At 43.9% G+C, this 67,533-nt stretch overlaps 1 protein-coding gene, 1 non-coding gene and 1 pseudogene across 2 annotated transcripts; 2 read left to right on the top strand and 1 right to left on the bottom strand.

Annotated features, from left to right (window-relative positions):
- Positions 1-6,877: 6,877 nt before the first annotated feature.
- Positions 6,878-34,566, bottom strand: RGS8 (regulator of G protein signaling 8). Its single transcript, XM_003410854.4, has 5 exons — positions 34,541-34,566; positions 31,302-31,403; positions 30,291-30,355; positions 8,710-8,876; positions 6,878-7,074 (listed from the first exon to the last, which is right to left on the bottom strand). The coding sequence occupies exons 1-5, from the start codon at positions 34,564-34,566 to the stop codon at positions 6,892-6,894; spliced, it is 543 nt and encodes a 180-aa protein (XP_003410902.1). The 3' UTR covers positions 6,878-6,891.
- LOC111750955 (U6 spliceosomal RNA) lies at positions 28,642-28,745 on the top strand. Its single transcript, XR_002786026.1, has one exon. It is a non-coding gene; the product is annotated as a U6 spliceosomal RNA (small nuclear RNA).
- Positions 34,567-61,882: 27,316 nt separating the features above from the next.
- Positions 61,883-62,659, top strand: LOC100662198 (2-iminobutanoate/2-iminopropanoate deaminase-like; annotated as a pseudogene).
- The last annotated feature ends 4,874 nt before the right edge of the window (positions 62,660-67,533 follow it).

Below are 67,533 nucleotides of genomic sequence, written 5' to 3'. Positions count from 1 at the left end.
GGGTTTTCTTTGATATGCTAATTCGATTACATCTAAGTAAAGTGGGTTCTCAATCTCATCACTTCTGAGTTGCAAAAAGAGCAGATTAGACACAGAGACATGCACACACAGGGAAAGACAGATGCCATGTGAGGACCCCGTGGAACAAGAAACTCGTGGTGCTGCCAACAACAAAGGAATTGACATGGCCGAGACTCTGGTTTGGGCTTCCAGCCTCCAGAACTGTGAGAAAATAAATCTCTGCTCTTTAAAGTCACCCACTTGTGGCATTTTGATACAACAGCAGTAGGAAGCCAAGAGAGTTCCCCTAGAACTCTGACGGTATCCTGTCTCTTTCTGCAGTGAGTCTGCTCATCTGAGGAACAGCAGCAGCCACTGACGGAAGTCCAATTTGAGAAGTTGGTGAAATTTGATTTTGGCTTCCTGTTTCTTTGTTCTCCTTGTGCTCACTGCCCAGCGCCCTCTCAGGATGCATCCCACCCCACCCCCACTTCATTTAGGTCCGCCTTTTTTTTTTTTCCCCACCCCAGCCACCTCTACTTAGAGCCATCCCCACCTTACAATTAACACTGCCCTGTGGTCCATTCACTCCTTGCTCATGGTTGCAAGTACTCTAAATTTATTCTCATTCATAGTATCTGGAACTGATCGTGGGCTTATTGCAGTCTATCTCCCAGAGGCTTGACATTTCAGCTGACGGACGCCCTTAGCACAAGTGGATTAGGTCTTAATAGTAGAATTGGAGGCTTCTAGTAAGCCCCAATTTGGGGTTGAGGCTCTCCAGTGCCCTCTAAGTCACAGAGTCAGAGAGCTCCTGGATGGGTGGGACCAGAAAGGCAATTTATTTGCGCACATAAAGGACTCTGCTCTGTAGGGCCACCCTGACAGCAGAGCGGCTCAGAGCATACCCTGGCTGGAGACCATGTCAGATGAAAGGCCCTCGAAGACCTCTAACTGGAGATTCTCACAAGACCCCATTGTGGTCTATTTGATTGTCAGTGCTTAAGAGCAGGTGCTTAGGGACAGGTCCTGACAAGAGGTTATTACTGTCACTCTGCAGAAGATGTGAGCAGTGGGGAGACAAAAGATGAAAAAGTCAGTTCCTTTGCTGAAGGGAGGATAAGGACCGAGCATCAGATACTTTCAGTATCTGGAAATGAGATCCAGGGGCAGATGAGATGCTACTTCACTGCAACCATGGAAAGTGGTCCCTGGGTAAAGAACAAATGATTGTAATCACCCAAACTACAAAACAGGAATTCGGGGAGGTTGGCGGGGGGGGCAGTGATCATTTGAAGGCCTTTTCACTTAATCGAAAGGATTCGCCTTCAAGGAAACTTCAGCTTTCCTTTAAAGCCTCTGGTCCATTTTAAATTATTTGTATTATTAAGATTTTGTATCTCTGTATCTTTTTTTTTTTTTTTAATATCTTATCGCCCCACCTGAATTTTTCGAGAGCACATACTGTGCCTTATTCTTCTTCAACCCCTTCCGTGGCACCGATCGTTGGAGAGACTTAAAGATTTGATGACGAATGCTCATCATTATTGTATAAAGTGAGGTATACACATAAGCAAGATCGGCACACTCTATTTTCAGATTTCTCCTTGCTGAACAAACATATAAGCGGTCTTGCATTTCCAAGCAGTACGTGGTACCAGTAAAAATACCACCTAGCATTTGTTTAGAACTTTTCAGTCCCAATACCAGTTGTATAACCCAAAGTCACTCTCTACCTTCATGCTCACGCCCAAACCATTCCCATCCTGCTTCTGCCTACACACGTGCTTTTCCTGATGGCCAGCCCCGTGCCAGACGCTGCCCAGGTAAAGCTGCATGCTCTCCCCTGGGCAGTCCATGTGTTATTTGAAGAGTTTCCTCATAAAGAGTCAGGCGGCCAGAAATGTGGGCAGAGCACAAAGGGCAGCTTGTTCAGGTTCTGTTTATTATGTGCTCACAGCATTGTGTATAGTAGAGGTGAATGACATTATTTCACTTTACACGGCAATGAAACAACTCAATGAAGACTCCATCAGCCAAGCGCTTTATATGACAGATGAGCTGCGACACATCTGTTGTGCACACCGCGTGACTCAGCTAATTCTACAGTGGTTGGAGCACACACAGCGCCCAGCCACCTTTTCTGCACCTGGCAGGGGGGAGGGAACAGATGGATCAAAAAGGAGTAGGAATCAAGAAGGGGACAGTTTATTGAGAGAACCTGAATCCCAAACCTGGAGGGCCAGTGGTACAATCCTGAAGTCTCCCATCTTGGTCCACAGCATCCTGTGGAGTCCTGGGAGGCCACAGGGACAGGAAGACATCTCTGTTCTTGGCTTCTTCCTCCACAATCTCCTGTCAAGTGGCACAGTCTCTCAATACCAACGGTGATTTTGCTACCTCTCTTGCTTCTACCCTGGAAGGATGAAGATTTATAGAGGGCTGCCACTTGGCAGATGAATTTCTCTGCCCTGCTTAGAAATGGCCACGGACAGGGTGAGAAGATTTTTGGGCACTCTCGTTGATGGGAAACCACCCTACCTCTGAATGTGCCACTTACCACCTTTCTCTTCTGGTTCACGGAGAAGCAGACACCACAGAAGCTTCTCATCTTCTCCCCCTACCCACTTGGCTCCTTCCTCTTCTGTCTTCTCCATTGCCACCCTCCCCAAGTTCTCAGCTCAATAGGTTCATACCTATCCCTCACAGCAGAACAAGCTGCTCCGTAGTCCAAGGTCTGGAATAGCTGGACACCCGATTATGCTGAGGAGAAGCACCCAGGGCCTGCACCCCAAGGCTGGGCCTGCTGCCTGGGCAGAACCCCTGTTCACAGCTTTGGTTTGTTCAGAGCAGCAAGTTCCGGGGAGAGCACCAGGGAGTAACGTCAACTAGGAACTTCTCAGCTGCCCGTCGGGCCTGAGACCACAGAGGGAAAAGTAAGGGCTTGGAGCAGGGACCGAAACCCCACTGTGGCCTTAGGAAAGCCACAAAGATCTTACCGTTCCTCAGAATGTGAACACCCTCCATGGAGAAATTTGGGGACGTTTTCATGTTACTACTATTGTTACTACCGCGACACTCTTCACTCACTACCTGAGTTCCAACTAACCATGATGCATGGCCTTGGGTACAGAGGTACAGCCTAACACAAAATGGCTGAACATGAGACAGCATCAAACAAACAGGGGAAACAGCTCACGAGACGAGCTTGGAGGAAGCACTGGGAACAAGACTAGGAAGACAAAGCCGTGGCAAAAGAGCTCTTAATAAAGTACCCCTTCAGCTCCCTTTCCCAGCAAGTTGGTTTACCTGCTGCCAAACAGTGCATACAGCTTGGCCAAAAACACTTTTATCTCAAAGGAGGAGTTCTGACTAGAAAGGACATAGAGGCAGCCACCCTAAGAATTCAGCCTCTAGGGCTGGAAAGTTTCCTGGTTATTGTGCTTGTTTTCATCTAGATGTACTTTGGCCCTCTTGCCCCACTCTTAGGCCAGTGGTTTCTAGCCTCATCTGCACATTGGATTCACGTAAGGAGCTTTAAAAAATACTGATGCCTTGGGCCCAACCCCAAAGCTTCCAATTTAATTGTTCTAGAGTAGAACCTGGTTGGTGGATTTTTTTAACTCCTCTGGTTTATATAATGAACAGCCAAGGTTGCAAGCCACTGCCTTGGGCCTTTTTTTTTTTTTTTTCCCCCAAAGTGTGGTTCCCAGACCACTATACACCCTGGAGCTTATTAAAAATGCAGATTTCTGAGTCTTATCCCAGTTCTGCTGGATCAGCATCTCTGGGTATGGAACCTGAGAAATGGCATTTGTAACAGGCTTTCCAGGTGAGCCGGTGCATGCTCAAATATGAGAATAAAGACAGCCTCAGAGGATCCTTCCTCACCCAGAGGAGCTTGGAGCTGGGATTGTTGTCATTGACTGTGTTTTCTTTAGCTTGCTAAGGGCAACAGCAAATCTCACACCGGCCCCAAAACAGTTGAGCGCTTCAGCAATGTTCCCAAAGCCCACTCAGGGGATGGGAAGCACTTCCAGGAGTCACAGCACTGCCTGGCCTATGTGCCCTGGCTTGCCTCAGGAGCAAAGGTCCCAGGACCAGAGCAAGCCCCCAGCCCAGAAAACAGTCCACAGCACAAGCTGGCATGAGGAGCAAAGGAAGACGTTACATGGAAAAATCAGCACCTATGGGTGCTAACCTAGAGAGGTGGATGAGGGCCTGTGGAAGAAGGAAGGGGAGAGAGGGCAGGACTGGCAGACACCGAAGGGCAGGGATGAGGTATGTTTGGATATTGCTCTAGATGTTGTAAACATTTCCCTTTGTTTCATCACAGACCAAAATCTGGGCTGGCATGACCAAAGTGCCAAAGAGTGGACATCAGAGTGGGAAGCTCTGTACCTTTTAGGGGAAGCAGGACATAGATGGGATGGGAAAGCTCCACCACATGGGAAGAACATCTCTGTGGTGTACTAGTCTAACACTCACAATTGTCACACACACGCGCACACGCACAGACATTCCACAAAAGTACTATAAATACAGCTCTCACACTCCTTTACACACAGACACGCACCCACATACCCTTGCTTAGCTGCAAATTCAGCATACTAGCCTTGGTCCTGCATACCTCCTCAGTGTGGGAGGAAGTCACCAAGGTACCATGACACCACCATCTGCAGCCTCCATTCCACCAATAGTTGGCAAGCACTCCAGGCCCCAAACAAGGCCACCGCACAACAGTTTTTTTCAGACTTTTCTCCTTGGGATAGTGGAAGTGGTGAAAAGGCCCCTCTTAGAACATTCATCATTTCCATAACTGTGCAGTTCCAATTTATATGCACCTCAGAGTCCACAGTAGAGTTGGCAGCAGATGCACATTTCATATGTAAACAATGATTAAAATACCCTGTTAGAGAATTTTATCATTAAATTAATTCTGGCAGCTTTAGCTAAGAATGGGTTTTTTAACTAGTGTGTGGGGATACTACCTGATCTAACTAGAAATACCCATTTGAGTGAGACTTCAGAGTACATGAAGAGTGAAGCTCCACAGGTCTCTTCAGTCTGAGGGCTAGAAGGCCTCCGCTTTTTCCCTTCTTGATGGTTCACGCAGACAGGTCGCCCTCACTCTTAGATAAACAATGTGCTATGGCAGGGCAGTGAACCTGAACACCAGTGGTCTCCAGGGCCTTCTTGGTCTTGTCTAACTGTAGCCAGGAAAAGAAGATGTTCGGAGAGTTACTGAACAGGAATGCAAACACGGAAATGCACGCATACCCAGGAGTGTGCTTCAGCCCAGCTCTCAACTACCTGTACTCCAGAGCTGGCACCTAATTCCATGTGCTGTTTCATTCAGTCAAGATTAACGTTTTGTAGATTTGCAGTGAATCCAAGATCCAAGTCCATCAGCCATGAATTATCCCAATAGTAGCTCCGCCAAGTTCTCTGTGCTTCAGTCCAGCTGGAGACCAGCCTCTCCCAGGCTCCTTTTCTACTTTCTCGTCTCTCTGAGGATTCATACCCTTGGCACTGCTCTCTTGTGCCACAGTCAGCTTTTTTATGGGTAGGTAGAATAGTAAGTGCGCTCACTCATCTCCAAGGAAGAGCCTCCTGACACACTTCCAAGAGCAGTCCCAGGGTTCCATGAAAGCATTTTAGGAAGGTTCTCCACAGTCACGCCCACTTTTCCCCAAGCCAGGTGTTCACAGTGATCTTCTGAGCTATACTTCCTGTCCCATGTTCAATCCCAGGAAGGCCAGAGATCAAGAAAGAAGCTGCTGAATAGTCAAGGCGACCCTCATGAGAGGAACTTTCTAAGAAAGTATGCTCCCAGGAAGCAAGCCTAAGTTCCCTTTCTCCCCCATTGTAATTACATGACCTGCATGGAAGAGGAAGGGGGAAAAGACAGGGGAAGTATTAGGCACCGTGAGAGTAGTCCATGCTATGGGAAGTCACCTCCCTTTGCCAAGCTGTCCATCATCCTAAGATACTGGTGATGTATGATGTCACAGGGAGGTGAAGGTAGAAATTACATTAACCAACAGACAGGTTACATGGTGCCCCATTGCACAAAAATCTACTGGTGCTACATTCCCTGGTCATTCAGCTTCTAGAAAACTTCTGGATAGAACTGAGGAAGATTTACAAGCTGCATCTTCCCTAATAACAGCCTCACATCAGAGGTCATGAAGAACATCTCCCCAGGCCCCTTCTGGAAATACAAGGGTAGGGGACAGTTGGGAATTTCCTAGGCTAAATGGGCAGTGATCACAGCTTTTCACACTGATCCAATGGAAATGGAAGAAAGAGCCAACTCCATGGAGTTTGCCCCATCTCACAAAGGCTACCTGCCAGTGATAATGCTAGAAACCTGGGATCCCACAGAGACCGCTCTCCTAAGCACTGAGGTTCTAGCACCCAGGACTGGCCACTACATGTGACAGCTAATCACAGGTGGGAGCCAGAGTCTTCCAGCTATTCTTCCCAGGGGCAAAGGACAAGTGGAGAGTCAGGAAATCTAACCGAGGAGGGTGTAGAGGGAGTAGAAATTGCATTTGCATTATTTACAGATTAGGCCAGCATAGCAAATCTGCCTTCTTGGCAGAGATGACCCAAGGCATTTTGGAGGGCAAGTGGCTGGCCCAGAAAAGGGTGAGCGTGGCAAGGTGCTACCACTAACCAAAACACAAACATGGGTAAATGGAATAGAATTTGAGCCCTGGCAGCAGGATTGTACTTTGGAATGACCTTTCATCCCTTCCTCATCCCCAGCCTCCCACCCCCAAACACCATAGCTTTTGAACACCTATGACATTTCACGTTAGAATATGGTCTTGGCAGCAAAGGGAGGGGGAAAGCCAGTGATTTCCAAGAGTCCCCATCTGAAGCCTAACTGAGCCTCCTCTGGCTTTGGGACAGCAAATCCAAGTACATTTTGGACCTCAGGAACCTGGGGTAAGAGTCTTTCTCCATGAGGCTGTGTACTTTTCCCTGGGCTTGGTCAAAGCAAGTCAGGGATGGCTCCTGCATGTTCTTCCTCGTGGCTTCTCGGGTCTGGAAGTCGATGTTTACCTGGGCACAAACACAGAGCAAAGTCACAGGCCCTCAGGGGCCAAGGCACCTGGCAGCCAGCCCTAGCTATATAATAATTATTAATGGCAGCATCTTATATCAGTCAAGTGATTTATGCTCTTCAAACTGCTGTCATGGAGGTCATACCTTTTGACCACTGTGAGAATCCTGTGAGGTCAGAAGAGCAGATACCCTTAGTCCCAACTTATAGGTAAGGACAAAGTAGAAAAGACAGACTGAAAAGTTTGTCTAAAGTAGCATGGAAAGTTGGTAACAGAGCCAAGGCAAAGTCTCCAATCACCTGACTTCTAATCCAGGGCTCTTCATGATGTTAGAAAAGGTTAGATTCAAGCCAAGTGTTAACGATGGTTCCCTAAAGTAACCGGTTCCCTCTTGTTCTTTCTTAGCTACTAAGGAAGCAAATGCCCTGGGGCGAGAGATCCTGGTTAAAATGTACATCTCCGTTCCAACCAGCATTATAAGGGGCCTACAGCATCCTGGTCAACTGGCCAAAGACTTCATGTCCCCCAAGTCAAAGTATAATTAAAGAGCTCCTGGTACCTTATGCACCTAAGCTCGTAGACAGCAAATATTCTTCTTCCATTAAACCCTCCCAAGTGGTTAAGAGCTCGGCTGTTAACCAAAAGGTCAGCAGTTCGAATCCACCAGCCGCTCCTTGGAAACCCCATGGGGCAGTTCTACTCTGTGCTGTAGGGTTGCTATGAGTTGAAATTGACTCAATAGCAACAGGGGAGTAAATTCTGTTTTATGACTCAACAGCAATACACAGAATTTCATCTTATTATTATGTTGTTGTTAATGTGTACTGCCAAGTCAATTCTGACTCATAGCAACCCTATGTGATAATTCATTATATTATAAATAATTAGAATAATTAGCACAAAATAATACAAATAGCTATAATAACTGCATTACCCCAATACAGTCGTCTTGAAAGGTAGACGATATTATACTCTTTTTTATTGGGGAAAATGAGACTCAGAGATGTTAAGCAACTTGACCAAAATCATACAGCTGATAATTGGTACTCAGGGGCATAGAACAAGATTCCAAAGCAGATGCTCATTCCATAAGCCACGCTGCCTTCCAGTAGGAAAACGAACCTGGGCTCAGTGGGATCTATGCTTGCAAAGCCTGTAGCAGTACAGTTCCTGCTGACACATGTTCAATGGACCAAAAGGCAAAGCCATTGCCGTCCAGTCAATTCTGACTCATAGCAACCCTATAGGACAGAGTAGAATTACCCCATAGGGTTTCCAAGGCTCTATTCTTTATGGAAGTAGACACATCTTTCTCCCACAGAGTGGCTAATGTGTTTGAACTGTCGACTTTCAGTTAACCACCAGAGTGCTTAACCACTGTGCCACCAAGGTGCCTTTGTTTAATGGACAGACACCCTAAACACTCCTAATCGAGCTCCTTTTATAGAAGCCCCGGGTTTCTGCTCTTTTAGAATGATCCCCTTTTCATCAAGAGCAACCATCAGCGTGGTGAGGCTCAGTTCAATATTAAGAAAGCGCTTTTCAAACCTGGCTTAAACTCCCAAAGAGAAGAGAAATGTGAGCCAGGAGCTATGGCTAGAGTTTGACAAGATGGTCACCACCACCAACACACCTCCCGGGGAGCCTGCACATCCACAAACTCCTCAAAGATCCTATGGGCCTTGGAGACCAGTTTTGCAGTTGACCTGGTCTTCTTGAACTCCTCACAGGCCAACCAGAACTCCAGGTTCTCCTCGCTAAACTCCGTCTTCAAGAAGGCACGGAACGCGGCCACCCCATCTGTGGATGCGGAGAAAGGTGAAAAAGAAGAGAGATAGGTAGAAATTTAAGCTCAAGAACCATAGGACATAGAGAAAGGAAGTAATAATGTGAAGGTGGCCTTGATTGTCCAACCCTCGTTGCTCTTCCACACCCCCCTGAAGGCTCTTAGACACAGGGATACCCTGAGAGGCAAGCCAGGCTTCTTATTCAAGAATCGTAGTAATATTAGGGATAAATACCTAGAAAGTCGCAGTACTAACAATCAGCCCTCGGTGGTCACTGCCTGTTCCCTAATGCGTTGTTAGCTGTCCCCTGGACCCACTGGTGAGCCTGGGTTGCCAATTAGGCCAAGGTAATATGTGTAATCCCCTCCTGACCCTGACCCAAGTCAACAACCTTGAGATAGATTGTCTGTTGTAAGATGCGCTAGAGTGAGGTGTGAATGTCTCAGGGCAAATCCTTCACCGCTACCAGAAAACCATCTGAAAGTAAACGTCCTACTGAAGTTCAGTCAGTAATGCCATGATGTGACTTGTATGGTGTCTCCTAGCCTCTTAAAAAAAACCTTTCAGGCCACGTATTTTAATGTTTTATTCCATGGGTCCTTTATTTTAAAAGATTTTACCTATCAAATTATATGTTTTAATCAAGATGAATTATGATTTTTCTACCAAATGATTTGTTGTTAGGTGCCATCAAGTTGATTCTAACTCAGAGTGACCCAGAGTGATGGCGCAGAACTGTCCCATAGAGTTTCCTACACTGTAGTCTTTACAGGAGCAGATTGTCAGGTTTTCCTCCCATGGCTGGGTGAGTTCGAATGCCCACCTTTTGTTTAGCACCTTGACTTAATGATTACTACATTCTTTTATTTATATTAATCAATGTCATGCATAATGCCAAGTAGAGTGTCTAATCAGCATAAGATAAGCAGGGTTACAACATAGACTTGGAAAGGGGAATTCCATTTACTGATAGCTTATGTATCTGGTTTAGAGTCCCTGGGTGGCACAAACAGTTAACGTGCTCAGCTGCTAACCAAAAGTTTGGAGGTTCGAGTCCATCCAGATGCACCCTGGAAGAAAGGCCTGGCTACTTCTGAAAAATCAGCCATTGAAAACCCTATGGGCACAGTTCTACTCTGACACACATGAGGTCACCATGAGTCAGAACTGACTCCATCGTAAGTGGTATGTATCTGGTTAATTTTTTTTTTTAATTTAAAATAGATGTTTAACCCTTAATCTAAACCAAAAAAACCAAACCCATTGCCCTCAAGATGATTCTGACTCATAGTGACCCTAAAGGACAGAGTAGAACTGCCCCATAGGGTTTCCAAGGAGAGGTTGGTGGAGTAGCTGATGGATTCAAACTGCTAAATTTTTGGTTAGCAGCCGAGGTCTTAACCACTGCGCCACCAGGGCTCCAACCCTTAATCTACACTCCACTAATTGAATAAGAGCTCTAGCTTCCTACAAACTTCCCTCAGGGGGTGGGCACACACAATCTAAAAAAAAAGAAGTCATTGCCCTGGTTCAAAAGGACTCTGGCTATAATGTATTATTTCTTTTCTAAAAATCACTAGCAGGACAAAATGTTAACAATGATGAATCCTGGGTAATGGGATGCGCTGAGTGTTGGTGTCCAGCCAATATGCACTAGTCGTGGGCCAGGGATCATTATGACGGATTACTGGTGCCCTGCTATTGAAGTATTTAAATATTTATTTTGATTTTCTAAGACATTTTCATTTCTCCTAATAAAAGTCATTGTGCCTCTTTGACTTTTAAAATAAACTCTTTTTTTTTTCTTTTTACGGATTTAAAATAAAATTTGCTGAGCACACCTTCTACATTTACTACAAACACAAATGTAGTTCAGTTTATATAGTATGTTCCTGGCGAGTTGTATTAACCTGTAAGTTCTTAAAGTCCCACTTGAGAGATCAGACAATGAGGATTTGTATCCTTTACTTCCAGTGGCAAACAACTGATACGGAAGCAGAAGACCTAGAATGCAGACCTGGTTCTGTCACCCTAAGCTTGAGTTTCTTTATTTGTGAGAAGGAAATAATGCCCTCTTCGTCTTACCTCACAGGATTTTAAGAATCAAATCTGAATTATGCAAAAGTTCTCTACATGCCATGAGACCAGTAAAACAGATGCTAGGCTACCCTTGACTATTTCGGTGTGGATTAACTGGTTTGCAGGTTAAATATGGTAAAAATATAAAATAGGCCTTGTCATGCCTACACTAGAATGATAGTCATAAAAGCCAAGACTTTGAATTGCAGGAGCCACGAACGTGAGAGAGTAAAGCGTTTTCATGGAACTCCCAAGACTAACTTAAAGAAATTTAAGTTTGGAGGCCTGGGCTTGAAATATTTAAAACAAAAGTGGGGTGGCAATGTAATTTATGATCCAAGTCAGGATATTACCGACAGTGAAGAGGGGCACTACTATTAATTCCACAGGGATGATGGGCAAAAAGCATGACCACCATAGGCAAAACCCAGGACATATGGTCACCTTAACTCTAAGCCATGGAGAATGGAGAATGCAGGATCTGATGCAGGGTTGTTCCCATCATAAGGATGGAAATAAAACTATTTCTGTGCTTGGAAAGGAAGAGGAGAGCAAGATAGTTCACACCCAGATGAGGCTCAGGTCACTCCCCACTTTAGATTCAAAACCCCAGGTGAAGGGAATTGAAACCCCGGCTAAATTGAAACTCAAAGTGAGTATAAAACGGTAACATAGCAATGCTTAGGCAGAGATGGTCTGAGAGTCATTCATTCGATTCAATTCATTTTAAACAACTACCAAGATGCAAGGCACTGTTCTTGAGCTTGGGATACACCAGAGAACAAATTGAAAAATCCACGCCCTCAAGGATGCCTCTCTTGCCACCCCCTCACTCCATGCTCTCCAAGTTCTTCATGGAGGAGATCCAGAAGTTTCTACAGCTTCCAGAGGCAACTCGGATTTGAGAGCCAGCATGCCTGCCAGGAGATCACCACTATTGCGGGAGGTGAGGCCTGTGGCAGAGGCTATAGTAGTAGATTGGATGGAAAAGCAACTGTAGCTGTGGAGATTTCTGAGGAGAGCAGAGGAGGAGGCCTCTGAGCAGTGACAAGACTACAAGATACAAGAGCCATGGACCTGAGCGTACGCTCAGGGAAGACCTAAGGACTGCAGGCAGAGACTTTCCCCTACTGCCTCCATCTTATAATACACTTTCCACCGAAGTCAATGAGTGAGAAGAAAAGGCGAGAGGGAGGATCCTGATAGACTCTGCGTTTATCTAAGAGAGTAACTGGATGTGACTTGGAAGAGTAATTCAGAAGAGTTTGCAGGTGCTCTTAAACCAGAAGAGACTAAATTCTTTGAATGAGAAAGTTTAAGTTTGTTATTTGTGTTGGATTTTGTTTTGTGTTTCACCAAGCAGAAACTGAGAAACAGGTATTTATAAGCAAGCTGAATTTAGTTACAGAAAGACAGAAAATGATCTTTCTGATTTCCTCTGTGGTATTAGTAAAGCTAATTCCTGCTAAGGAAATTCTGGGCTAGCCCCAGGTTGGACAAGGTGCAGGCATTGTCTCTGGTCATCCAGGTCTTAGCTGTGCTGGGTCTTTGTGTGGATGAAAAGAGATAACATCTGCAATGTGCTCTTAGGCAAGTTGTTGGACGCCTTCCCATTTTATAGATGAAGAAATGGATGCTTGGAGAAGCAAAGTCACTTGCCTGAGATCCCACAACTAGTAACATGCGGCTTTAAAAAACTGAGCTATAAAAGGAACAACCAGAAAGGGAATAAAGAGAATGCTCACACATTGCGAAGAATGTACCAATGTCACTGAAAAACTTGTGTAGAAATTGTTGAATGGGAACCGAAACTGTCATGTAAACCTTCACCGAAAACACAATGAAATATTGTTTTTAAAAAACTAACCCGTAGCATACTATAGAAAAAAATTCATTGCCATCGAGTTGATTCTGACTCATAGGACCCTATAGGGCAGAGGAGAACTGCCCCATAGGGTTTCCAAGGAGCTACTGGTAAATTGGAACTGCCAACCTTTTGGTTAGCAGCCAAGCTCTTAGCAACTATGCCACCAGAGCTCCTATCATATACTGTAATGAATACTAACCCCTAACAAATGCAGCAATAATGCCATTTTCATTCATTCATTCGCCTATGATGTGACCCAGGCATTCTGCCAGGTGCTGAAAGCAGGCACAGATTGTGGTCTCACAGAACTTGCAATCAAAGAGTACTTTCAACTAAGAAAACCTAATTATAGTGTAGTGTGAAAAGTTATTTGATGGGGGAAGTAGAGGGTGTACGAAAGGATCCAGGAGGGGCATCTGAGTCAGATCTGAGGTGAAAAAGGAAGGCTTCCAAGCTGCGATGTGAAGTTGAGAAGAAGGCAGCTAAGTGAAAGGAGGAAGGGGAAGAGGAAGAAGAGAATTTTAGGAAGAGAGAATCATAGGAGCAAGGCCTAGAATTAAGAAAGCTTATCTGAGTAACTTTATATGGTTTAGTAAGACTGATGTGTAATCCTAATAGCAACCCCAATAACAGTACAGCTAAAATGTATTGAGCCTAGTTGTAGGATAGGCATAAGGAGCCTTGGGAGTGCAATGGTTAAGCACTCAGCTGCTAACCAAAAAGATTGGTAGTTCAAACCCACTCTTGGGTCCACGGGAGAAAAGACCTGACACTCTGTTCCCGTAAAGATTACAGCCTAGAAAACACTATGGGGCAGTTCTATTCTGTCACATGGTCTCTGAGTTGAAATTGACTCAATGGCCCCTAATGACAACAAAGGACAGGCATACACCAAGATGTCTGTGAAATAGCCTGAGAGATACAAGGATAACATAGTATCACAAAAGGCCAGGAGGGAGAACATTCAAGAAGGAGGAAGTGGCCCGTGTGTCCAGTGTGACCCAGAGGTCAAGCTAGATGTGGTCTGAGAAGTGCCTGTTAGACTCAGCCACAAGATAAAGCAATCATTGGTGGCCTTAGCAGGAACAATTTTAGGAACATAACAGAGCCCTAGCCGTATTGTGTTAAGTATAGGCGTGAATAAGGAGCCCTGGTGGAGCATCGGTCAAGCATCAGGCTGCCAACCAGTGGTTCAAACCCACCAGTCGCTGCACAGGAGCTTCCGTAAAGATTACGGTCTGCTTCCCGAAAAGATTACAGTCTTGGAAGCCCTATGGGACAGTTCTACTCTGTCCTACAGAGACACTGGGAGTCAGAATTGACTTGATGGCAAAGTGTTTTTTTATAGGCATGAATGAAGGGGGAGACAGTGGAAAGAGTTAATTCAGATGTCTCTTGTAAGAAATTTGGCAGAGAAGGAAGGTAGAGCGATCAGACAGCATAGCTGGAAGGAAACGTGATGTCAGGAAACAGATTTGTTCTTTGAGACAGCCTTGTCTGTAGGTTTAAATGTTGATTTGATGAGGAAAGTTTTGTTGAGCAGGAGAGGCTGAAGTTAAAGGAAAGAAAGAGTTTAACAGATATAATTTTGCCGCTATGAAGAAACAGGCCTAAGGACAGAATTATAATAGAGAGAAAGAGGAAAGGGAGTGGAGGCAGGGAAGTTTCTAGTTTTGGTGCAGGAAATTGAAGGAGTTCCTGTCTGATATTAGCTAGAGAAGGTGATAGGACAAAGGGAAGGTAGGAATCTACATACATGTATGTATGTGTGTGTATATGTATATATATTTGAATTAGAGACAGTGAATATTTATTTACAATGTGCCATGCTTTTTGCTGGGATTTTACAAACACCAGCTCAGTTAATTTTCACAACAATGCAGATACATAGATTATATCACTCTCGTTTTCCATATGAAGAAACTGAAGCTTAAAGAAGCTGAATACATTGCCCAGTGTTACTGAGCTGTTGAAGAATAGATCCAAGATTCCCAAGGTCCGTATTACTCCAGTGCAAGATCTTTGCAGATGTATTTGCGGGCAGAAGGGAAAGAGGCAGGAAGAGAGAAGCTAAAGAAGTAAAAGAAAGGATCTGGGAAAGGCAAATTCGAGAGGAGGGGAAGGGCCAAACAAGTGGAAAACTTGTCTTCCTTAAAGTCAAAAGTAAAGGAAAAGAGAGGGTGGATGAAGAGAGAGAAATGTTCAGGAGACAGACATGTTTGAGACACATTGAGCTGGACAGCCTTGAACTTCTGAATAATTTGGGGTGAGGGCACTGGGAAGGTGGTCTGCCCCAACATACTTGGTTTGAAGATACAGGACAAAAAAAAGTTGATGATGAATCAATTCCAACTCATGGCCACCCCATGTGTCAGAGTAAAACTGTGCTCCATAGGAGTTTCAATGGCTAACTTTTCTCATATAGGTCACCAGGCCTTTCTTCCGAGGTACCTCTGAGTGGACTCAAACCTCCAACACTTTGGTTAGCAACTGAGCAATTAACCAGCTGCACCACCCAATGACTCCCAGAAAACGACTCGGGTGCTACCTAGAACCTGGAACCAGGTGACACTGTCTTCTTTCCTGCAGCACTGCTGACCTGTCCTCTCTGTGCTCTGTCATCCTTTAGAAACTGCTAAAGCACGTTGCCCAAGGTGCCGTGTGCTCCTCACAGAGCACACAGGCACAGTTCCCAACAGTGGCCCAGGGAGACTGTGACACAGCATGACTGAGAGGCCTTAGAAAAATGCCCTGTTCTTGACTAGAGTTCATCGCTGATGGATGGTGCCCAGCTACCACCACCGACTGCTCTGACAGGGATCACGATGGAGGGTCCCGGACAGAGTTGGAGACAAATGTAGAACAAAATTCTAACTCACAAAAACACACCACTTACTGGCCTGACAGAGGCTGGAGACACCCCGAAAGTACGGCCCCCAGACTTTCAGCTCAGTACTGAAGTCACTCCTGAGGTTCATCCTTCAGCCAAAGATTGGACAGGCCCGTAAAACAAAATGAAACTAAAGGGGCACAGCAGCCCAGGGGCAAGGAAGAGAAGGCAGGAGGGGACAGGAAAGCTGGTAACAAGGAACCCAAGGTGGGGAAGGGAGAGTGTTGACGAGTCACGGGGTCGTTAAACAATATGTGAACTAACTGTCTAATGAGAAGCTAGTTTGTTCTGTAAACCTTCATCTAAAGCGCAATAATAAAAAAGAAGAAAAAAACTTAAAAAATAAAAATGCCCTGTTAGTTCAGGGAGCCTCAGCCCAAAATGTGGTGACCTCAATATCTAGGACAGGCTTCAGAGGGAAGGAGAAGGAAGGCAAGGCAAAGCAGAAACACAGCCCTTGTAAACTGCAGAGGCCTTCAGGGAAAGAACTTGGGAGATGAGCAAGAAAGCAGAGAGCGGCCCTGCTTTCATCTGCCCTTCCCTGGGACAGCTGGGGCCTGGTAAGCAGCAGGCACCGTCTAGAGAACAGATTGCAGCAAAGATGCCTCCACAAAGATCACAAAGCCCTGCCCAGACCCTGCACCTGCCCTCAGCCCTCTCCTCTGCAATTCCATTTTCTCCCAATCTGCTCCATCGCACCCCCACTGAGCAGGGAAGGTAGTGGGGGGTCACTTTGTGCAAAGAGAAACTTCACCCAGGAACAACAGAAGAGAGAAAGGGGCGTGGAAGGGCCTGCAGGCTGGGATCTCCTCCCCCGCCCCAGAGCAGATGGGCACTGTGGGCTTTTGTATACAGACCACTTGTCCCCACCTGGCCTGCCTCTCCTGCTTCTGTGACCTCGCAAAGGAATCACATGGGACTAGAGCCTGCCTGGATGTTTTCTTCCCAGCCACATCCTTTCCCCTCCTTTCCTATCTACCTCCCACCCCTTCCCAGCAGGCTTTTTGCAGACTTCTTTTCACAGGCTCACTAATTCCTCAGCATCTTTCCCTGACCCTCCTCTCTCTTTTCTTCTGTCCTCTGTCCCTTTTCTCCTCCCTGCTTCCATCTTTCTCCTTTCCCTCCACCAAGAGCCTCTTCTTCTCTTCTGATTGTCCATGAACTGTGGTTGGCTCAAAATATAGGAGAGTTTGCCTTGCGCTTACTGGCATTCTCTCAGTGTGGGCTGCTTTGCAATTGCCGTGCTTTCACTTGCCCCCCAGGCCGGGCTCCCTCTCCTACCTCCACCCTCATGACTTTTAGGCAGCTAGAGGGAGTAACAGTCCTGGGTGGAGCAAATGGTTAACATGCTTGGCTGCTAACCAAAAGGATGGGGTTAAGTCCACACAGAGGCACCTCAGAGAAAGTCCTGGCCATCTACTTCCGAAAAATCAGCCATTGAAAACCTCACGGAGCACAGTTCTACTCTGATACACATGGAGTCGCCATGAGTCGGAATCAATCTGTTGGCAGCTGGTGGTGGTGATGGTGGTAGAAAGAATGATTTCTCTCTGACTTCTGAAGCTATTCTGCCTGGGGATGGGTCCTGGCTAAGTGAAGACAGGAGGCTTCTCCTCTCTGTACCTCACTTCTGTCTGCAAACTGCAGATGCTAACAGTCCCGACTTCCCAGTGTTGTGGGGGTGAGATGAGTTAAGACATGTAAACACCACGTGGAGCCTGGCACGTGAACAGAGAGTGCTCGCTGCGTGTGGGTGACTGTGATTCCTGCACTTCGTGGCATGTGGAGTCATCACACAGAGCATCACATGCCTAACATCCAAAACAAGCCTGGTAACTGGAAGGCTGTGGGTGGCGAGCCGTTCAGGAAAATGGGGACACAACAGGTAGGCTCAATTCAGGACAGTTTGCCCTTTTTTCATTTCACTTTGGTTTTCTTTGTATGATCGTCTAAGAAGTCAGAGCTTAAGGAACATTACAAAGTCTTTGAGACCAGTTCCTGTGTAGTAGCAAAAAGGGAAAGGCTTGTGTCCAGAATTCCTGGAACAGTGTGGGCAGAATATTGGCGTCCTTCGGAGCATCCACTGAATCTCCAAGAACCCACCCATGGCCACACGTGCTGTCTCTAGTTTCTTGATGCAGCGTGCTTACATAAGAAAGGAAACTGGGTCACTATGAATGAGCAGTGCAGCTGGTGCTGTGGGGGGTAGGGGGACAGAAGGCTCAGGTAAGAGTTCAAGGTCCAGTAAGCCCTGATTTAGCTGGCATCAGGGGTGGGCTGGAGCCTAGCTCAGTCCCAGGGCTTGGAAATATACAAGATCACAAGAAAGATTTGTGTGTGTGTGTTCTCTGTTTACCAGAGTGTGTCCAAAGACCAGAGTCCCCTTACATCCCTGATCAATTGGAGAAAATAAACTAGTAAAAGGGTTCCAAGGTCAGAAAGGATAGGAGAGGAAAATACACTTATAAAATTTAGGGTACATCTACCAATGGTGAAGTCAAAATCTCTTTGATTCAGAACCAAGTCACTGATTGGAAATTTGTGATGAGAACGTCATCAGGATTAAAGTCTTTCTTTTGTGTTATCTATAAAAGAAAGGTTTTAAAACACATAAGTGAAGCTAAGCAAGATTTAAGAAGCCCTGGTGGTGTAATGGTTAAGTGCTCGACTGCTAAAAAAAAAAAAATGGTGGTTCTAACCCACTAGCAGTTCTGCGGGAGAAAAGACCTGGCAATCTGCTCCTATAAAGATTGTTGTTGTGTGCCCTGGAGTCGATTCCGACTCATAGCAACCCTATAGGACAGAGTAGAACTGCCCCATAGGGTTCCAAGACTGTAATCTTGACAGATGAGGAGTAGCTCGTGGGTTCGAACTGCTGACTTTTCGATTAGCAGCCCAGTGCTTAACCACTTTGCTGCCAGTGCTCTTTCCATAAAGATTACAGCCTAGGAAACCCTTTGTGGCAGTTCAACTCTGAGGGTCGCTATGAGTTGGAATCAATTTGATGGTACACAACAAAAACAATAAGCAAGATTTACCTAGGGAGATTAGAGAACAAACTATTTCCAGTTACTGACATTTGTTGACAAGCAACTGGTATGCTAACTACACTTCAATCTGTTTTTAAAGTAATTTTATTCAATGATCTCTATTTTATTAGTATACACACACACACACGTATAGCAATATGGTACTTGGAGATTGTTTGAGTCTTTGATATTTGGTGAATTAGCCCTTGGGATCTGCTCTGAAGAAATGAGCACTTCTCAGTCACCAAAAGAACGTCCAGACTACGCCAAGTTCCCAGCAATCAGTCTCAGGATCTACAGAGAGAACCCAGTAGTGAAAAAGAGGCGTGGCGCTCATGCGCAAATCCACCCCTGGGCAATCCACCCCTGAACAGATGAGTTCTGGGATAACATTAAGGTTCATACATGAATAAAGCAAAAGATCATTAAAATAAAGGAAAGAAAGAAAAGACCAAAATGGTTGTCAGAAAAGACTCTGAAACTTGCCCTTGAACTTTGAGAGATAATGGAAGAAATGACGAAGAAAAAGAGCTGAACAGAAGATTTCAAAGAGTGACTCAAGAAGGTGAAGTAAAGTTCTATAATGAAATATGCAAGACCTGGAGTTGGAAAACCAAAAGGGAAGAATATGCTCAGCATTTCTCAAGCTGAAAGAACTAAAAAATTCAAGCCTCAAGTTGTAGTATTGAAGGATTCTATGGGGAAAATATTAAAAGATGCAGGAAGCATCAAAAGCAGATGGAAGCTCACACCAACTAGACTGGCATTAATCCAAAAAACACAAAATAATAAATGTTGGAGAGGCTGCGGAGAGATTGGAACTCTCATACACTGCTGGTGGGATTGTAAAATGGTACAACCACTTTGGAAATCCATCTGGCGTTATCTTAAACAGTTAGAAATAGAACTACCATACAACCCAGAAATCCCACTCCTGGGAATATACCCTAAAGATACAAGAGCCTTCACACAAACAGATATATGCACACCCATGTTTATTGCAGCTCTGTTTACAATAGCAAAAAGCTGGAAGCAACCAAGATGTCTGTCAATGGACGAATGGGTAAATAAATTGTGGTATATTCACACAATGGAATACTATGCATCGATAAAGAACAGTGACGAATCTCTGAAACATTTCATAACATGGAGGAATCTGGAAGGCATTATGCTGAGCGAAATGAGTCAGTTGCAAAAGGACAAATATTGTATAAGACCACTATTATAAGATCTTGAGAAATAGAAAAAACGGAGAAGAACACATACTTATGTGGTTACAAAGAGGGGAGGGAGGGAGAGGGCTTTTTATTGATCAATCTGTAGGTAAGAACTGCTTTGGGTGAAGGGAAAGACAACACTCAATACAAGGAAGGTCAGCCTAATTGGACTGGATTAAAAGCAAAGAGGTTTCCGGGATAAAATGAAAGCTTCAAAGGTCAGCGGAGCAGGGGCTGGGGTCTGGGGAACTTGGTTTGAGGGGACTTCTAAGTCAATGGGCAAAATAATTCTATTATGAAAACACTCCGCATCCCACTTTGAGTTGTGGCGCCTGGGGTCCTAAATGCCAACAAGCGGCCATCTAAGATACATCAATTGGTCTCAACCCACCTGGAGCAAAGGCAAAGGAAGAACACCAAGGTTACACGACAACTAAGAACCCAAGAGACAGAAAGGGCCACGTGAACCAGAGACCTACATTATCCTGAGACCAGAAGAACTAGTTGGTGCCTGGCCACAATCGATGTCTGCCCTGTCAGGGAGCACAACAGACAACTCCTGAGGGAGCAGGAGACCAATGGGATACAGACCCCAAATTCTCATTAAAAGATCACACCTAATGGTATGATTGCGACGAGAGGAATCCCAGAGACAATGCTCCCCAGAACTTCTGATGGCACAGGACAGGAACCATCCCCGAAGACAAATCATCAGGCATGAAAAGGACTGGTCAGTGGGGGGGAGAGAGATGCTGATGAAGAGTGAGCTAATTAAATCAGGTGGACACGGGAGAGTGTGTTGGCAACTCTTGACTGGAGGGGGGATGGGAAGATAGAGAGGGAAGACGGCAAAATTGGCACGAAACGAGAGACTGTGGGGGCTGACTCAATAGGGGGAGAGCAAGTGGGAGAAGGGAGTAAGATGTATGTAAACCTACATGTGACAGACTGATTGGAATGGTAAATGTTCACTTGAAGCTTAATAAAAACTAAAAAAAAAAAAAAAAAAGGCAGATGGAAGGAATGCACAGAGTCACTATACCAAAAAGAACTGGTGGACGTTCAACATTTCAGGAGGTAGCATATGACCAGGAACCATTGGTACTGAAGGAAGAAGTCCAGCTGCACTGAAGGCTTTGGTGAAAAACAAGGCACTCAACCGTATGGATCACAACAAACTATGATTAACATTGGGAAGAATGGGAATTCCGGTACATTTAATTGTGCTCATGTGGCACCTGCACATAGACCAAGAGGCAGTCGTTCGAACAGAACAAGGGGTCACTGAGTGCTTTAAAATCAGGATAGGTGTGTGTCAGGGTTGTATCTTTCGCCATACTTAATCTGTATGTTGAGCAAAATAATCCGAGAAGCTGGACTATATGAAGAAGAACTCAGCATCAGGATTGGAAGAAGACTCATTAACAACCTTCGATATGCAGATGACACAATCTTGCTTGCTGAAAGAAGAGGACTTGAAGCACTTACTGATGAAGATCAAAGACCACAGCCTTCAGTATGGATTGTACTTCAACATAAAGAAAACAAAAATCGTCACAACTGGGCCAGTAAGCAAAATCATGATAAATGGAGAAAATATTGAAGTTGTCGAGGATTTCATTTTACTTGGATCCACAATCAACACTCATAGAAGCAGGAGTCAAGAAATCAAATGATGTATTACATTGAGTGAATCTGATACAAAAGACCTCTTTAAAGTGTTAAAAAGCAAAGACGTTACTTTGAGGACTAAAGTGCACCCAACCCAAGCCGTGGTATTTTCAATTGCCTCATATGCATCCCAAAGCTGGACCATGAATAAGGAAGACTGAAGAAGAACTGATGCGTTTGAATTATGATGTTGGTGAAGAATGCTGAATATACCATGGACTGCCAGAAGAACAAACAAATCTGTCTTGGAAGAAGTGCAGCCAGAATACTCCTTAGAAGCAAGGATGCCGAGACTTTGTCTCACATACTTTGGACATGTTATCAGGAGGGATCAGCCCCTAAAGAAGGACATCGTGATTGGTAAAGTAGAAGGTCAGTGAAAAAGAAGAAGACCCTAGATGAAATAGACTGACACAGTGGCTGCAACAATGGTTTCAAACATAGAAATAATTGTGAGGATGGTGCAGGACTGGGCAGTGTTTTCTCGTGTTGCGTATAGGGTTGCTATGAGTCAGAAAGGACTCGCTAGCACCTAAAAACTGCAACAGAATCTTTGACCTAGAAAAGACACGAGAGATCCTATGATCAAGCCCCCACATTAGACTCAAGGAAATGGAGAGGTTCTGAGACTGTGTGGCTGATTACTGCTAAGAAGTGGTAGCAGATGTATGAAGAACCTAGGTCTTACAACTATTCCAATGCTCTTTCCTATTTTATCAAGCAGAATCTCAGTCAGGTAATCAGAAAAAAAGCTAGAACCCATATGTGAAACTATTATAAGCAATTGCCAACGAGTTTTCTATCAAAGGGGAGACAAAGGAGATGCGCCCCTAATAGGGTAAAAGTTTAGTATTCACAAATAACTCCTTTAATAAGAAAGAGAGATTATAAAACTCCATCTATGGCTCAGCCCAGAACCTAAAATGTTTCAAAAATTAAGTATCTAGAATTATCTGTCTTATAGGTTTGCTATAGGAATACTGCAGGAACTCCCAAGGCAAGCACATATCTGATTCACCTTACTGGGCTTTTTAAAAGTACATCCCCAGAGGGATTCTCTCACATGCACTGAGTGAAAAGTAGGAAGATAAAAAGAAGGGATGCCAAAACCTCATGAGGCTAAGGGAGTAAGGCAATATGCCATTTGAAAAAGTCCCACTGATGATTCTCAGATGACCCCAACCCTACCCCTAGTCCTCAAACTCAAGCTGCCTGGGGAGCAGAATAACTTTCTGACACCCTGTCTAGAACAGAAAACCCATTGTCATCAAGTCAAGTCGGGTTCATGGTGACCCTATGTGTTGCTGAGCAGAACTGCTCCATAGGGTTTTCTTAGCTGTAATCTTTATGGAAGCAGAATCCCGAGCCTTTCTTCCATGGTGCTGCTGGTTGCTAACTGATAGGCCCCTTGGAAGAAAGTCCTGGTGATCCACTTCCAAAAAATCAACCCTTGAAAATCCTATGGAGCACAGTTCTACTCTGACACAAGTCGGGTCATAAATTGAAACGAACTCTACAGCAACTGGCTTGTTTTTGTTTTTGTTTTTGTTTTCTGTACGTACAAGTCATCATACCCAGCATTTCACATCTCTAATCACATTTAATCCTCACAACAGCTCTATAAAGTAAGACTTACCATTCCACTTTCAAGATGAGGTAAGCAATTTTCCTACTGCCACATAGCTGTGAAAGGACAGGATGGATTTTGGAAACCTGTCCAATTGCTTTCAGTTAAACCTATTCAACAACCTTCTAATAGTTGCCTAGTATAGGTTAAATGCATCCAAATTCCTGGGTGCAGATAAAAATTACAATATGGAGATTATGGCAAGGAGAGAAAAAAGTTTCTTTTCCACCCATCTCCACATATCTCTTCCTAACCCTTATCCTCAGTTTATCCAGAAAGCACACCTGGTACATTTGTTGATTTTGGGCATTGCCAACCATGGGCGCCTTCCATCATACCTGCTGCATGTGTGAAATCTGCAATACACAGACAATGTACCGTTAAAGGGACGTGTTGCCTGCGGACTTTGGAAAGCTGCGATACAGTCTTTAGTGCATTTTCGGGAGAGTCCAGACCACCTGCGCCACCAGGATGCTCCAGCTTCGGGGATTCACTAACTTGTGCTTTACAGCAGCGCTTCTCAAACTTCAGTGCGCACGAACTTTGCTGAGGGCTTGTGAAAACACAGATTCCTGGGCCCCACACCCAGAAATTCTGATTCAGTAGGTCTGAGACTGGAGCTAAGAATCTGCATTCCTCACCAGCTCCCAGAAGATGCTGGTGCTGCCTTCCTTAGATAACACATGGAGTAGCACTGTTCTAGAACTTTCTGGCTTGGAGAGGGGTGCAGGGAGGGCTGTGCAATAAATGGAAGCCTGACCATTAAACTGTATATTCTAGAGATACAGCCATTTAGCTGAATAATTTAGGGAATTTCGTGAGTTGATAATATTAGCATATGTTTGTTTGGCCGTTTTGGATTTTCTGCTGCATTGCTGTGTGACCAAATAAAATCATATTTTTCTATATCTCAATAGTTATCCCAGACGGGATAATTTTTGTTTTTAGTTAATAGACTTAATTTTTTTAAACACAGTTTTAGTTTTATAGAAAGACTGAGCAGAAAGTACAACCAATTCCCAAATATTCTCTCTCTCCTCTGCCCCAGCTTTCCCTATTATTAACATCTCACATTTGTGTGGTACATTTGTTACAATCAATGAACCAATATTGATACATTATTACTAACTAAAGTCCTTAGTTCACATCAGGATTCACTCTTTGTGTTGTACAGTTCTATGGGTTTCAACAAATGCATAATGCCTGTCCACCATTACAGTATCACACAGGGTAGTCTCACTGGCCTAACAATGCCCTGTGTGCACCTATTTTTGCCCCTCCCCTTGTATCCCTGGCAACCACCCATCTTTTTATTGTCTCCATAGTTTTGCCTTTTCCAGAATGTCATATGGTTGGAATCATGTAGTATGCAGCCTTTTTAGACTGGCTTCTTGCACTTAGCAATATGCCTTTAAGGTTCCTCCATGTCTTTTCATGACTTGATAGCTCATTTCTTTTTTTTTAATCACTGAATAATATTTCATTATATGGATGTATCACAGTGTATCCATTTACCTATTGAAGGGCATCTTGGTTGCTTCCAATTTGGGGCAGTTATGAATAAAACTACTATCAACAAGTATACGAATTTTCTAGATGGAAATAGTTTTCAGCTCATATGGGTAAGCACCTAGGAGCATGACTGGTGGATCACATAGAAAGCACATGTTTAGCTTTGTAAGAGAGGGGGCTAATTTAAAATAAATAAATAAATATTGATCTCTTTTTCTCAGAGATGGATTTTGACTCTGCAAATACAAAAGAGCTTTTCAACGCACAATTCCACATTCCCTGGGCTGGTGGGAACAGGTTAGCATAGTCTTCCCATGCTCTGTGCAAGTAATAAAATTAGCACACTGGCCAAATAGATGCCCAGGGTTAGTTGTACTGTCATTCAGGTGTAGGATCAGGCTGTGCGAAGTGAGAGGAAGAGGGAAGGAACCCTGTCTACACCTTTACCTCTAAACTGGGATTAATCTCTACCCATCCAACTTCTATGTCCAATAAAGCAAGGAAAGAAGCAGGGGAAGAAGGAAGAGAAAGAGAAAGGGAGAGTTAATTCAGCCTTGAGGGCTGAATGTCCCATGAAAACCGGACAAATACAAAGCCATATGTCTGAACCTCATGAAGAAGATAAGCAGAAGATACACAATTTTGTGCCTACCCTCCGGCGTCCTGTCAGAAAACATCTCCCTCAAGCTGGGCGTCTCCACTCTCCCGGGTAGGAGATGCAGAGGCAGAAGGCTTCTGGGTGTTCACACACACACACACACACACACACACACACACACCCTCTCAGGGCACACGACAAGCACAGCTCACAGATACCAAGTCTAATTGCTACCGGAGTGAGCTGAAAAAAAGATGCCAGATTAACACACCTGAGGAATCCTTCCTTATCTGGTGAAACCATCAAAAATTTCATTTTTTTTTAATTTAGAAGTTAAAAAAAAAAGTAGGACGTAGTTATCTCCCAGACCTTTGCAGGTGCTTCTTCAGTTTTGTACTGAAAACAAATGTGTTTGGGGAAAAAAAATGCTCCAAATATTTGCACTCTGGATTTTTTTTTTTTATTCAAAAGCTTAAACAATAGCAAAGTTGCTTTCTTTTTTCTTGAGAGTCGAACCCATTAGGTGCTCTGCACAGTGCCCTGCCAAGTCAGGGAGGCTTATAGCACAGATACGTTAGCCCCTTTTCTGGCTGCTCTTGCCACTTCAGCTTTGGAGCAGTTTTACATAACCCTGCCGGCAGGTGTCACTGAGTCTAACCACCTGCGGTAGCTGATTGGCTATTGCCCAGCCAGGGTGTTTGCTACAAACAGCAGCATCCTAGGATAAGGAGGTAGAACTGGATCCAGCCTCTGAGACTTCCCTACTCCTAATCCTTCATTGTTTAAACAAGGGAAGTAATTTTCTAAGAGACTGCGGGACTTCATCAAGGCCACCCAGCTATCTAGTAGTTATCCAGAATACATGTCTGATTTCCCTCCAGCGCTCTTAATTATACACAAGCACGTTCCCCAGGTAAGTGGAAACAATGCTTTAGGCTAAAAGTGTCCTTCTGCTCCCAGGTCAATTAGGACTTCTAATAATGACCAGACAGAATCTAAGAGGAGCACCGAATGTCAGAATGCTACTTGGAATCTTGAGCCCACCTAGCTCTGCAGTCAGCACACTGTATTGTTTCTTGTGTTATCTGCATGGATGTCTGCCTTCTCAAAGGCTGCAGTCTCCTCCAGAAACTGTGTCCCCTTCATCTTTGTGTTCTGTCTACTACTTAGTGTAGACTTTGGACATAATGAACACTCAATACATTCTTTTAAAATAAACGAGTGCCCAAAACACCCAGTGGGGATGGCAAAGGTGCTCTACACATAGAAAATGGGATATATATATTTATCTGAGTTTTCTGAAACTAGAAAACGTGGGGAGGACAGCTGCCTCGGTGAGGAGGATGACCAGGGGGTGGATTTTAGACTAATCCACTTTCCTCTAGAGCCCAGTTGCTCAGTGTTTCTCCTCTCTTTACTTTTTAGGACATTCTGTTGTTTTAATTGGAAACCCTGCACACCTCTGACCAATGGCGTCCCTCCTAAGGGACCAGCACACACGCAATCTCATTGAAAAAGCTTAACCAGCCCTAACTGAGTCACAACATTAGCCCAAATTAATTAGACTTTTAGTAAGTTGTCAACACTTAGCATGGTAGGCCGGGCTAAGGTTCCTCCATCGACTTCAAAGGGCAGCGAGTGTTCAGGTGGTAAAATCTTTAAATTCAGCCAGTGACACCTGAATAAGGACCCCTTTTCTCTCAAGGACATCCGTGCCATTGGTTTTGTTAGTTCCTTACTCAACAGAAATTAAAACAAAATATCAGACTCCAAGAAGGATGACAGGACTTCAAAGTTCAAAAAGCCTATTTCTGTAGCCTCTTTACAAAGAAGTATTCTGGTGTCAGATTGTAGCCCCTTAGCAGAATCCCTGTCTCGGAAGAGTTTTACTGCATTCCTGGAAACCAAAACATCCCCGACAGACGCAGAACCAAGTGTCTTCAGATCTAAACGTCATCGAATCAAACAAATGAAATTAAACCTCTTAAGTCTCCAAGTCTTGCCACTGCTGGCATCCAAATACTACCCAGAGCTTCCAATCACTAATTTTACCACCATAAACTCTGACCATAATGGCTGAATACTGATAGCTGGCAGAAAAATTTGCCACCTTATTCTCAAAGCATATTAATTTTGCATTTTATAAATAAATAAATAAAGGCATCGTTAAAAAAAAAAAAAAAAAGCCACCATACCATTAAAAAACACCTTTGAGGAGAGAATCCCAAATCATCTAAAGGCATCCTCTCATTAAGTTTCTCATACTCAGGTGACAGGTGGCAAGCAGGTATTTCTATTCCTATTTTAGAAGAAACAGCCTCAGGGACTTGAACTATGTGAGTCAGTCATGAGGCTGGAATAGAAAGCAAACTTCAAGATGACCTTGAATCAAATCCAGCAGGAAAGAAGGTGTAAATTAGTAGTGACACTTGGTTAGCCTAATGAGAATCCAGGGGGAAAAAAGTCAAAATAGCCTCAAAAAACCCAGTTTACTGTCCAATCCCAAGTAGTGCCATTATCTTGGCAAATTCACTGCACAAGCTTGCTGTTTGGGGTACAACCATATGTTATATAGGCTGTTTCTATGCAGCTTTATCTTCCTTCCTAAGTGTGATCCACAGAACACTAAAATGACTGTCTCACAAAATTACTCGCTATAATACATGCTTATTCTTAGATTTTGCATTTCATTTCAAAGTCAATTCAAAAGCATTTGTTAATTAGTTTATTAGGATCAGAGGCGTAACTGAGGAGCTGCTCATCAAGTTGAAATGAAAATCACTTCTAAAGGTATCTTCTGAAGACTGGGGAACTCCATCAAGGCCAGCCAGCTATCTAGTGGCAGAACTGGGTCAAAATCCAGAACACGGGTCTGACTCCATCTAATGCTCTTAGTTGTATACAAACGTGCATCCCAATTAAGTGGAGACAATAAACTAAAAGTAGTCCTTCTCTCAGAAGACTTTAGGACTTCTAATATAGTAAGGTAGAATTTAAGAACCTTGAATGTCTATTTGACATCTTTCTTTTACTTCAGAAGACCCTTCTCTCTCGCCCCTGCTCTCCACACCTTGTTCGTGGCCAGAAAAAAACAAGAGCTGAAAAGTTTGGCCCCCACTAAAGCGCACTCACCACACCAGTGTATGCATAACAATTATTGATACATTGGTGGGAAATAAAAGGCCTAAGAGATGAGGAAGGGAAAAATGGGAGAGGAGGGGATAACAAAAGTTACATTCTTGTAAAATTTACATGCACCCAGAAATCGAGAGGTTGTAATGCAGACGGATGCTCGCTTCAACAGCACATCTACTAAAATGGGAATGATACAGAGATGAGCATGGCTCCTGCGTAAGGATGACACGCAAATTGGTGAAGTGTTCCTCTTTTTTTTTTTTTTTTTTTTTGAGGCCTGGAAGATTTGGGGGTAGCTGTTAAGAGCTCGGCTGCTAACCAAAAGGTTGGCAGTTCAAATCCACCAGCCTCTCCTTGGAAACCCTATGGGGCAACTCTATTCTATCCTATCGGGTCGCTATGAGTTGGAATAGACTCAATGGCAACAGGTTTTTTTTTTTTGTTTTTAATATAAAAAAAAATATGTATGGGGTAATAAACCTCCAAAAGAAAAAGCAATAAGAAAACTCAAAATCCAGTCCTGTTTGGCAATTCCTCAAAAAGTTAAACGTAGAATTACTATTTGACACAGCAATTCCACTCCTAGGTATCTACCCAAAATAACTGAAAGCAGGGACTGAAACAGATACTTGGACACCAGTGTTCATTGCTGCACTATTCACAATAGACAAAAGGTAGGAACAGCCTAAACGTCCACCAACAGATGAACAGATAAATAAAATGGTGGTACATACATACAATGGAATATTATTCATCTATAAAGAGAAAAGAAGTCCTGATAAATGCTACGACATGAATAAACCTTGAAAACAGTATGCTAAGTGAAATAAGCCAAACACAAAACGACAAAATATCATATGACTCCATTTATGTGAAACATTTAGAATAGGCAATTGCATAGAGATAGAAAGTAGGTTACAGGTTACCAGGGGCTGTGGGAAGAGGGGAATGAGGAGTTGTTGCTTAATGGGTGCTGAGTTTCTGTTTGGGGTGATGAGAAAGATTTGGAAACAAATAATGATGCTGGTTGCACAACATTGTAAATGTGATGAACACCACTGCACTGTTCACTTGAAAATGGTCAAGATGGGAAATTTATGCTGTATATATTTTACCACAAAAAAAAAAAAAAAAATCCCAGTCTTTCCTTACTCTGCCAACTCAAGCACTGTGAATAATAAGATGTACAGAATATCGTTGGACCCAAGGCCCTCAAGTGACATAGGGATAGGTCGCTTAGGTTTACAAACAAAATCCAGGCTGGAACCTGGACTCTCTCACTCTCAAGGAGTCCATCACTCCAAGACTAAGCTAAACTCTCTTTTGCTAAACTGCTGACAACATGAAGCCTTCATGAGACCATACTTTGAACCTAGAGAACAAAGAAGGCCCTCATTTCGATGCATTTAAATTCTCTGCTTTCTTATCTCTATGCCCCTCAGTCCCTGGAGAAGGACATCATGTTTGGTAAAGTAGAGGGTCGTCCAAAGAGAGGAAGACCCTCAACAAGATGGATTGACACAGTGGCTGCAATGATGGGCTCAAGCATGACAACAATTGTAAGGATGGCACAGGATCGGGCACTATTTCGTTCTGTTGCACACAGGGTCGCTAGGAGTCGGAACCAGCTCAACGGCACCGAACAACAACAACATGCCCTACTAGGCTTTGGGCTCCGCGAGGGCAGGGGCCAGAGCTGTCTGGGACACCCAGCGTAGTATCTGGATCACAGTAGGCACTTGGTAAGCCTTTTACTAAATGGATGGTTTGCTGGGACATGATAGGACCTGAAATCTACTTACACTTATGGGAGAGAAGTACATCAAAGGAATCTGCCCATCTCGTAGCTTCTTCTGTGGATAGTCTCCTAGGAAGAAGAAATGTCTGTCTTGAATATTTCTGAATTAACCTCCTCTCCCTCCACCACTACCAAGATTAGTACAGGAGAACAATTAGGAACATTTAGGGGGAACCAAAACATCAAACCAAATCCGTCGCCATCAAGTCAATTCCAACTAATAGAGACCCTACAGGACAGAGTAGAACTGCCCCATAGGGTTTCCAAAGAGCAGCTGGTGGATTCAAACTGCTGACCTTTGGTTGTAGTGGGGATTAATTCCTACAATGCTGTCATCTTAAATCTGAACGTTCTTACAAAACTAACAGAAAAACCTCAGGATTAGAATTCAGTGAATTTAGTATGATGGCTTTCCGTCTAAAGAACAAGGGCGTGATTTAAAGATGTCAAGATAACAATGAGAAGAGACTAGTTTTGAGGTCAGAAAAGTCATATTCAGCTTGTCTCTTACTGTCACCTTAGTTCCTTTACCTCCAAAATGGGGATAACAATGCCCTTTACAGATCACCTGAGGGTTAAATGAGGTGACATCTGTGACACCATTTAATATCATGTCTGCACAGAATAGGCACTGAATCCAGATGAGCTGAACCTCAGCATATTTTTAGAGCAGGTTTGAGTGTTTGTTTCCAAATTGAGAGCTCAGATTGACATCTAAGTAGAATCAAGAAGTATCCTTTACCACCCGCAGCTTTAAAAGGGTTGGATGATACAGTTTTCTTGAGAGAAAAAGGAGGCTCCCCCTTCTGAGATTGGTAAAAGGAAAAGATTATAGTTAGAGGATTTGACAAGGAAAATGCTCACCAGTTCAGGGAAATAAAATGAGCTGCCAGGAGGGAGGGTTTATTGTGTTCCCCCCCCACCCCCCGCTCCCCTGGGCAGCAGCTCATGGGAGAGGAAGCAGTTTATACCACCCCGCATGGTCACCCAGGAACTAGTGTGGCTCAGAACTCACTTGAGAGCGCGGTTGGGTTTGTCAGGAAGAATAGCTGTGAAATCACTACATGAATCTGATTTGTGAGACAGGCATCCCAGTCGAGTCCTCATCCCTTTGTTCCTGCAACCAAACACAGGGCAGAAGGTGGGGGGGCTAGGGGAGACTGTCAAGACAATAGCCGTCAGCTCTATGAAGGGTTCCTGGAGCTGCCACAGCAGAAGCCAGGGCCCTCTCCCCTCCCCCGGGGGTTCCCTGAAGATTTCACAAACAAGAGGAGAAAAATCTAGAAGATCAAAGGATATACTCACTGCCTATCTTGACTACCGGAATAGCAATAGGTACCCTACCCCTAGAGGTTTAATGCTTTTTAAAGCTGAAATGGCAAGTTAATGGGAAGTCAATGAAGGTCGTTAGCTTGGCAGGATTTCTAAATTAGGATTCTCTGTTGGGAAAGGAAATACCGTGATGACAAGATAACAATCCACATTTTTTTCCCTTCCACTAGGAGGGCAAACTAGCAGTAGCAGCAACAGCAGCAGCTCCTGATGGCAAAGCCCCAGAGTGGTACCCACACTGAGAGTAAGGGATGCTTGCGTAATGCCAACGCGCATACCACGGGAGTGTCAGAGCACAGTCAAGGATGGGGCTTCAAGGCCAGTCCATTTTCTGCATCAAGTTCTCCTCTCTAATCCACCAAACGTGTTCATACATGTGAATGGCTACAGACCAGCAAGGACTGATGACTGCAGATGAGAAGAAGAGCACCTAGCACAATTGGCAATTAAGAACCAGTCTACTTTTCGTTAGTGCTTCCGTTTGTTTAGTGAAGCTCTCCTATTCCTATTAATGTTTTGCGTCATGTCACTAAAGATGACTTAAATTTTAGTATTTTTCTAAGGACCCATATAATGGCACTTAAAATCAAGATACCAGGCACTTAAATAGTTTTCTGTTGTGGAGGATCCAATAAGAAATTATGCTAATGTCTTTTTCTGACTCCCAACATTAGCTCCTGTTTACCTTTAACCAGGAGTCCGTGGGTGGGGCAAACAATTAATGTGCTTGGCTGCAAACCGAAAGGTTGTCCGTTCAAGTTGACCCAGAGGTGCCTCAGAACAAAGGCCTCGTGATCTCCGTCTGAAAAATCAGCCACTGAAAACCCTACGAAGCATAGTTCTCTTCTGACACACATGGGGTCGCCACAAGTTGGAACTGATGGGACAGCAGCTGGTCACCTTTAACCATTACTGTTTGCCCCACCCAGGTACTCCTTACCTTTAACCAGAGGTTGACAATCTATAAACCTTGGGCCAAACTCAGCTGGATGAGTGTTTGTGAAAATAAAGTTTTACTGGAACACTGGCGCACTTGTTGGTTACACACTGCCTAAGGCCGCTTTCCGCTACCAGGGCGAAGTTGAGTACTTGCAACAAAGACAGCATGGCCCACAAAGCTAAAAATATTTACTTTCCGGCCCTTGACAGAGTAAGTTTGTCAAGCCCTGATCTTTGACCACAGGGCAACACCTCGGGTGGAAGGCAAAGGTAAGTGGGAGGGGTTTGGTGTAACAAGATCAAAACTTAAGAGTGACTTCTGAAAGAGAACTTCCACGTGTACATTGGTAAGAATTTACCATGGAAATAGTCCCCTTTCTGCATGTTGAAGGGAAGCCCTGGCTTTTCTTTCCTGTTTTTCACAAATCCTAAAAGGGTTGGGCAGGGACCTCAGAGGTCATTCTACTCAATTCTTTCCGTTTACTTCAAATGCGTTTTCATCCCTGACCCAGGTGATTGCCTTTTTTCCATAGAAATCGTATCCAAACAACGTCCCCTGGGATGGTGTTACATTTGTCGGGGATGGACAACGTTTGTATTCCACAGCCCACCTCCAAAGAGCCTTCTCGGGCCAGAACATCCATGTTCCCAGTAACATCTTCTCTCCTGAAGAAAACTGGGCCCGCACTTCCTGTATTGCTGCCTCTCATGGCAGCCGGGCTGCGTTGTGAAGCCATCTATTTCGTGGCATTTCAAAACATTGGCTCCAGCCGTACTCTCTCCTAAGACAACAAGCATCTTCTGTGTCCACTCGCTCTTACAAATTACAGAGTGCTCCAACACCAGGCCTTGCGAGCCGCTGATTAAGGGCCCTGAAGTCACCACATTCTAGGAACTCAAGTCAAGGTCCTGCTCAGGCTGCACCACAGGCCAGAACGCAACTTTGAGCAGGTAAGGATCATCAGTCATAAAACAGGTCACTGCCCCCCAAAAGCAATTAAGAGGACTCTCAGAAAATGGCAAATCCACGAAAGCTATTTAATAAGGTTTAACAGGGGCCAGTATAAAGGGTGTGTTACCAAGACAACTCAGTCAGAATCACTTCCACGCAGTTTGCGTTTGCCACGATCTTTAACAAAATTGGTTTGGGACAAGAGGTTTTTTATGTATAGTTGAGATGTGAGTTACCATATTTTCACACAAATAACATGCACCTTCTACATTCATTTGCTAATCAATCCCTCCCCCCTGGAGGTATTAAGTTCACTGAGGCGCTTATGAAAATGCCCGGCGGGGGAGGGAGCAGGGAGCGGTTGGCAAAAAAAATATAGAAGGTGTGCATTATTTGCGTAAAAATATGGTACAAGCTTGTTAATTAAGTCTGAAGATAATAGGAGCAGAAGCAAGAGTCAAAGGTCAAGTTTTTTTTTTTTTTAACTAGGCTTGCCCTCCTCTTTATTTTCTTTACAGCCTCTGTCCCAGTAAACTAATTAAAAAAACCCATTGCCATCGAGTTGATTCCAACTCATAGTAACCCTATAGGACAGAATAGAACTGCACCCCATAGGGTTTCCAAGCAACGACTGATGGATTCAAACTGTTAGTCTTTTGGTTAACAGCCGAACGCTTAACCACTGTACCACCAGGGCTGCAATAAACTAACAAAAAAAGAAAAAAGCTTTACAGAGGTCCCTAAATGGTTCAACACAAGCTCATCCACAGTCCTTTGTCCCACTACGTATGTCATAACCAAGAAGTCCCACCATCCCTCCAGTACATGGGAAGGCTAGGAGCTAAGGCGGTTCTGGCTTGCAAGGCTATAACTTTGCAAGGCACTCTCACACACAGGAGGCTAGGGGGAGAGATGCAAGTAGATCACCCATGAGCATAGAAGGCTTGGACCAGGCTCAGGGGGCAAGGGAGGCAGGAAAGTGGAGGAAGAGGGAAGGGATGGGGCAAGAAAACAAGTTATTGATCAGTTACCTCCGTGGCATCAGTAAGGCAGCCATACAGGCATCTGCTTACGGTTAACCCTTTGGCTGGCTTGCAGGGACGTCAGGGCAGGAGATATGACTGCGGGGCAGAGGGATTTACCCTTTCAGGTCCTCTCACCTAAAATCAGAAAATCTGCTGTAAGAGGGGAGCCACCCTCTCTTATTTGACTGTACTACATATCTTCTCAAATGGCTTTGTGCCAACTGGACATCCCCCGCACACCCATTCCCCATAAGGTCTGCTTATCCTTAGCAAGGGGCTTTGCTTGGTTGGAGTGCAACGAAGGACTGAAAAAAACACATTTTTAGGTAACTTCACATTGCTGATGATTGGTCAGGAGTTCCTATTTCCCTAACCTCTGGCCATCAACAGTAAAGTGGGACATGGGCCCCAGGAGAGGGATGGACCCGGCAAACAAAAAATAACTGTTCTCTTTCTCTTACTGGAGTGGAGCCCAAGTGACCAACCAGCAGGAGGTGGGGGAGGGAATGACAGCACTTAACTCCAAAATAATTGGATTTGGTGCTGTTCTGATTTTCACCTCCCTTCAAGGGACCCTGTCCCAAAGGTGGGGATGCACAGAGCCTTGGTAGGGGGCGAGTTGGAAGAAGGTTGGAAAAACTCCAGGGGTGCTTTGTCAATCACTGTCATCCCATAGCCTTGCTCCTTTGCAGGGATCCCAGGCACAGGCTGAAGAAATGAATGTGCATGTCACTCTTTCTTGCCCATTGTGGAGGCTGCCTGACCTTCCTCACTGACTCATTCTTGACTCGAAGTAGGGAAGACATCAGGAAGGGTATGGAGTTGAGGGCTGATTGACTTATACTCTCTCTCTCCTGAGGGTCCCATTCTCAGAGCTTCTAGCCCTTTCTTCCCATGGATGATAACTGATAGGAAAAAGCACATGATGAGGGCAGCCTTATCCACAAAGGACTGCCCTGGGGAACCCCAACACCAAAAACAGAATCCATCTTAAAATAAACCTAATTCAGATAGATAAGGCTCCTATTGACACTGTGCCATTTAAATTATTTTGCTATGACCCAGAATATTTCATAAATATTTCTTTGAATAGCTTTTCAAAACTAAAAACATTAGTTAGACTTTGTATAGAGGCTCACCCTAGGAAACTGAGCATGGACTGTGTTCCTCAAGAGCAGAGACATGTCGTTAATCCTTGCCCTAACCATGCTCACACCTTGCTTGCCCAGAAGTCTGGAAATGGAAGCACTTTACAGCGGTAAGAGTCCCTGGAAATCATGTTTTCAGTACTTTAGCTTCATTTTCTCTCCCTTGGGGACTATAGCCCCAGGGATGGGGAAGCCCTGCCAGGGGCCTTCACTGCCCTGAGCAGAACCAGCGACTACTACCCACGTACACAGCAGGCAAGGACATTCAGGCAGGGTATCACCCCTGCCTCATCTCTCTTTCCATCCCTACCACCACCCTGTACTGGCTTGCCTGTGCCGCTCAAATACCTGCCTCTCTCGCTTACAACCCCAGTCCTGCACACCTTTGCCCCTCAGACCCTCCACCACCCCATTGATTAGATCAGCCTTGGACTCCATTAAATAAGAATCAGTAGGATACTCTGACCCCAGCTTCCTTGTCCATCCCAGCACCTAAAGGCTCTTATCTCATTTGGCCTAGACTCATGAGGGACAGAGTTTAGGGTTATCCAAAACCCGGGGAGGCCAAAGCTGTGATTGCACCCACAGCACATATGCACTGGTAGGTGGCATCCAGGTCTTCAGGCTCCTGCTTGGCAGGATACTGGTACAGGTGACTCTGGGGCAGACAAGATGGGATACAACAGGAAGAGAACATACTCAAGGAAAAAATAAAGGTTAAAAGCAAAGAGCAAAGACGTATAAAGAAGGGGAGAGAACCTGAGAGCCTCAGAGGGAAGAAAGCATTCGATATGCATGAAGAGGCAGGTTAATTAAATATAGGTAATGCAATCGGTCCACATGGACACCCGGAGAGGAAGGGAAAAGCAAAAGCCATACTCACTGTCTTTGACCAGTCCTCATGGCCTGCGGGTCGTTGCCAACTGAACGGTCAGAGAGGCTGCAGGTTAAGGAGGTCTGGGGAAAGAGTAGATCTTTCTTTTAGCAGTCAGAACCTTGGTGGGTGAAGGGCATTTGTGCATGTGTGCACAGCCACGCACGCACACATATACACACGCTCACACACCTCCCACCACTTGAGCCAGGCTGCGAGTAGCTCCGCTGAATGCTCCTCTCTCTGCTCGTCACATCCAGTAAATCCCGAAGCAGCCTACCCCCGGAAGGCGGCGGCTCGGCTCTTGGGCACGGTCTGCATGCCCATCCTCACTGGCAGGAGGCAGGAGGTGCCCTGAGCACAGCGTGCCTGGTGCTCCTCCAGCACTCTCCTCAGCCTCACTAACCTGCTTCCCTGCTCCTTGGGCTGCAGCTCAGGGAGAAGCCACCACAGCCCACAGCTCTGCCTCCCTCTGCACCCAGAGGCTGTGCAGGGGGCAGAAAGCCGTAGGTGTTAACTCTTTCCAGCCGCCACTGAGCTGAAGACCCAGTGTCCAGAGGGCTCTTGTCTAATGAGTGCTGCTGCCGGCTGAAGGCTGGTTGCTGCTTAGGGAGCAGGGAGCATAAAGACCTTGCCCCAGACAGCTGCTGACAGCAGGAGCCAAGCCGAATCAAATCTCCTAATGAGCCAGGAGGAGGGGGCTGTCTTGCTGGGTGTGTTGTGATGTGATAAATGCAGAGAGCGAGAAAGCTATGGGGCAGGTCACACATCTAAATTCCACCCCCTTGCTCCCAATTTCTATTGTGCTGCGCTACCAAGCCAAACCACACAGCCCTGAAATTACCCCCCTCTGCCACGTCTCAGCTGCCCCCTTACTCTACAGCGGCATTTCTCCTCCAGCCCATCTCCGCTCCGACCCCCCAGTGCTAACCACAGCCCCTTCCCACTTCCTAATGAGAAATTTCCACCTCCTCTGCCGCCCCAAATGTGCAGATTTCCGACTCTCTGCTCTTGCCTCTCACCTGGTTTTTCCTACAGTGAAATTCCCCTCTCTCCCTCATCCATCACCTAGCAACTTCCCCTTCTTGCATTTGTTACAGGGTGAGACTTTTCCCTTTGTTCTGCCCACTCCACATATTATCCCTCTTTTTCTGTCTTTTATTATTATTTTTTTTCTTTCAATCCCCCTTACCCTCATGGACTTCACCCTGCTTGTTTCAGTTCAAGAAGGAGGAATCTTTGGTCCTACTCGCCCTAGTACAGTGGTTCTCCAAATGTGGTCTCTGGATCAGCAGCATCAGCATCAGCTGGGAACCCATTGGAAACGCAAATTCTCCGGACCTACCCCAGACCTGCTGAATCAGAAACTCTGGGGATGGGACCCAGCCCTGCAGGGGATTCTGATGCATGCTGAAGTTTGAGAACCACTGTCCTGGAAAAGGATACTTACCTTCTCCTCAATATTTGCAAGGTCTCTAAGGCTGAGTCTCTTGCTCCCAGTCAGGAATGAGCTCCAAACAAGCCTAGCCTTTGCTACAAGGCATTTCTGAAACCCAGAAGGCAGCACTTGCTAGAGGCAGCAGATAGCTCTATGTAAAGTGATGGCTTTACAATAAAAATAATAGATTATATTGGTTTAAACATTTACAATGCAGAAAGCATTTTCATGTATTGTCACTTAGGAATCCCATCCCATACACAAAGAACATATTATTATCCCCATGCTACAGATGGGAAAACTGAGACTGGAAAGGGCGGAATGACACAAGGACCCAGACTTGTGTCTTATGACTCTTACAGCAGAGCTTTCTCCATGCTGGGGCTCGGCCTTTTCTGACAGACCTATTGGTGCATAGCCTGCATTCTCACCATGGGCTGATTCTGCCACAACGACTCATTGCCTGATGATAGGTTGAGATAAAAGTTCTGATGCTGCCTCCACAGTGACTCATTGTCTCTCTCTGCTAATGTCCACAGCCCCCCTCACTTAGACAAACAGGACTTAGTGTCACAAAATGAGATGGAAAAGAAAAGTTTCTCATCTCTCATAACCCCTTTCTGGAACCTGATGCCAGCAGGGCTTTAGAACTTAAGCAGAAAGACAGCCCTTTACTCCTGGACATTTTCCTGGTACACTACACCGTAAGAAACAGTTTCACAGATGAACGGGTGAATACAAGCCCATGGATAAACTCTTTCCTAATCCAAGAAATGTTTATACCGTAAGGCAAATCCACCCCGGACCCATGTACAGAGCTAGTGTTTAACAAACATTCACTATGTGCCAGACACCGTGCTAAATGTTACACCTGCATTCTCTTCTCAGTTCTCACCACAACCTTACAAGGTTGACACCTTTACCATCCCTATTTTACAGATGGAAAAACCAAGACAAGCCATTGATAAGTGGCAGAGCTAGTGCCCGATGCTAAACTCCGTCCTTCCAGCCACTGCTCTGCCCCTCACTTTAACACAAAGGTCGCACCATCAGGGGACTCTTCTTGATCAGTGCTAAAATGGCGGGCTGAAGACCGCCTCCCAGTCTCATGCTTCCCCTTTTGGTATCCAGGATTTAAAGCTACCAAGGAGATAGGGTAGGGGAAGATGGACTCAAGCCGCAAATGGAAGCTGACCAATATCTACCAGGCTTCAGAATCTAAAATTAGCCTTTAGGGAAATAATATAATCACAGGAAGGCAGTAAGCCAACCCAAAATGTTTAAGGGAAGATGTAGCAATTAATAAAGTTGTTAAGGGAAGAACAGGACTATAAAGAATGGAAGGGCCAGAGTGCATGGGCATGTATATACAGTAAAACCTGCAAAAGCTGGACCTGTAAAAGGGAAACCTCTCAGAGAAGGAAAACTAAAATATTTTCCACTAATAGAGAGTAGGAAACCCTGATGGCATAGTGGTTAAGAGCTATGGCTGCTGACCAAGAAGGTCAGCAGTTCAAATCCACCAGGTGCCCCTTGGAAACCATGTGGGACAGTTCTACTCAGTCCTATAGGGTTGCTATGAGTCGGAATTGACTAGACAGCAGCAGGTTTCTTTCTTCCTTTTTTTTTTTTAATTGAGAGCAATAGAAAAGTGGTAAGGCTGCACCCAGTCAAAGGCAGAAAACTTGCAAGACCCAGAAAAACAAGGCAATCCCACTGAGTTCCGGCGCTCAGAGGTTTTAACGTAGCCTGGGTAAAAAAATAGACCATTGAAAGTAGCCTGAACTTTGTTACCAAAGCACTCCTAACCTCCAAAGAGTAAGTACAGGACACCCCAGTTTGAGAAGCACCAACCTAGTACTGGCCCCCTCTAATGGGAGGACTCCAACTTAATCTTCCACAGAGGCAGGTGCATGAAGAACCTCAAGGGGGTAATTAAGCTAAACCTAAAGTGAGAGTTCAAGCCACCTTCTTTCCCAATGAAAGAGGTAGATGAGGAGGGACAGGACTCCTTGGGGCAGGAAAGGGTAAGCAGGTTTGTGTGCTTATTGGAAATGATCTTATCTATGTGGGCTTCACACTCCCCAGGCTTAGAGCACTAGTCCAGGAATGGGGAGACCTGGATTCTTTCCAGGCTCCTGCCCCTCAGTGGCTGGCTGAACATCTCTACAGGCCAGACTTCACGTTTTTTCCCAGAGTAACAGCAATTACGGACCCCGTTCTTGCTTCTCAGCTGCCTGCTCTCCCGTTCTACACACCGTCCTCTGGGGGGGGCCTTTTCCTCTCCAGAATCAGTGTTTCCGTCCTGCCTCCCTTGAGTTCCAGACTGCTTTTCCAAGGTCTGTTGAACAGCTCCACTTGTCTCAGACCCTGAAGACTCAGCTGTATCAGAAATAACCAACTTTCCCCTCCAAATTTCCCCTCCCTATTCCCTCGTTGTTGTGTGCCTTGGTGTCGATTCCGACACACAGCCACCCCACGTGACAGAGCAGAACTGCCCCATGGGGTTTCCTAGGCTGTAATCTTTACGGGGAGGAGATCACCAGGTCTTTTTTCCTATGGAGCGGCTGGTGGATTCAAACTTCCAAGTTTTGGGTTAGCAGCCGAGCGCTTAACCATTGCACCACCAGGTGTCTATCATATCACTTCTGTCCTAGTCCCTCAGGCTAAAAATTTCAATTTTTTTTTTTTTGGCTTCTTTTCTTCCATTCCACTTGCTAAATGGGCTTCTAAATCTTGCCATTATGTTTCTGAAATCTCTCTCAACCATTCCTTCCCATCCACTGACATGGCCAAGTCAGAGGTTATTCAGGTTGCAGCACAGAGCACACTCTCCCCAACAACTCCTAAATAACCCATCTTCCTGCCTCCATTTCTCCTTCCTGCCCTGAAAACCTCCTCACTTACTAAGCTAACGCCAGAGTCACTCACTGAATAGATTGCATAAAGTGATTCAACTGTATAACAGTCTCTGATGGGCTCCACTGGAGGTACTTGTCCTGCCTGACACTCATCCAACAAGTTTCCATTAACTGCATTATGACTCGCTGAACCCCACCTGTGTCAGAGTAGAACTGTGCTCCGTAGGGTTTTCAATGGCTGATTTTTCAGAAGTAGATCACCAGGCCTTTTTTCCAAGGTGCTTCCGGGTAGACTCAGACCTCCAAACCTTTTGGTTAACAGCTGAGCGTATTAACCATTTGCAACATTCAGGGACTCCACTTGACACTCTACGCTCTCCATAAATTGGATCCATTTGCCTAACTAGTCTAATTCCATTGCATAACCACATACACACACACACTCACACACACACACACACACACACGCCTGATTCCTCAGGCTGTTCCTCTGCCCGGAGTGTCCCCACCCTGAATCTGTCTGTTAACTCCCAGCTCCTTCTCTAAACCCAACACCTCCAAGCTAAACAATCTCCTTCCCAAATCTTTTCCAGGACCCCTCCAGTCCGGAGCCCCTCCACCTCAGCACCACCACATAACTGTATGCTTCTCCCACAGCCCTCATCACGGTCTGTGGTTTTTCCTTGTGATTTATATTTCCTGACCTCCCAACTGCCTGAGCACTCCACAAAGACAGGCTCTGTGGCTTACTCCCCTTGTTATCAATTATCATTGCCGAGCCCTGGTGGCACAGTGGTTAAGAGCTCGGCTGCTAACCAAAAGGGTCGACAGTTTGAATCCACCAGCTGCTCCTGGGAAACCTTATGGGGCAGTTCTACTCTGTTCTATAGGGTCGCTGTGAGTCAGAATCAACTCAACGGCAACGGGTGTGGTTTTTTTTTTTTTTTACATAGCAGGTGTTTAATAAGTGTCTGCTGAATTTGATTCTGAGTTCCTGAAAAAAAATCTGAAAAACAACTGAATATCTTTTATAGCAGAAACACTTTAGACTCCTACCGTCCCCAGGTCAAGACTAAAAAGTCAACGTTACACAAAAGACAGTCAGGGCAGCTGCACAGGTATAAAAGGCACTTGAAAACTCTCGTCGCCAGCAGCCTTGTCAGAGCAGGGTGGAATTAATCAAGAGCAAACAGAGCACCTGGCATTGTCACACAGGCCACCAAAAATATAATCAAATGGAAAATAAACGGAATTTACATCTGCAATATAATATTTTTTAAAAGCCATGATAGTGCAGGAGGTTTATTGCCAAATGCCTCTTCTCTGTTTATTTCATCAACATACCACCTAGGAGAGTACCACATTAAAAGCTTTTAATAAAGCGGTCATTTGGATATTAGATTTGAATTCTGGTCAGCATGCTAAAGCTCTTCCACAAATCTTTTAAAAGCAATTTCCACTTTGTAGCTTCCTAGTAACAGTAGAAACATGAATCAACATATGCTGCATTGATTTGGGGTTTCCATGGAGACTGGAAGGACACAGGGAAGGGCAGGACAGAAAGAGGTCACTTGGCCCAAAATTCTACTAAAAAAAAAAAAAAATGCATCTCCGTTTCATTCCTCTGAGCATTTACAGCCTCATTTCCTGCTCAGAAGTTCAAGCATCCAGATATTTAATTTGCAATAATCTTGCTTGGCTCCTCACAAGAAACTGCAGAGGGGACATTAGCGAAGTCCCTAGCCAAGGGTGTGGGCCCAGGAGGCTTGCAAAGTGAACTGGTGAAGCACTGGATTTGGAATCAGAAGAAAGGGTCTCTAGCCCTAAGCTGGCCATTAATTTGCTCCATGACACTAACGACACTCACTAGCTATGTAGCCACTAACAAACTGGGTGACATAACCGAGAGCTCCGAACAATTCCCCCAGATGTAGAACGCAGATTAACACACCTGCCCTCTCTATTTTCAGGGTAGTTACAAGAAAGAGACGAGAAAGCCTGTGAGAAAGCGCTTTGTAAAATTCCAGTGTGCTGTGCTCCGTTATTGCACCTGGGAGTGCTCTGAGCTTCCCTTTGAATGGAACTTTGCCAGGGAGCAAGTGTATGCAAAAAAGAGTGCTGGTTTTAGTCGCAGGTAGAATGACCTTGAAAAAAAAGAATTGTGGGTTTCACAGACGTGAATCTAAATCACAGCTCCGTGATTTTTTAGGTCTGTAACTGTAGACGAGTTACTTGTCCTGAGTGTCATTTTCATCATTGGTAAAATGAAGATAATAACAGTAGTGATATCACAGATACTGTAAGGGAGTATTTAGCACAACACTTGTCAAATGGCAAATGACTGTTAAGTGTGAGCCACTGTCATCATATTAGCCTTAGCAATTCGATTTCATCATCTGTAAAATGGGAATTAGAATTCCTAGTACTTCTCTACTTTACCAAGAGAATTATTGGATGATGTCAGCTCAGCTATTTAATACATTTTGGGGGGGAAAGGTACTATATAAATAGAATGTTATCATTTCAAGATTCATTTTTTACCACCTGTTAAATGAGATGATGCAAAAGACTGGAAGATAGCACGATTGTAAGGTTTTTCACCACCACTTGACTGTACAGTTGTGGTTGTACTGTACTTGTTTGTGTGTTGCTGTGATGCTGGACACTGTGCCACTGGTATTTCAAATACCAACAGGGTTACCTGTGGTGGACAGGTTTCAGTGGAGCTTCCAGACTAAGATAGACTGGAAAGAAGATAGACTGGAATTTCTGAAAAAATTGGCCAGTGAAAACCTTATGGAAGGCAGCTAAGCATTGTTTTTGGTATAATGCCAGAAGATGAGCCCCTCAGGTTGGAAGGTGTGTTCAAAATATGACTGGGTAAGAGTTGCCTCCTCAAAGTAGAGTCAATCTTAATAATGTGGATGGAGTCAAGGAAGTCAGAAACTTCATGGCTGATATGCCATGACTCTAAAGGAGAAGAAACAGCTGCAAACATACATTAATAATTGGAACATGGAAGTATGAATCAAGGAAAATGGGATGTTGTAAAAAATGAAAGGGAACACTTGAAGATCAATATCCTAGGCATTACTGAGCTGAAATGGACTGGTACTGGCCATTGTGAACTAGACGATCATATGGCCTACTATGTCAGGACTGACAAATGGAAGAGGAACAGTGTGACATTCATTGTCAAAAAGAACATTTCAAGATCTATCCTGAAGTACAATGCTGTCTGTGACAGGATAATATCCATATGCCTACAAAGAAGACCAGTTAACATGACTTTTATCCAAATTGATGCACCAACCACTAATGCCAAAGATGAAGAAATTGAAGATTTTTACCAACTTCTTCAGTCTAAGGTTGATTAAACATGCAATCAAGGTGCATTGATAATTACTGGTGATTGGAATGAGAAAGAAAAACATGGCCTTGGTGATAGAAATGACACCAAAGATCACATGACAAAATTTTACAAGATCCACAACTTATATTTATTCGTTGGAAACACTTTTTTCAACAACATAAATGGTGGCTATATACATGGACCTCACCAGATGGAATACACAGGAATCAAATCAACTACGTCTGTAGAAAGAGACAATGGAAAAACTCAGTATCATCAGTCAGAACAACATCAGGGACTGAATGTGGAACAGATCATTAATTGCTCGTATGCAGGTCCAAGTTGAAGTTGAAGAAAATTGAAACACATCCATGAGGGGCAAAAATGACCTTCAGTATATCCCACCTGATTTTAGAGACCATCTCAAGAATAGATTTGATGCATTTAACGCTAATGACCAAAGACCACATGAGTTGGACATCATATATGAAGAGGGCAAAAGGTCATTAAAAAGACAAGAAAGGAAGAAAAGGCCAAAACGGATGTCAGAAGAGACTAACTTGCTCTTGAAAGTAGAATAGCTAACGTGAAAGGAAGAAATGATAAAGTAAAAAAGCTGAACAGAAAATTTCAAAGAGCAGCTGGAGAAGGGAAGTATTATAATGATATGTACAAAGACCTGGAGTTAGAAAACTAAAAGGGAAGAACATGTGTGTCTTTTCTCAAGCTGAAGGAAAAATTGAAGCCTTGAGTTGCAATATTGAAGGATTCTATGGGCAAAAGCGAGTGACACAAGAAGCATCAAAAGAAGATGAGAGGAATATACAGAGTCATTGTGCCAAAAAGAATTGGTCAACATTCAACCATTTCAGGAGGCAGTATGTGATCAAGAACCAAGGGTATTGAAGGAAGTCCGAGCTTCACTGAAGGCATTGGTGACAAACAAAGCTCCAGAAATTGGTGGAGTACCAATTCAGATATTTCAATAAACAGATACAACACTGCTGGAAGCACGCGTCTATGACAAGAAATTGGGAAGACAGCTATCTGGTCAACTGACGGGAAGTGCTCAATATTCGTGCCCATTCCAAAGAAAGGTGATCCAACAGAATGTGGAAATTATTGAACAGTATCATTAATATCAAACAAAAGTAAAATTTTGCTGAAGGTAATTAAAAAATGGTTGCAGCAGTACATTGACAGGGAACTGCCAGAAATTCAAGCTGGATTCAGAAGAGGACATGAAGCAAGGGATATCATTGCTTATGTCAGATGGATCTTGGCTGAAAGCAGAGAATACTAGAAGGATGTTTACCTGTGTTTTATGGACCATGCAAAGGCATAGTGGATCATAATAAATTATGGATAATATTCAAAGAATGGGAATTCCAGAACGCTTATTTGTGCTCATGCAGAAACCACACTTAGACCATTAGGCAGCTGTTCAAACAGAACAAGGAGATACTGCATGGCTTAAAATCAGGAAAGGTGTGCTTGAGGGTTGTATCCTTATTCAACCTGTATGCTCAGCAAATAATCCGAGAAGCTGGACTATATGAAGAAAAATGCGGCATCAGAATTGGGGGCAGACTCGTTTAAAACCTGTGATATGCAGATGACACAACCTTGCTTGTGGAAAGTGAAGAGGATTTGAAACACTGGTGAAGATCAAAGACTACAGCCGTCAGTATGGATTACACCTCAACATAAAGCAAACAAAAATCCTCACTACTGGACCAAAAACCAGCATCATGATAAGCAGAGAAAATATTGAAGGTATCAAGAATTTCATTTTACTTGGATTTACAATCAACGCCATGGAAGAAGAACTCAAGAAATCAAAGGAGGCATTGCATTGGGAAAATGTGCTACAAAAGGCCTCTTTAAAGTGTGAAAAAGCAAAGGTATCACCTTGAGAACTAAAGTGCCCTGACCCAAGCCAAGGTATTTTCAATTGCCTCATATGCATACAAAAGCTGGAAATTGAATAAGGAAGACCGGAGAAGAAATGATGCATTTGAATTATAATGTTGTCAAAGAATATTGAATATACCATGGACTGCCAGAAGAATAAACAAATCTGTTTTGGAAGAAGTACAACCAGAATGCTCCTTAGAAGCAAGGATAGTGACACTTTGTCTCACTTAGTTTAGACATGTTATCAGAAGGGACCAGTCCCTGGAGAAGGGCATCATGCTTGGAAAAGAGCAGCAAAAAAGAGCAAGTCCCTCAACACAATGGATTGACACAGTGGTTACAACAATGGGCTCAAACATAGCAACAATTATGAGGATGGCACAGGACAAGGCAGTGTTTCTTTCTGTTGTGCATAAGGTCACTATGAGTAAACCAACTGGACAGCACCTAGTAACAACAACAAGCATTATCAAGCTTCTTGGTCTACAGGGGATCACTTAGGTGCCTGTTACCTTTTTCTTGTTCTTTTGTTCCTCTGGGGTCTCCATTTGTCTCCTTAACTCTCACTGCAGCCTCTTCTTTTTACTTTTTATTTTATTTTTTACTTTTTTGTTTGCTATCTACACATTCCTTTTTCTAAGTGTGTCCAGAGGAATTTTAAAATTAAACTTCGGAGGCTTTGGTTTCTAAGCCTGCAATTGTTCCTTACTGTCTCCTAAAACTACATTGTATATCAACACCGAGGACGATGATATAAAGTTAGGAGACATTACAGGATTACAAGACTGTCTCTTAGACAATAGTGATCAGGGTTTAAAAAAGACTTAAGGAATACATCAATAAAATGTAATATATGGATCTTACTTTAGATCTCATTCAAATTTAAAAACTATGAAAATATTATGAAATAATTAGGAAAATTTTGATCACTGGTTGTTATCTAGTGATACTACAATACCACTGGTCTGTCAGTTTGTTGTACTGTGGTGGCTTGTGTGTTGCTGTGATCCTGGAAGCTATGCCACCAGTATTTCAAATACCAGCAGGGTCACTGATGGTAGGCAGATTTCAGTGGCACTTCCAGACTAAGGTAGACTAGGAAGAAGGACATGGCAGTCTACTTCTAAAGAAATTAGCCAGTGAAAATCTTATGAATAACAGCGGAGCATTGTCTAATATGGTGCTGGAAGATGAGCTCCTCAGGTTGGAAGGCACTCAAAATACAGACACAGTGGCTGCAACAATGGGCTCAAACATAGCAACGATTGTGAGGATGGTGCAGGACCCAGCCATGTTTAATTCTGTTGTACATAGAGTCAGTATGAGTCAGAACCAACTCCTCGCAACAACACCTAAAAACAACTACAATATGATTGGTATTTTAGTGTGATATTAGCATTAAGGTTATTTTTCTTAAGAGACTTTTATCTGTTAGCAATATATCCTAAAATATTTATAGTTGAAATGTTATGCTGTCTGGGAATCGCTTCAGAGTCATCTAGAGTAAAGAGTTGATTTTGACTCATAGCGACCCTATAGGATAGAGTACAAGTACTTCATAGGGTTTCCAAAGCTGTAATCTTTATGGAAGCAGGCTGCCACGTCTTACTTTCACAAAGTGGCTGGTGGGTTCGAACCGCTGACCTTTTGGTTAGCAGCTAATCATTTAGGGGTTCATTATTTTCTTGTGTATGTTTGAAATTTTGCATAACAAGACTTTTTAAAATAATGACCAGTGACAAAGTGTGCTTCAGTAAGGTAAGTACAAGAAGTGTAAACAATTAGTGCAAGAAAACAAACATAGAAGGAGGAGGGAGTGTGAATGAGAATTAATTTCCTGGGTATTTTCCATTGTAAATTTTCTTCCCCATGAATAAATCCATGTTCAGAAAAGCCTATTATTTGACTCCTAGGGAGCAGGTGCTAAAATTCATAGAGGTATAGAGCCTGTATGTCTCTTAGCTATCACCTACAGACACTAAGCTCTAAAGACTTTGCCCAGGATCACATTTCTTAGAGGCATAGCCAGGACTCAAACCCAGAGCTCAGGGGCAGAATCCAGCTACATCCTTTTTTCCCACTATTGAGCTGCCCATTGGCACACACAAGATCCAAGGCAACCAGCACCCAGTCAGCACTGGATGAGGATACAAATGATGACCTGTTTACTTACCTCCCAACACTCCATTCCCACTGTGTCCTCAGCCTTCGACACCAAACCCAGTTTTTACCAATTAGCTTCCCAGTGGCCAGCGGGCTTCTGTGACTGCTGCTGAGAGGTAGGAAGCCAGGGTGTACACAAAGAGAGGGTTCATGCAATACACACAATCCTTTACACACCCATAGCCAGATCTCCTATTTCATCAAGACAATTGAGGCCATAGGTATGAAACAACTCTTGCCCCTTTTCCTGCCCTACAAATCTATCCACATTTACACCTGTCCCCACTTCCTTCCCAGCACTCTCAGAAGTTTCTGTTCAAGGCAAGTCCTTCATCCTGTGGTCTTAAACCTATCCTTCCATACCTACCTTGCTTCATCAACTCTCTCCTCTGTCTTTATTCTCTCCTTTTCTCATGTTATTCTACACTTAAGCAATAACAATACTCAAACCTCTTCTATTTGTTTGAAAAAAAGTCCTCCTAAAAAAGTCTTCCCTGTTTCCTCCCTTCCTACCCCTTCCCCAATCCTTTACAATCTAGCTTCCATCCCCACAACTCCCCTGAAACAGTGACCTCCATACTGTGAAGTCCAATGGCTATATTTCAGTCCTTCTCTTTTGGACTTCTTCATTGCATTTAGGGAGCCCTGGTAGCCCAGTGGAAACCCTGGTGGTGTAGTGGTTAAGTGGTACTGCTGCTAAACAAGAGGTCAGCAGTTCAAATCTGGCAGGCGCTCCTTGGAAACTCTATGGGGCAGTTCTACTCTGTCCTATTGGGTTGCTATGAGTTGTAATCAACTCGACAGCAGTGGGTGGGTGGCGCAGTAGTTAAGGCACTTGGCTGCTAACCAAAAGGTTGGTAGTTAGAACCCACCAGCCACTCCTCAGAAGAAACATGTGGGAATCTGCTTCCTTAAAGATTTACAAACTTGGAAATTCTATGGGGCAGTTCTACTCTGTCCTACAGGGTCACTATGAGTGGGAATCAACTCAGCTGCAGTGGGTTTTGGTTTTGGGGCACTGCATTTGTCATGATTGGCCATTCACTTCTTGAATCTATGATCTCTTGAATTCTTTGACATTACACTCTCCTGACTCCCCTTCCCTTTGGTCTCCTTTAATATCTCCTTCTCTTCGGCCCACATCATATATGCTGGCATTTCTCCCGTTCTAACTCTGGCCCCCCACCTTGAGAAATCTCATTTTTGTTCATAGTCTTAGCTGCACTGGGTATACTGGCCATTTCTAAATATCCTTCTCCAACTTTGGTCCTTCTCCCAATCTTACAGATTCTTTAGCCATGGTTTGCTGAGCATACGCCTCAGATATCCCATAGCACTACAATTGAAAACAGATCTAAAAATCAAACACATCATATCTTCTTCCATTCCTGGCCCATATTACCCATACATGCATCTCACTCCTTCCACCCTCCACCATTGCCCTCTTTCCTCCCCTCACCAACACACACACACACACACACACCCCTTGGCTTCCTCTGGAATTCCTGATGTTTCTGGCTCCACCATCCATTGAGTAACACATGCCAAAAATAGGGAAGTCATTAGCGACTAATCCTTTTCCCTCATCCCCTATAGTCAATCAATCACTGAATCATACTGACTAAATCTCTTCCAGAGCTTTCACTTCTGTTTTCTCCTCGCCATCCTTACTTCCACTGCCCTGGTTCAAGTCCTTGTGGTCTTTGGTCTCCCAGGTCCAGCCTGTCCCCTTACATTGGGTCCGGCTTTGCAGCTATAATCATCTGTTTAAGCCACAAATATAACTACGTTCCCTTCTACTCACAACCCTAAAGGCCCCCCTGGCCTAAGAATAAACTTCAAGCTTCAGTAAAGGTCCTAACACCTAAACTATCCAAGATCTGGGTCCTGCCTAACCTCAAGAGTCACCCAGCACTCACTCCCTTGGCTGTACTTCACGCTGCAATAATTCCATATTGCTCTCAATCTTTAGCACATATCATGGGGCTGCACATCTCGGGGCCTCTGCCTGTCCCTCTGCCTGGAATGCCGTCAGCCTGGCTAAATCTTGATCATTCTTCAAGGTGCACTTCAGAACCACCTCCTCCAAGAAGCCTCCCCTGAACACTCCAGCTGGGTAAGAGACCTCCTTTGTGCTCCTGTGGTCCCTGTGCATACCTCTGAACCTCGGCCCCGGGCACAGTTAGGTGGCTGGAACTCTCTTCTCCTGAACAGACCCTAAGTTCATCAAAGGCAGAGAAAGCATACCTACTTGTTCATTCATTTACTCAACTAACATTTAAGCATCTCCTATGTGCCCCAGCAATGTGCCAAGCATAGGGACACAAGGTAAAAGGTATATTTCTCATCTCTACATCTCTAACACCTAGCATGGTATCTGGTACCAAATAGATGCTCAATACATGTTGGTTGAACTTAATTGACCCAGCCAGCAGGTAGGTGAGAGCACATTTGGAGCAAGGTGCCGGCTGGGAGAGGCAGCATGGAATAATAGAAATGGCACAGCTGCAGAGTCAGTTGACAAGGTTCAAGCTTCAACTCTACCCCTTCATGGCTGGGTCATCTTGGCTTAGAACCCTGCTTTCTCACCTCTTAAATCAGGATTACGAAAACAATGCCAACTTCCTGAGTTACCGTGAGAATTAAAAGAGATACCTAAACACGCTTTGTAAGTTATTCAGCCTTATAAAAACATGAAGTCACATCGAAAGCATCAGAGTTAGAAGGTAGAGACTCAATACCAAATGGTGTGGGAGTGAAGGTCGAAGTAGACGGGGCAGCAGGGCCAGGATGAAAGAGCAGGGTTTCCAAAGGCTTGGGCCTGAGATGTAAGCAGGATTGCTGGCATAGTCAAAATGTGGCTCTCACCCCCTACCTTTCAGTGCCACCGCACTGGTTATCAATCTCTTTCCCTTCTCACACAGTAACAAAAGCTTTACCGTTTGCCATTGGGGTCCACAGCTGTGAGCACAAAGCAAATTCAGCACTCTCCCCTTCCTCTGAATATAAAATTAGCTCTTTCTAATCCTCCATTTTTAATGACTTCAGGCAATGACTTTCATACCCACCCCCCCCCCCCCAGCTTCATTCTACCAGCCACCTAGAAGGATGCAAAAAGAGATCTGACCCAGGCAGCAACAGCAGCAGGAAACAGTGGAGAGGAGCTGGGACTCTAGGGACGGCGCTCCCGCTGAGCTCTGCTGCTACCTTCACAGAGCCCCTGGGAGAGGAGAGCTCTCCAGGCGGGTGTGCAGCGAGGCGCCCAGCTCTCGGGTACGTGCCTGTGCACGTTAATGTCTGCACCGGGGGTGGGAGGAGGGACGGGGCTGTGTGGGTGCACTCTGATGTGCAGAGATGCTGAACAAATTCTCCCTGACACTCTTCCTTGAAGACAAGGCCCTGGTAGGAATCTATCCTAAGCCACTAAGATTTCTGAGACCCCCTTCCTTCTAGGACTTTTTTCTTTGTTTGAAGAAGGTATTTGGAAATACCATACAGAAAATACTGGTAAAGGCCTTGAAGAGGATGCCAAGGCTTCCGGACCAGTGAAAAATATCCCAATTCCCAAGGCACAGAGTGGAAGCAAAGGAGCATTTCTGACAACTCTGAAGATTGGACAAAGAGGAAATGAGGAAGTACAAAACACAGAACCTGAGATAGGATTGACTGGGAAAATATTCTAAGTCATTATACATAATAAAACTTACATTAGTATAGCACGGTGACAACTTAGAATGCTTTCATTTCTCTAGCTGACCTGGGTCAAATTTCTTAACCTCCCTCACCCTCAGTTTCATCTGGGAAGTTGAGAGAATTAAAACACATAATGCCTGGAAACTACTCCCTAGCAAAGTTCCTTGGCACATAATAGTACCAAAAAATTCAAACCTGTTGCTGTCAAGTCAATTCCAACTCGTAACAACCCTAGAGGACAGAGTAGAACTGCCCCACAGGGTTTCCAAGGACAAGCTGGTGGATTTGAACTGCCGACCTTTTGGTTAGCAGCTGAGCTCTTAACCTCTACTCCACCAGGGCTCCTGGCCTGGTAGGAGGCCAGCAGGAGCTTAATAATTTGGAACTATCATGATTTATTTGATCCTTATAAAAATCTTTGGAAGTTGGAGGGCACGTGTTATTGTTCCCATTTTACAGATTACAGAACCGAAGCTGCTCAGTGGCCCTGACTGGTCCACCCAGGGTAATTCAATGACTGGCCCACCCAGGGTAATTCAATGAATGGCCCACCCAGGGTAATTCAATGACTGGTCCACCCAGGGTAATTCAATGAATGGCCCAGGCCTCTAGTGCTCTTTATGCTGTATTGCAGCATCTCTGTGTTCAGTTGATGCTGCTGTTGACCCATCACTGAGATTCTCATTTGGAGGTTTTTTGTTTTTGTTTATTTTAATGCAAATGTGTGATGTGTTCTGCTCAGCCATCCAGTCATACTCCCCTTCAATCCGCTGGGAGTACCTGGCTTTTGTGAAATGGCTATTGTGACCAAGAAACCATTTTCTTCAGAACGGAGTTCACTGACTCTTAGAGGAAAGATCTTGGACTCATTAGCAGGTTTCATTTAACTGGACAAAGAATATAAGGAAGTTTTCAAATTCCTCTGTGCATTAGGTGCTGTGTGGAATAATACAAAAAGGAATGATGAAAGGATCCCATGCCCAAGGCCAGAATGACACACCTGATGGTTTGCCTTCGCCTGGCCAAGGCCGGATGTAGGCACACACTATACACCACTCCCCACTCACCCCACTCCCACTGACCTTCCCGTGCTCCCACACACCTTTTCCAGGAAGTCTAATCTAAGCATAGATTAGCATAGAGAGAAACCAGTTAATAAAAACGAGTTTACCAGATGGACGGACTGCCTATGGGGCTATCGTTCCGAAAATAATAACAACAGCCATCATCAGCATAGTGCCACACCGCATTTTTAGAGCGTCTAACGTTTCCAAGCACTATATGATCTCATGACAACAGTTATCTCACTCCCCCACTTCCCAGCACCTCCTCGATCTTCCAAGAAAACCCTGAAGTTTTCCAAGTCTGTAGGAACAAATAATCCAAAAATAACCCAAGTCGCAGAATGGGGTAACCCTTCTTATTTCATTAGACTGTAAGCACCCCGAGGCCAGGACTTACAAGGACTTTACAGCCAGGTTTTAAGCATGTGGTCAAACAACAGATTGAATATTGAGTGACTCTAACACCAGAAGAGCAAAGCCACCCTCCCCTCTAAAAAAGTGACTAACTAGGCAGCCCTGAGAAGCACCCATTTAGCCGATCCAGGGACTTGTCACCTCTTGTAGGTGGCAACTGTGCCTTCAACTCCCCGCTTAGGAATTGGTGACCTCCAATATATTTTTATCTAACTCCAACTCAATGTGGCTTTGAGTACTCCTGCATTGGAATGCCTCACCAGTGTTAGTCACCAGCCACACTGGAGACCTGCACACCAGCTGGAATCAAAACAGATGCTGTGTACAGCCAAACTGCTGTGCAGGCAATCCGTTTAAAACAACAGCAGGGGGGGAAAAAAATATGAATGAAACTAAAAATAAAGAGATGATGTCATAGTCCAGATACCAACCTACAATATTTTCAGAGCCCCGTGAAGGGATGTGAGAGAAGAAACAGCACTCCTTGTGACCAGAAAGCAGGTTTCAGGGCATCTGGGGAGTTGGAGCTGAGGAGGAGAGAGAACAGAAAAAGACATTTGCAACTTTGAACCTACTAATTAGGAAGAATGGGCATGTTCCTGCCCCTGTTGCTCCTGGCAGGGGTGATGAGGGTTAACTTACTCTGAGGAGCTCTGTTAGAGAATAAAGGGGAATCATGACAAGAGGATAGCTCCTTTTCTGCTACCTTGGTGTCCTGCATTGCACCTCTCGGCTAGCCTTGTGGCTCTGGCTGGCCAGTTCAGGGAGCCACTCAGGCCATGCTAGAAGGAGCTGCTCTCTTACCTGTCTGGCGCTGGGCAGTGCAGCAGAGAAGGTGTGGCTGGCGTGGGCCCCAACGGGGCATGACTTGCTGAGGCCCTGAGCGACAGAATCAGCCACCTTGTGGAACATGGGAGAAGGTGGCAGAGTTGCGGCTCACCTTACCACAGTGCCTCTAGGAGAGTTGCTTTAACATGCTGCTGGCTCTGCTCCTCTCCGGCTTTGCATCTCATAGAAAGGGAGGGAGCAGCAGCAGGGAGGAGTGGGGAGGGAGGGAGGAGAGGGGCACTCTGACAGATGATGCGCACTGCCACGCAGAGTCGGGGGAGGCTCGCAGCCTCCAGCAGGATGGCACTGCCTGTGTGGCTCTCCTGCTGACAGCTCGCTCACACGCAGCTGCCGGGGCCATGGGGACTCAAGGGGAGGCAGAGTGCAAAGGGGTGCCAGAGGGTGGAGGTGAGGGAGAAGGAGGTGAAGCAGGATAACTGGCACAGGGAGAGAGGGTGGTCAGAAAGGATGGCTTGCTTTTGTTCGAATATGCTTCATGAGATGGTGAAGGGGAGCAGACAAAACCCCTGTTCCTGGCCTGGCTCCAAGATTATCCCTTCCTCCGTAACCAATAAGCAAGGCCACTTTTGCATAGGAATTTGGAATGGTTTTTTTAGGCAATTTATGTCAAGTACAGCTCTGAGTTTCTCAAGGGGAAGAAAAAATTCGACATGGAAGAGTGTGATGCATGCCATGTGCAGTGTCACTCCTCACTCTGTACTCTGGGCAAGCCCGAGTGCCCTTGCCATCTGCCCACCCTACTATCAGGGAGGTTGTGAGGACAAGAATGGAGCAAGAGGGAGGACCAGGAGGGATGGAGAGAGTGTATCATGTGATGCTTCTGTCTGTAAAGTTCCATTTGGATGGTCAGGAGCAAAACCGTCTGGACAGCTTGGGCCAGTGCCCGGAGCAGCTTTCAAGTGTGAGAGAACCCTTTGCATCTGAATCTAATGTCTACTCTTTCTGCCACCCAAATGCAGCAGGGTCACTGCACAGGCCCCTGAGCTGACCAGCTTTGTTCACGACCCCAGTCAGAGAAAGAAGCTGACAGGGAAATAAATAAACAATGTGAGCCAGAGAAGACCAGAGGAGGCCACAGCTGGGGACCAGTTATTAAGCACTGCTAATTTTTTAATGAAAAGAAAAACAGTGGCCACTGAGTCAATTCTGACTCATGGCAATCCCATGTGTGCAGACTAGAACTGCACTCCATAGGGTTTCCAAGGCTGCGGCCTTTCAAAAGTAGATCACCAGGCCTTTCTTCTGAGGTGCCTCCGAATGGGTTCAAACCGTCAACCTTTCAATTAGTAGTTCAACATTTAACAATTTGTGCCACCCAGGGATCTTAACAAGGGCAGTAAGGCATTGATGGTTCAGAGGTAGAATTCTCCCTTTCCATGTGGGAGACCTGGGTTCAATTCCTGGCCAGTGCACCTCATGTGCAGCCACCACCCATCTATCGGTGGAGGCTTGCATACTGCTATGATGCTGAACAGGTTTTAGCAGAGCTTCCAGGCTAAGACAGACTAGGAAGAAAGGCTTGGTGATTTACTTTTGAAAACCAGCCAGTGAAAACCATATGGATCACAATCATTTGATCCGCCACCAATCATGGAGATGGTACAGTAGGGGGCAGAGTTTCTTTCCATTGTTCATGAGGTTGCCATGAGTGGGAGCTGACTCTGCATCAGCTAACAGCAACAAATAAGGGCCTTCTCTGGAGCAGGATGCAGAGAGGGCAAATAACTAGATTCCAACAAATTTCTAGAAACTGCCTTCCCCACTGCAAGCGAGTTCTTTTCCTTTACACCTGTCTCAAGAGATCCTGACAAGCACTGACCGGGAGAAAGGACACAGGATCCCTTGGGAGATAGCTACTACTGTTGAGACTCTGCCTCTGTATACAGTCATAATCATCATTTTGCTGCTGCATAAAATGTTAACACCAATTCAATAAAATCAGTTCAATTCAGTAAACAACTCTTGGGAGCCTACTATGCGCTGTAGGGGATGCAAAGATGACTAAGACATCTTTGTCATGTGTTGGGCCATCCAGAAGAGAATGTAGATATTTAAATAACTGACTGTAATGCATGAAACTAAATGATCTGAGTACTCAGAGTACCAATGAAACTGTGGGCCAGTCCAGAGTGGTGACTAAGCTCAACTTATATTATCAGCAAAGTCCCCCCAGAGGAGGCATCCCCTGATCTGAACTCTGAAGGCTCAGTGTGGATTTTGACAAGCAGAGTTTGGGGAAGAGAAGAATTGAAGGCAGAGAAACAGCCTGGGCAAAGGTCTAGAGTCTAGAGGTACTTTGTACATTGGAAACAGAGAGCGTTCCTTCTAGGGAGATTGGAGTGAAAACTAGAGTACAACAGGAGGCCATATGAGAGGATGAAATTCCTAGGGTTCAGAGACAGAGCCAATATGACACCATAGACAGACTCACCATGTTGTCCCTCCACAGCAAAGACCTGAAAACCTAAGTAAAACAGACACAAACGTCAATCCTGGAACCCTAAGCATCAAATGAAGAGATAAAGGAGTAGATCAAATACCAAAAGGAAGAAAAACTGACAGAAAACAGAGAATGAGGAGAGATACAGAGTGGAGGTCCCCTCCCAACTAACAGTACAGCTTTGCTGTCTTAGAACATAGTTAGCAAGGACCCCAGGGCAGGGAGTATGGGAAGGCAAGTTCACAAGGCTCCCAACAGGAGACAGAGCACCCGGTAACCAGAGAAACATGCTTCCCCACCCCTCTTCCTTCTGCCCCATACACCACCTTCATTCCTTCCCAAATGGGCCACACCATGCCATTTGGCTAGAGAGCCATTGGACTACTGCCACTGGCCCACCACTGCCCTAGGTCCACTCTACCCTAACATGCCAGCTTCTGCCACATCACCATTTTTTTACTTTTCTTCTTTTCTCTTCTTTCTCCCTCCCACCTAGCTCCATACATCACCTCCCCTCCTTTTCAACCAGCCCTCGGTTCTGCCCTGTCCCCACTCGCCAGCCTTCAATGCACCACCGGTTTATTTATTTATTTATTTATTTATTTATTTTTCCTTTTCTTTCTCACTCCCACCTAGCCCCATACATCACCCCCTCCCCTGCTGCAGGACTCTGCCATTCTGCTGCAGCTAGAGAGCCAGAGGCCCGCCGCCATGAAGGGTCCAGACTGCCACAACCCACCAGCTTCTACCACACTGCCATTTTGGTTTTTCTCTTTATTTTCTTACGTTTCTTTTCCCCTCCCATCTAGCCCCAGAGCCACCTCTCCTGTCTTCCCACTGGACCCAAGGTCCCCCTCCCTCCACTCTCCAGACCCAACTGTGCTGTCATTTTTTTCCTTTTCTTTCTTCCTTCAACCTAGCTCCACAGGCCACCTCCCCTCCTTCTTACTGGCCCGTGCTGTGCCATCATGAATACAGTGCCACTTGTGCACCAGCCCACTTCTGTCCCTTGTACACCCACCAGCCCCCACTACACCACAATTTATTATTTTTTATTTTTCTTTCTATCTTCCACCAAGCCTAGTATGCCATTCTCCTTCCCTCCCCCCTTCCTGCTGGCTCCCAGGTCCAGCCCACACCCACCAGTCAGCTACCTTTTTTTCTTTTCTTTCTCCCCCCACATCTAGCCTTCTAGGCCACCACCCGCTTTTTGCCAGCCCTCACCATGCCACCACATCTAGAGAATTCCCAGCACTCAGGGCCACTGCTGCACTGGGCCCACACTTTATTGCCCCTCCCTCCACTAGACCAGCCACTGAATGGTGGGAAGTGAGCCTATACCATTCCCCATCCAACACCTGAACTTATCTGGTGAGGGGCTGTGAATGCTCCCACAGTGCTGGACCAACATCAGGAGGGAAACAGTACCCACCCAGCCCTCTGCCACCTTGCCAAATCAGTGTACAGCAAAGTGGGTTCGCCCTGCCTGCTGCTGCCCTGCCCACTCAGACAGGGTGGTGAGAGCTATCATGCCCACAGACAAGCAAGCAGCAAACCATACGTGCCCCACCCACCCTGACATATCAAAACAAAACAAGCAAGCAGGGCAAAACAAACAAATATACAATCAATAAATAAAGAGAATGCCTTAATGTCTGAAAGACAGCAGGCAATATCAAAACATAAAAAAAGCAGGACAAGATGGTTCCACTAAGTGACCAAAATAATCAGATGACCTTCTGGTAGAAGAAAAGGCAGTGGAACTACCTGATATGGAATTCAGAAGACTAATATTTCAGACTCTCCAAAAGATTAGGAAAAGACCAAGGAAAACACAGACAAAACCAAGGAAGAAAGAGACAAAATCATGGAAAACACAGACAACACCAACGAAAACATAGCCAAAATCAAAGAAAACAGACATAGCAATAGAAGAATTCAGGAAAATAATACAAAAACAAAACATCAGAATAAATAAACAATTAGAAATCACACAAAAACAGAAACCATAAATCCAAAAAATAAACAACAAAATTTCAGAAATGGACAGCTCAATAGAAGGTTTTAGGAGGAAATTAGAAACAATGCAAGACAGAATCAGCGAGACTGAAGACAAATCGATGGATGACACTTTGTTTCTGGAAAAATCAGAGGAAAGAATGAAGAAAAATGGAGAACATCTAAAAAATATGTGGGACTCAATCAAGGGCAAAAATTTGCGTGCGACCAAAGTTCCAGAATAGGAGGAGAAAATGAAAACACAGAAAAGATTGTTGAAGATTTGCTGGAAGAAATCTTCCCAAATATGATGAAAGAGGAAAAGCTGACCATCCAAGAAGCTCAATGAACACCATATAGGATAGACCCCAAAAGAAAGTCACCAAGACATATAATGACACTTGCCAAAAATGAAGACAAAGAAAGAATGTGACAGCAGCTGGACAAAAATGAAAAGTCACTTACAAGGGGGAAACAATAAGACTAAGCTCTGATTAATTGGCAGAAACTATACAGGCCAGAAGTCAATGGGATGACAGGCATAAAACCCTGAAAGAAAAAAAAAAAAAAACACAGATAACCAAGAATACTATAACCTGCAAAACACTCTCAAATATGATGGTGAAATTAGGACAATTCCAGATAAACAGAAATTAAGGGAATCCATAAAAACCAAACCAAGCTTACAGGAAATAATAAAGGGAGTTCTTCGGTAAGAGAATCAACAACATCAGACAGCAACTGGAGACTAGGACATAGGACAGCATCATCCAGATACCAACCTACATAAAGAACTCTTAATAAAAAAAGCAAAGCTAAAGGACTTAAAAGGGAAACAGAGACATCAATCTGTAAATGATGACAATGTCAAAACAATAAAAGGGGAAAAAATGGTGTAGGTATAGAACTTTTAAATGGAGAGGAAATCAAGGTAACATCAAGTAATAAAAGATTGGTTCAAACAAAGGAGTATAAGGGTAAATTTCAACATAACCACAAAGAAAGTTAACAAACCTACTCATCAGAATGAAAAAGAAGAAAAACATGAAGACTCGGTAAATGCAAAATCTATAATAATGAAAGAAAATCCACAAACAAAAGGAACTCAGCACAGGAAACTAAGGGGAACAAAGAAAACGTCAGCACTACAAAAGAAACACACACACACACACACACACACACACACACACAAATGTGACACCAATAAACTCATGCCTATCTATAATCACTCTAAACATAAATAGCTTAAATGCACCTGTAAAGAAACAGAAAGTGGCAGAATGGATTAAAAAAAAAAAAAGACCCATGAATATGCTGTCTACAAGAGACACAGCTTATACACAAAGATATATTAAAAATCAAAGAATGGAAAAAAATATATCAGAAACCAAAAGGACAGGAGCGGCAGTACTAACCTCAGATAAAATAGACTTTAAGACACAATCAACTATAAAAGACGAAGAAGGAAATTACAAAATGATTAGAGGGACAAGAAGACATAACCTTAATAAATATCTATGCACCCAATGACAGGGCTCCAAAATATAAAAAACAAATTCTAACAGCACTGAAAATAGAAAGAGACAGCTCCACAATAATAGTAGAAGATTTCAACACACTACTTTTGGTAAAGGACAGAACATCTAGAAAGAAACTTGACAAAAATACAGAAGATCTACAGGCCAAAATCACCAAACTGAATTTCATAGATATATATAGAACACTTCACCCAATGGTGGCAAAGTATATATTCTTTTCCAATGCACATGGAACATTTTCCAGAATAGACCACATTTTAGGCCACAATGAGACCCTCAATAAAGTCCAAAACATCAAAATAACACAAAATAAAAATTTAAAAAAAATAACACAAAGAATTCAGTCTGGTCACAATGTGATAAAAGCAGAAATCAGTAACAGAAGAGCAAGGAAAAAAAATCAAATTCATGGAAACTGAATAACACCTTGCTTAAAAGCAACTGAGTAAGAAAGGAAATAAAAGAGGGAATTTATAAATTCCTAGAATCAAATGAGCATGAAAACACTTCACACCAAACTTTTTGACACAGCAAAAGCAGTGCTCAGAGGTCAATTTATAGCAATAAATGCAACCATCAAAAAAGAATGGGTGAAAATCAAAACATTAGCCCAATAACTTGACAAATAGAAAGAAAAGAGCAAAAGAAGCCCACAGGCACCAGAAGAAATGCAAATAATAAAGATCAGAGCAGATATAAATGAAATAGAGAACAGAAAAACAACAGAAAGAATCAACAAAACCAAAAGTTGGTTCTTTGAAAAGATCAACAAAATTGACAAACCACTGGCTAAACTGACAAAAAAAAAAAAAAAAAAAAAAAAACATGAGAGGGAGCAAATAAGAAATGAGATGCGGGCATTACAATAGACCTAACTGAAATAAAAAGGATCATAACAGAATACTATGAAAAACTGTACTCCAGCAAATTTGAGAACCTAGAGGAAATGGATAAATTTCTAGAAACACAATACCTACTTAAACTAACACAAGCTGAGATAGAAAATCTGAACAGCCCCATAACAAGAGAAGAGATTAAAGAAGTAATAATAATTTAAAAAACAAACAAACAAAAAAAAAACCTCCCAACAACAACAACAAAAAGTCCTGGCCTGGACAGCTCCACTGAAGAATTCTACTATACAGTCAGAGAAGAGTTCAAACCAGTACTACTCAAATATTTCAGAGCATAGGAAAGGAAGGAATGTTGCAGAATTCATTCTATGAAGCCAGCATAACCCTGATACCAAAGCCAGGCAAACACACCACAAAAAAAAAAAAAAAATTACAGACCAATCTCTCTCATGAATATAGATGCAAAAATTCTCAACAAAATTCTAGCCAATCAAATTCAGCATCATATCAAAAAACAATACACCACAACCAATTGGGATTCATACCAGGTATGCAAGGATGGTTCAACATTAGAAAATCAATAAACATAATTCACCGCATAAATAAAACAAAAGAATTGTATGATCATCTCAATTGACACAGAAAAGACATTTGATAGAGTCTAATAGTCATTCCTGATAAAAATTCTCAATAAAATAGGAATAGATAGTTTGGTGAGAAGTGCGTGGAGTTTCCTCTTTCCAGGGACTGCTGGACAAAAGGGTTAGCCATGTCGTCCTTGATTCGAAAGGTGATCAGTACCGCGAAAGCCCCAGCAGCCATTGGTCCCTACAGTCAAGCTGTGCTAATCGACAGGAGAGTTTACATTTCGGAACAGATAGGTATGGACCCTTCAAGTGGACAGCTTGTGCCAGGAGGGGTGGTAGGAGAAACTAAACAAGCTCTTACAAATACTGGTGAAGTTCTGAAAGCCTCAGGCTGTGACTACACTAATGTGGTGAAAACAACTGTGCTGCTGGCTGACATAAATTGACTTCGCTGCTGTCAATGAAATCTACCAACAGTTTTTCAAGAGTAATTTTCCTGCTAGAGCTGCTTACCAAGTTGCTGCTTTGCCCAAAGGAAGCTGTATTGAGATTGAGGCAATAGCTGTCCAAGGACCACTCTCACCAGCATTACTATAAATGGGTCCAATGTTGCTTAATCTGGAATTTTCATAACATTTTTAAATTAACATCTTAATTTTTACAATTGATGTTCAAAGTGTAATTTTGACCTCAATATCTGAAGATTATTAAGGAAATTCCCTATAATGGGGAACCTGAACATGAATTGAAGATTAGATGATGAATCCAGTTGCTGATATTGTAGGTTACATTTATGCACACTCACATCACTGAATGTGGAAGAAGGTTCACTCATTACGTAGTTACTCAAATAAATAAAAGTGAAGGGAAACAATATGTAGAAAAGATAAGCTACTCTTCCAGAGAAATAATAGAGCTCACCCAATCTGATTAAATCCCACTAATTTAATGATGTGAAATATTTTTAGTTCTCCTGTCAGATAGGTGCTTCTGCTTCTACTTGAGTAAAATTAAAGTATTCAGGTTGAATCCAGAGGCAAAGAAGAAGAAAGTGGACCAAAATTTTACAAAATAGGTAATATTTTTCTAATGGAAATAAAATAGATGTGCAAATTAAAAAAAAAAAAAGGAATAGAAAGGAAATTCCTCAACATAATTAATGCATCTATACAAAACCAACAGCCAACATCACTCTCAATGGAAAAAGGCTGAAAGCATTTCCCCTCAGAACAGGCACAAGACAAGTCCTTTATCACCGCTCCTATTCATCTTTGTGTTGGAAGTCCTAGCTACAGCAATGAGGCATGAAAAAGAAATAAAAGGCATCCAAATTGGAAAGGAAGAAGTAAAATCATCCTTATTCGCAGATGACATCATACTATACATACAGAACTCCAAAGATTCCACAAGAAAACTACTGGAACTAATAGAAAGATTCAGCAGAGTGACAGGATACAAGATAAACACACCAAAATCAGTTAGATTCCCATACACCAACAGAGAGGATTTCGAAAAGGAAATCAGGAAAAAAAAAAAAAAATTATTAAAAAAAAAAAAACTCGCTGCCATCAAATCAATTCCAACTCATAGTGACTCTGTAGGACAGAGTACGACTGCCCCATAGGGCTTTCAAGGAGCAGCTGGTGGATTCTAACTACCGACCTCTTGGTTAGCGGCCCAGCTCTTAACCACTGGGCCACCACGTCATATAATAGCCCTCAAAAAGAAAAAATATTTGAGAATAAATCTAACCAGGGACTTAAAGACCTGTACAAAGAAAACTACAAAACACTATTGCAAAAAACCAAAACAGTCCTAAAAAAAAACAGAAATACATAACATGTTCATGGATACGAAGACTCAACATTGTGAAAATGTCAATTCTACCCAAAGGAATATACATATAAAATGCAATTCTGGTCCAAATACCAACAGTATTCTTTATAGAGACAGAAAAATTAATCATCAACTTATATGGAAAGAGGCCCCAGATAAGCAGAGCATTATTGAAGAAAAGGAACAAAGTAGGAGGGCTCACACTACCTGGTCTCAGAAACTACTATATAGCCATGGTAGTCAAAACAACCTGGTACTGGTACAACAAAAGACATATAGACCAATGGGACAGAATTGAGAACCCAGATGTAAATCCATTCACCTATGGTCAGCTGATCTTTGACAAAGGATGAAAGTCCATTAAATGAGGAAAGGATAGTCTTTTTAACAAATGGTGCTAGAACACTGGATGTCCATCTGTAAAAAAATGAATCAGGTCCCATACCTCAGATCATACACAAAAACTAACTCAAAGTGGATCAAAGACCTAAATATAAAACCTAAAACTCTAGAGATCATGGAAGAAAAAATAGGGACAACACTATGCCGTACCATACCCAGTGCCACTGAGCCAATTCCAGTTCATAGTGACCCTATAATGGCCCCAACACTTGGTGTAAATACAATACACAATGCACAAACACCAGAAGATAAACTAGATAACTGAGAGCTCCTAAAAATTACATATATATGCTCCTCAAAAGATTTCACCAAAAGACTAAAAAGAGAACCTACAGACTGGGAAAAAATTTTGGCTATGACATATCTGACAAGAGTCTGATCTCCAAAATCTATAAGATACTGTAACACTTCAATAGCAAAAAGGTAAATAATCCAATTGAAAAATGTGCAAATGATATGAACAGACACTTCACCAAAGAAGACATTCAGGGAGCTAAAAGACACATGAGAAAATGCTCACAATCATTCACCATCAGAAAATGTTAATCAAAGCTACAATAAGATACCATCTCACCTCAGCATTACAGGCACTAATCAAAAAAAATAATAATAATAATAACTGTTGGAGAGGTTGTGGAGATTGGAATCTTATGCACTGCTAGTGGGAATGTAAAATGGTACAACCACTATGGAAAAAGATAAAGCTAGAACTAGAAATACCATATGGTCCAGTAGTCCCACTCTTAGCAATACCACTCAGAGAAATAAGAGCCATGACATGAAAGACATATGCACATCCATGTTCATTGCAGTATTATTCACAATAGCAAAAGGATGGAAATAACCTAAGTGCCCATCAACAGACCAATGGATAAACAAATTAGGGTATATACACACAACAGAATACTATGCAATGATAAAGAACAATGACAAATCCACAAAATATCCCACAACGTGGATGGATCTCCAGGAAGGCATTATACTGAGTGAAATAAGTCAATCCCAAAAGGACAAATACTGCAGGAGACCACTATTATAAAAACCCAAGAAAAGGTTTACACATAGAAAAAAAGAATCTTTGATGGTTACAAGGGAGGGAAGAGGTAAGGAGGGGAAATTACCAAGTCGATAACAGACAAGTGTTAACTTTGATGAAGGGAAAGACAACGCACAATATAGGGGAAGTCAGTACAACATGACCAAGGCAAAGTCATAGAAGCTTCCTAGAAACATCCAAACACCTTGAGGGACCAATTTACTGAGGCTGAGGGTTTGGGACCATGGTCTCGGGGCACATCAAGGTCAACTGGCAGAACATAGTTCATAAAAAAAATGTTCTACATCCTGCTTTGGTGAGTAGCGTCTGAGGTCTGAAAAGCTTGTGAGTGGTCATCTAAAATACATCTACTGGTCCCATCACGTTCAGAGCAAAGGAGAATGAAGAAAACCAAAGGCCCAAGGAAAATATTAGCCCAAAAGACTGATGAACCACAGCCTCCACCAGCCTGAGCCCAGAAGAACTAGATGGTACCCAGATACCACTACCAACCACTCTAACAGGGATCACAATAGTGTGTTCTGAAGAGAGTGGGAAATGGAAAAATGTAGAACAAAATTCAAATTCACACACACACACACGGAAGACCAGACTTACTGGCTCAACAGAGACTGGAGGAACCCCTGAGAGGATGGCCCCTGGACACCCTGCTAACTCAGAACTGAAGCCACTGCCGAAGTTCATCCTTCAGCCAAAGATTAGACAGAGTCATAAAACAAACAAGAATACATGTGAGGAGTGTGCTTCCTAGCTCAATCAAGCATATGGGACCAAACAAGCAACTCCTGCCCAAAAGCAAAGAGGAGAAGGCAGCAAGAGACAGGAAACCTGGGCAAATGGACACTGGGCATCCCAGTGTAAAGGGAAAGGGAAAGAGTGTTGACACAGTGTGGGGATTGTAACCAATGTCACAAAACCATTCGTACATAAATATTTGAACGAGAAACTGATTCGCGCTATAAACTTTCACCTAAATCAAAATAAAATTGGCAGGGTTCATTGGGACAAAATAGTAACAATTTTTTAAAAAGAACTGTTGATCGAATCATTTTCACAATGAGACCTGTATTTTAGGCAGATAATGATTGCAGAGGTTTTGCAGGAAAGTGAAGTCAGTCAAAATAAGACAATGGACTGAAGGAAAGGACAAAGTACCGAGATTGGGAAGGTGGAGTCGGCAGGACTTGGCTTGATGTGAGGGATGGAAAGTTCAGGATGGAGGAGGGTGGGAAGATGATGAGAATGACTCTATAATCTGACATTTGAAATGTGGCTGTGAAGACTAGGGGACAAGCAGATCTGAGCTGGTGAACAGACAACTATACGTTTGGTTTGGGATGGATAGGTTTAGCTCTGTGAACGTCTAACGGCGGAAAATGGAGAGAAGGTGATAATATAACGTTGGATCTTAGCAAAGAAGTAGACAGCTGGGAGCTCTCTACTTGGAGATAAGAGATGAAATCACTCAAGGACAGCAAGAAAAGGAGACCAAGGGCAGAATCTTGAGAAGAGACTACATGAAAAGAGAACAGAAAGAGGAGTCAACCAAGGAAACAGAAAAAATGATCAGAGAGAAAGTAGGAGAGCCTGAGGAATGAAGTGTCACAGAAGCCAGGAAAGATAGGCTTTCTATTGAAAGAAGAGTCACAGAGAAGTCAGTGTGGGTGAGAACTGAGATTAAACTGGCAGACCTTGAAATTCAGTCTTTGGTCACCACGGAGAAAGTGGTTCAAAGCAGTGGGTCTCAGACTTTAGGGAGCCTCAGAATTCTCAAGAGGGCTTGTTAAAACAGGTTGCTGAGGCCCTTCCCCCAAACTGCCAGTTCAGAAGGTCTAGGATGGGGCCTGAAAATCTGCATGTCTAATAAGTTCCCAGGGATATTGACTACGTAGGTCTGGGGATCACACTTGACAACTACCGACTTAGAGTATTGCGTTTCCAGATTTTCACATCAGGGCACACACAGAAAATACTTTTCCTATGGAACATTGGAGCAAATGCAGCCCTGGGCCCTGCCAAGCTGCCCAAAGGCTGAGGGAAGAAACATCTCAGCACACGGTAGTGTGCTCTAGGCACACAGCTGCGGAAGCTCTGCTTGGGGGCAGGGGGTGGGGGAAAGAAAAAAGGTCACATAGCAAAATGGGAGTGGAAGGGCAGAACTTCAAAGCAACAACATTGGTTTTGCTTTCAAGAACAGTGACTCTTTCATCATTGAATCTTTAGCACTAAAAAAGAATCTAGCATATATATGGACTCTGTATTTGTCAGAAGAACCCAGGGGCACAACGGTTAAGCTGCTAACCAAAAGGTTGGTGGTTTGAACCCACCCAGAAGCTCTGCGGGAGAAAGACCTGAAGATTTGCTTCCATAAAGATTGCAGCCTGGGAGAACCTACAGGGGCAGTTCCACTCTGCCACATGGGGCCGCTATGAGTTAGAATCAACTCAAAGGCACCCAATAACAACAACATATTCATTAGAATAAACTGAACTGAGAGATTTGTCTGAGAAAGAA

This window comes from Loxodonta africana, chromosome 25 (genome assembly GCF_030014295.1).
Source record: "Loxodonta africana isolate mLoxAfr1 chromosome 25, mLoxAfr1.hap2, whole genome shotgun sequence".
Lineage (NCBI taxonomy): Eukaryota > Metazoa > Chordata > Mammalia > Proboscidea > Elephantidae > Loxodonta > Loxodonta africana.
Note: the sequence above shows the minus strand (reverse complement) of the source record. Positions and strands in the feature narration are given on the sequence as shown.

What these genes read in the sequence shown, in the direction of transcription:
- RGS8 (XM_003410854.4), bottom strand. Translation starts at nt 34,566, where the DNA reads ATGGCTGCCTTACTGATGCCACGGAG. An exon ending in GCCTTACTGATGCCACGGAG is followed by an intron (nt 31,404 to 34,540) that starts GTAACTGATCAA and finishes GTTTGGTTGCAG; the next exon opens with GAACAAAGGGATGAGGACTC. An exon ending in TGTACTTCTCTCCCATAAGT is followed by an intron (nt 8,877 to 30,290) that starts GTAAGTAGATTT and finishes CCGCATCCACAG; the next exon opens with ATGGGGTGGCCGCGTTCCGT.